This window comes from Oncorhynchus masou, chromosome 25 (genome assembly GCF_036934945.1).
Source record: "Oncorhynchus masou masou isolate Uvic2021 chromosome 25, UVic_Omas_1.1, whole genome shotgun sequence".
Taxonomy (NCBI): domain Eukaryota; kingdom Metazoa; phylum Chordata; class Actinopteri; order Salmoniformes; family Salmonidae; genus Oncorhynchus; species Oncorhynchus masou.
In genome coordinates, this window is record NC_088236.1 from 37,364,578 (window position 1) to 37,436,666 (window position 72,089).

At 43.1% G+C, this 72,089-nt stretch overlaps 2 protein-coding genes and 1 long non-coding RNA gene across 8 annotated transcripts; all 3 read right to left on the reverse strand.

The window, feature by feature from the left end:
* Positions 1–19,729: 19,729 nt before the first annotated feature.
* On the reverse strand, positions 19,730–26,209 carry LOC135514268 (uncharacterized). Its single transcript, XR_010451648.1, has 4 exons — positions 25,649–26,209; positions 24,433–24,616; positions 24,068–24,219; positions 19,730–20,031 (listed from the first exon to the last, which is right to left on the reverse strand). It is a non-coding gene; the product is annotated as an uncharacterized LOC135514268 (long non-coding RNA).
* A 1,550-nt stretch (positions 26,210–27,759) lies between these two features.
* Positions 27,760–42,955, reverse strand: LOC135514252 (FK506-binding protein 15-like). 6 transcript variants are annotated; one of them, XM_064937601.1, is made up of 28 exons: positions 42,757–42,955; positions 40,259–40,362; positions 40,073–40,151; positions 39,882–39,951; positions 39,682–39,733; positions 39,475–39,573; positions 39,220–39,369; positions 39,028–39,096; positions 38,740–38,883; positions 38,481–38,632; positions 38,342–38,390; positions 35,619–35,735; positions 35,452–35,527; positions 35,135–35,238; positions 34,779–34,979; positions 34,598–34,696; positions 34,403–34,497; positions 34,232–34,334; positions 33,250–33,421; positions 32,989–33,125; positions 32,593–32,748; positions 30,799–30,951; positions 30,478–30,567; positions 30,262–30,390; positions 29,680–29,787; positions 28,970–29,562; positions 28,696–28,798; positions 27,760–28,418 (listed from the first exon to the last, which is right to left on the reverse strand). In XM_064937601.1, exons 1-28 carry the CDS (start codon positions 42,782–42,784, stop codon positions 28,338–28,340), a joined length of 3,513 nt encoding a protein of 1,170 aa, XP_064793673.1. In that variant the 5' UTR covers positions 42,785–42,955; the 3' UTR covers positions 27,760–28,337. The 6 variants fall into 6 exon arrangements, with proteins under 6 accessions (XP_064793673.1, XP_064793671.1, XP_064793674.1 ...); XM_064937599.1 differs by having other exon boundaries at positions 39,682–39,756; XM_064937602.1 differs by having other exon boundaries at positions 42,753–42,955.
* A 1,568-nt stretch (positions 42,956–44,523) lies between these two features.
* Positions 44,524–48,154, reverse strand: LOC135514263 (fibroblast growth factor 17-like). Its single transcript, XM_064937619.1, has 5 exons — positions 47,658–48,154; positions 47,535–47,571; positions 47,007–47,184; positions 46,240–46,346; positions 44,524–44,976 (listed from the first exon to the last, which is right to left on the reverse strand). The coding sequence occupies exons 1-5, from the start codon at positions 47,687–47,689 to the stop codon at positions 44,686–44,688; spliced, it is 645 nt and encodes a 214-aa protein (XP_064793691.1). The 5' UTR covers positions 47,690–48,154; the 3' UTR covers positions 44,524–44,685.
* Positions 48,155–72,089: the final 23,935 nt, after the last annotated feature.

Consider the following 72,089-nt stretch of genomic DNA (forward strand, 5'->3'; position numbering starts at 1 on the left):
AACAAGGCTAATCTGAAAACTCCCTAAATTCGATCAGCATATCGATTGTGCTACCAGGGCTGGTGAAACCCTAGATCATTGTTATTCTAACTTCCGAGACGCATATAAGGCCCTCACCCGCCCTCCTTTCGGAAAAGCTGACCACGACTCCCTTTTGTTGCTCCCTGCCTATAGACAGAGACTAAAACTGAAAGCTCCTGCGCTCAGGTCTGTTCAACGCTGGTCTGACCAATCTGATTCCACGCTTCAAGATTGCTTCGATCACATGGATCGCATTGCGTCAAACAACAACATTGACGAATACGCTGATTCGGTGAGCGAGTTTATTAGCAAGTACATCTGCGATGTCGTACCCACAGCAACTATTAAAACATTCCCAAACCAGAAACCGTGGATTGATGGCAGCAAAGCACGAACCACTGCTTTTAACCAGGGCAAGGTGACCGGAAACATGACCGAATACAAACAGTGTAGCTATTCCCTCCGCAAGGCAATCAAACAAGCTAAGCGTCAGTATAGAGACAGGGTAGAGTTGCAATTCAACGGCTCGGACACAAGAGGTATGTGGCAGGGTCTACAGTCAATCATGGATTACAAAAGGAAAACCAGCCCCGTTGCGGACCAGGATTTCTTGCTCCCAGACAGACTAAACAACTTCTTTGCTCGCTTTAAGGACAATAAAGTGCCACTGACATGGCCCGCTACCAAAACCTGTGGACTCTCCTTCACTGCAGCCGACGTGAGTAAAACATTTAAACGTGTTAACCCTCGCAAGGCTGCAGGCCCAGACGGCATCCCCAGCCGCATCCTCAGAGCATGCGCAGACCAGCTGGCTGGTGTGTTTACAGACATATTCAATCTATACTTATCCCAGTCTGCTGTTCCCACATGCTTCAAGAGGACCACCATTGTTCCTAGCTAAGCTAAGGAAACTGAGCTAAACGACTACCGCCCCGTAGCACTCACTTCCGTCATCATGAAGTGCTTTGAGAGACTAGTCAAGGACCATATCACCTCCACCCTACCTGACACCCTAGACCCACGTCAATTTGCTTACCGCCCCAATAGGTCCACAGATGACGCAATCGCAACCACACTGCCCTAACCCATCTGGACAAGACGAATACCTATGTAAGAATGCTGTTCATCGACTACAGCTCAGCATTTAACACAATAGTACCCTCCAAACTCGTCATCAAGCTCAAGACCCTGGGTCTCAACCCTGCCCTGTGCAACTGGGTACTGGACTTCCTGACGGGCCGCCCCCAGGTGGTGAGGGTAGGTAACAACAACTCCACCCCGCTGATCCTCAACACTGGGGCCCTACAAGGGTGCGTTCTGAGCCCTCCCCTGTACTCCCTGTTCACCCACGACTGCGTGACCATGCATGCCTCCAACTTAATCATCAAGTTTGCAGATGACACTACAGTGGTAGGCTTGATTACCAACAACGACGAGATGACCTACAGGGAGGAGGTGAGGGCCCTCGGAGTGTGGTGTCAGGAAAATAACCTCACACTCAATGTCAACAAAACAAATTAGATGATTGTAGACTTCAGGAAACAGCTGAGGGAGCACCCCCCTATCCACATCGACGGGACAGTAGTGGAGAGGGTAGTAAGTTCAGTTCCTCGGCATACACATCACGGACAAACTTAATTGGTCCACCCACACAGACAGCGTGGTGAAGAAGGTGCAGCAGCGCCTCTTCAACCTCAGGAGGCTGAAGAAATTTGGCTTGTCACCAAAAGCACACAAACTTTTACAGATGCACAATCGAGAGCATCCTGTCGGGCTGTATCACCGCCTGGTACGGCAACTGCTCCGCCCACAACCGTAAGGCTCTCCAGAGGGTAGTGAGGTCTGCACAACGCATCACCGGGGGTAAACTACCTGCCCTCCAGGACACCTACACCACCCGATGTCACAGGAAGACCATAAAGATCATCAAGGACAACAACCACCCGAGCCACTGCCTGTTCACCCCACTATCATCCAGAAGGCGAGGTCAGTACAGGTGCATCAAAGCAGGGACCGAGAGACAGAAACTATTTTTCAATCTCGAGGCCATCAGACTGTTAAAAACAGCCACCACTAACATTGAGTGGCTGCTGCCAACATACTGACTCAACTCCAGCCACTTTAATAATGGAACATTTATGTAAAAAATGTATCACTAGCCACTTTAAACAATGCCACTTCATTTAATGTTTACATACCCTACATTACTCATCTCATATGTATATACTGTACTCGACACCATCTACTGCATCTTGCCCATTCCGTTCTGTACCATCACTCATTCATATATCTTTATGTACATATTCTTCATCCCTTTACACTTGTGTGTATAAAGGTAGTTGTTGTGAAATTGTTAGGTTAGATCACTTGTTGGTTATTACTGCATTGTCGGAACTAGAAGCACAAACAATTCGCTACACTCGCATTAACATCTGCTAACCATGTGTACGTGACAAATAAAATTGGATTTGAATCTTCCCTCCAGTAGAGCAGGTAGCCTAGTGGTTAAGAGCATTGGGACAGTAACCGAAAGGTCACTCGTTCAAATCCCCAAGCCTACTGGGTGAAAAATCTGTCAATGTGCCCTTGAGCAAGGCACTTAACCCTAATTGCTCCTGTAAGTCACTCTAGATAAGAGCATCTGCTAAATGACACAAATGTAAATGCACGCTCCTCCATCAGTCCCCAGAGAAGAGCCTGATAAGTAGACCCGTGCTAGCCTAATGCAGGTGTGGCTGTCCTGCACCCATTAAGACACAAATGGGTCTCATTTAACCTGGCGGCTGCCCAAGCAGGAGCGCAGAGGGAACTTGTGGTCTGTGCATTCCTTCACCCAGCCTAATAGGAGTGATGAAAGCAGCCAGAGACCCCATGGGCAGAGCTCTCCACAGCACTAACCTGTCCATTGTGTGGCTGACTGAAATGAACAGGTATGCTACAGTCAGATACAGAGAGAAAGACACCCCCCCCCTCTCTAAGAGAAGAGAGGTATGCATGCCCAGTGTAATCAGTCAGCCCATGCTGTAAGCCGAAACTACTGCGGAGTCACCTGTTATTGTGAAGCACACCCACCTACAAGGTTATGAGTTGTGGAGTACTTGCATGACAGCCAGGGACCTTACAAACGCAATGCATAGAAAATGAAATAGAATCCCAGGACAAGACTACTAGACTGTGACAAGGGATTGATTATAATCCATTTACTGTAATAATGTCAGAATCCAGACCACCTATACAGTCCATTTCAAAATGAATCCTCTTTTACTGTAGCCTACCTAATCAACTGTGGCGACTAGATTACGAACATTCACAAAGCTCAAATTAAATCAGACAAACAGTTGGGCCACAGCAACCATAGCTACTGAGGTTTCTTAAGCTGCACACTGCCTATTAAGTCAAATAAAATAAAATGTTATTCATCACATGCTTAGTAAACAACAAGTGTAGACTAACAGTGAAATGCTGATTTATGAGCACTCCCCAAAAATGCAGATAGAGAAATATTAGAAAAGTAATAACACAGAATAGTGAAAGTAAATAATAAATACACAATGAGTAACAATAATTGGCTATATAAAAGTGCCTTCGAATAGTATTCAGACCCCTTAACCTTTTCCACATTTTGTTACGTTATAGCCTTATTCCAAAATGGATTCAATAAAAACATTTCCTCAGTAATCTACACACAATACCCCATAATGACTGCCCTCTCCCCATCTGCATAATGGCAAATTGATATGTTTTTTTAAACAGAAATACCTTATCTACATAAGTAACGTACGTACTACCCTCTGTAGCGCCTTGCGGGCGGATACCAAGCAGTTGCCATATCAAGTGGTGATGCAGCCAGTCAAGATGATCTTAATGGTGCAGCTGTAGAACTATGAGGATCTGACGGACCATGCAACATATTCTGAGGGGGAAGACTGTTTCTTCACGACTGTTTGTGTGTGTGGACCATGATAGATCCTTAGTGATGTGGACAGTGAGGAACAGGAAGCTATCGACCCGCTCTGCTACAGCCCAGTCGATGTGAATGGGGGCGTGATCGGCCCTCTGTTTCCTGTAGTCCACAATCAACTCCTTCGTCTTGCTGACGTTGAGGGAGAGGTTGTTCTGGCACCACAATGCCAGGTGCCTTACCTCCTCCCTGTAGTCTGTCTCATCGTCGGTGATCAGACCAACCACCGTCGTGTCGTCAGCAAACGTAATGATGGTGTCGGAGTCGTGCGCAGCCACGCAGTCATGGGTGAACAGGGAGTACAGGAGGGGACAAAGTACGCAGTGCTGAGGGGAGCCCGTGTTGAAGGTCAGCATGGCGAATGTGTTGTTGCCTACCCTCACCACCTAGGGGCGGCGTGTCAGGATGTCCAGGATCCAGTTGCAGAGGGAGATGTTCACTCTCAGGGTCCATAGCTTAGTGATGAGGTTGGAGAGCACTATGGTCTGGAACAGTGAGCTGTAGTCAATAAACATTGTTTTCAAATAGGTGTTGCTCTTGTTCAGGTGGGAGAGGGCAGTGTGGAGTGCAAAATAAATTGCTTCATCTGTGAATCTGTTGGGAAGGTATGCGAATTGGAGTTGTTGATGTGAGCCATGACCAGCCTTTCAAAGCATTACATGGCTACAGATGTAAGTGCTAAGATCCAATAGTCATTTAGGCAGGTTACCTTAGTGTTCTTAGGCCCAGGGACTATGGTGGTCTGATGGAAACATGTAGGTATTAAAGAGTGGGTCAGGGAGAGGTTGAAAATGTCAGCGCATGCTCCGAGTACGTGTCCTGGCAATCTGTCTGTCCGACCTTGTGAATGTTAAGCTGTTTAAAGGTCTTACATCAGCTACAGAGAGTGTGATCACACAGTCTTCCATGCATGGTTCAGTGTGGCTTGCTTTGAAATGAGCATGGAAGGTATTTCGCTCGTCTGGTAGGTTCGGTTCACTGGACAGCACGTGGCTGGGTTTCTCTTTGTAATCCGCAATAGTTTGCCAGCCCTGCCACATCCGATGAGCATCAGAGCCGGCGTAGTAGGATTCTTAGTCCTGTATTGACGCTTTGCCTGTTTGATGTAAGCGTCCGGATTAGTGTCCCGCTCCTTGAAAGCAGCAGCTCTAGCCTTTAGCTCAGTGTGGATGCTGTCTGTAATCTATGGCTTCTGGTTGGGATATGCCCGTACGGTCACTGTGGGGATGACGTTGTCAATGCACTTATTAATGAAGAAGGTGACTGATGTGGTAAACGCTTCAATGCCATCGGATAAATCCCGGAACACATTCCAGTCTGTGCTAGTGAAACAGTCCTGTAGCTTATCATCTACTTCATCGGACCACTTCCGTATTGAGCATGTCACTCCTGATTTCCGCTCGTAAGCAGAAATCAGGGGGATAAAGTTATGGTCAGATTGGCCAAATGGAGGGCGAAGTTGAACTTTGTATACGAATCGGTGTGTGGCGTAAAAATCACCGGCCACTAGGTACGGCACCTCTGGATGAGCATCTTCTTGTTTGCTTATTGCTCTATACAGCTCGTTGCGTGAGTCCTTTCTGCCAGCATCGGTTTGTGGTGTTAAATAGACAGCTCGAAAACTCTCTCAGTAAATAGTATGGTCTACAGCAGGGGTATTCAACTCTTACCATACGAGGTCCGGAACATGCTGGTTTTCTGTCCAACCTATGAACTGCACACACCTGGTGTCCCAGATCTAATTCAGTCCCTGATTAGAGGGGAACAATTCAAAAATATATTGGAACTGGATTCGAGGTCCATAGTTGAATTTGAGGGGTCTACAGCTTATCAGGAGGTATTCTATCCCAGGTGAGAAGAACCTCGAGACTTCCTTAATATTAGAGATTGCGTAGCAGTTGTTGTGAACAGAGACACAAACACCTCCCCCTTGAGCTTACCCGAGGCTGCCGTTCAACCTTGCCAATGCATAGAAAAACCAGCTTGATGTATATTGTCCATGTCCAAGCCACGACTCAGAGAAACAAAGGATATTACAGTTCTTCAGGTCCGGTGATGTGATAATCTCGAACAGAGCTCGTCCAATTTGTTCTCCAGTGATTGTACGTCCACCAATACAACGGAAGGTAGTGGCGGATTATTTATTTGCCAATGTAGTTTCATCAGAGTGCATGCACATCAGCCTCTCTTCGGTCGTCTCTTCCTTTTCCGAGTCTCAGGGATTAGGGCCTGGTTCTGGGGTGAGCAGTATGTCCTCCACCGCCGACACGTTGAAGAAGAAATCTTCCAAATCGAGGTTAGTGATCGCTGATGTCCAGTTACAAATCAGCGCAAAATTGGACAGAAGCCTGTAAAACTGCAGCTATCCATTGTGGCCCCATTCTACCACTAAAATGAATGGTGTATTAAACTAAGTAAACAAAAACAATATACAAACTTGCATTGCAAAGAGACTTCAGTGTATCCTGTTACTGGGGGGTTATGAAGGGGAGGGCTGTGTGGCACCATTATACAGTAGTGCCTGTGATTCAGAGGGGGAAATGTTATCGCAGAAAGTTGTAAACAGAGTTTCAGGATTATCCAACAGGGAGGGTGACACAAACACATAATGTGACTGACTGGGCCACTAGGCTAAATTCAAGCCAATACAGTGTAGCCCACCATACACTTGATCTACAAGAAATCTAGAGCTTATGATGAAACAGCCAAGTATGTCCAGGTAAGGGAGGCAGACCTACTGGATATTCACACTCAACTACCACAGTTCAGAGCATTAAGCATTAATTTCCTTAGTAGCTAGATCATCAGTTTATTCAGAAGCTTGCAGCAGGCACTAATACCCACTAACACATTATGCAGTGTTATGCCACCTAAAATGAGGCCAGTTTGTTTGCTCTGACATTCAACTTCATTCCTAATCTAAGGCTTCTTTATACCCTGGTGAGGTCTCATGAATAAAATCATACAGGAACTTTATGTTGTGAAAAAAATACCAGTTTCATTAAAAAAAAATCTAATCTAAACAGCAGTGTATAAGCAACAGAAAGAGGCCTTTCCCTGATAGGAGATTCTCTGGGGTAAGGCAGCAAGAGAGAAACCTGTTGAAGACATGCTGTAACTTCATGTAGTAGTATTTGCTTTAAAAACCTTTACTTATACACAGAGAAGTAAGGAAAAGCTGGCATCAGACAGGTTCGGTTCAGTCAGGTCTTTCCTGAACTCAGCTTTGTTATAGTAAGAGTCAGAACTTAATAAGTACTGTTAATATGAGGGCTTCATAGGAGCACCGGGCAGAGCAGCAGGAAACCTCTCCTGGGCATCTGCTCCACTAGCGGTAGGAGAGCTAGCCTAACCTCCTGCACCCAACACTGGCCTTAACACCCTCTCCTACATTACCAACCACTGACTGACTGCTGCTGCTGTCATAATTAAACCAAGGACAAGGAGCGGAAATGAGCACAGCTGGAGAGTTTGATTCTAGGGGGCACCATCAACTATTCCATAAACAAACTGACTGAACAATAGCCCTAGCCTTGTGATGTGTTCCAACCCCAGGCCCACTTCTTTCAGTTGTCATTGCCAATGTACAGCGCCTTTGGAAAGTATTCAGATCCCTTGACTGTTTCCACATTTTGTTACGTTACAGCCTTATTCTAAAATGGATTAAATAATAATAAATATACACACACACACACACACACACACACACACACAATACCCCATAATGGCAAAGCGAAACCAGGTTTAAAAAAACAAACAGAAATACCTTATTTACCTAAGTATTCAGACCCTTTGCGGTGAGACTAGAAATTGAACTCGGGTACATCCTGTTTCCATTGATCATCCTTGAGATGTTTCTACAACTTCACTAGAGTTCACCTGCAGTAAATTCAAATTGGACACGATTTGAAAAAAGGCACAAACCTGTCTATATAAAAGGTCCCTCAGTTGACAGTGCATGTCAGAGCAAAAACCAAGCCATGAGGTTGAAAGAATTGTCTGTATAGCTCAGACAATTGTGAGACAGGATTGTGTCGAGGCACAGATCTGGGGAAGGGTAGCAAAAAATGTCTGCAGCATTGAAAGTCCTGAAAAACACAGTGGCCTCCATCATTCTTAAATGGAAGAAGTTTGGAACCACCAAGACTCTTCCTAGAGCTGGCTGCTCAGCCAAACTGAGCAATCAGGGGAAAAGGGCCTTGGTCAGGGAGGTGACCAACAACCCAATGGTCACTCTGTCAGAGCTCCAGAGTTCCTCTGTGGAGATGGGAGAACCTTCCAGAAGGACAACCATCTCTGCAGCACTCCACCAATCAGGCCTTTATGGTAGAGTGTCCAGATGGAAGCCACTCTTCAGTAGAAGGCACATGACAGCCCACTCGGAATTTGCCAAAAGGCACCTAAAGGACTCTCAAGACCATGAGAAACAAGATTCTCTGGTCTGATGAAACCAAGATTTAACTATTTGGCCTGAATGCCAAGTGTCACGTCTGGAGGAAACCTGGCACCATTCCTACAGTGAAGCATGGTGGTGGCAGCATCATTCTGTGGGGATGTTTTTCAGCAGCAGGGACACTAATCAAGATCGAGGGAAAGATTAACAGAGCAAAGTACAGAGAGTTCCTTGATGAAAACCTGCTCAGGACCTCAGACTGGGGCAAAGGTTCACCTTCCAACAGAACAACAACCCTAAGCACACTGCCAAGACAACGCAGAAGTGGCTTTGCGACAAGTCTCTGAATGTCCTTGAGTGGCCCAGCCAGAGCCCAGACTTGAACCCGATCGAGCATCTCTTGAGAGACCTGAAAATGGCTGTGCAGCAACGCTCCCCATCTAACCTGACAGAGCTTGAGAGGATCTGCAGAGGAGAATGGGAGAAACTCCCCAAATACAGGTGTGCTAAGCTTGTAGCAACATACCCAAAAAAAACCTAGGCTGCAATCGCTGCCAAACAAAGTACTGAGTAAAGGTTCTGAATACTTATGTAAATGTTATATATAGCAAACATTTCTAAAAAAACATTTTTGCTTTGTTATTATGGGGTATTGTGTGTAGATTGATGAAGGAGAAAAACAATTGAATCAATTTTAGAATAAAGGCTGTAAGGTAACAAAATGCAGAAAAAGTCAAGGGGCCTGAATACTTTCCAAATGCACTGTATGTGGGCTGCTGGATAGACTGACAGAGCTCACAAAACATGTGGCCCACTGTTGATCAAAACGGAACCAAATTGTGACTTTCCTGAATAACTACAGCTTCCTCAATGACCTGGTGCCCTCTCATAACCACGAAGGTGGACTCCAAATCAAATATTATTAGTCGCATACACATATTTTTTTTTTTTGAGGGGTGGATCAGCTTACTATTGCGGAAAGATTGTTGCTTCCATCAATGGAATTGTCTGCATCATTTCCAATCCTCCATATATTTTGGGGGGTAAATATATACACTGCTCAAAAAAATAAAGGGAACATTTAAACACCACAATGTAACTCCAAGTCAATCACACTTCTGTGAAATCAAACTGTCCACTTAGGAAGCAACACTGATTGACAATACATGTCACATACTGTTGTGCAAATGGAATAGACAACAGGTGGAAATTATAGGCAATTAGCAAGACACCCCCAATAAAGGAGTGGTTCTGCAGGTGGTGACCACAGACCACTTCTCAGTTCCTATGCTTCCTGGCTGATGTTTTGGTCACTTTTGAATGCTGGCAGTGCTTTCACTCTGGTGGTAGCATGAGACGGAGTCTACAACCCACACAAGTGGCTCAGGTAGTGCAGCTCATCCAGGATGGCACATCAATGTGAGCTGTGGCAAGAAGGTTTGCTGTGTCTGTCAGCGTAGTGTCCAGAACATGGAGGCACTACCAGGAGACAGACCAGTACATCAGGAGACGTGGAGGAGGCCGTAGGAGGGCAACAACCCAGCAGCAGGACCGCTATCTCCGCCTTTGTGCAAGGAGGAGCAGGAGGAGCACTGCCAGAGCCCTGCATGATGCAGGGCATTTGGCATTTGCCAGAGAACACCAAGATTGGCAAATTCGCCACGGGCAACCTGTGCTCTTCACAGATGAAAGCAGGTTCACACTGAGCATGTGACAAACGTGACAGTCTGGAGACACCGTGGAGAACGTTCTGCTGCCTGCAATATCCTCCAGCATTGCCGGTTTGGCAGTGGGTCAGTCATGGTGTGGAGTGGCATTTCTTTGCGGGGCCGCACAGCCCTCCATGTGCTCGCCAGAGGTAGCCTGACTCCCATTAGGTACCGAGATGAGATCCTCAGACCCCTTGTGAGACCATATGCTGGTGCATTTGGCCCTGGGTTCCTCCTAATGCAAGACAATGCTAGACCTCATGTGACTGGAGTGTGTCAGCAGTTCCTGCAAGAGGAAGGCATTGATGCTATGGACTGGCCCGCCCGTTCCCCAGACCTCAATCCAATTGAGCACATCTGGGACATCATGTCTCGCTCCATCCACCAACGCCACGTTGCACCACAGACGGTCCTTGAGTTGGTGGATGCTTTAGTCCAGGTCTGGGAGGAGATCCCTCAGGAGACCATCCGCCACCTCATCAGGAGCATGCCCAGGCGTTGTAGGGAGGTCATACAGGCACGTGGAGGCCACACACACTACTGAGCCTCATTCTGACTTGTTTTAAGGACATTACATCAAAGTTGGATCAGCCTGTGTGTGGTTTTCCACTTTAATTTTGAGTGTGACTCCAAATCCAGACCTCCATCCTGTTTGATTTATATTTGTAACTGTGCTATTTCACAAAAGTTCTGAACCTATATACATTTTACAGACCCTGTATGTTTTACATTGGTTATCTTGTTATTAGTCCCATCCTTCATCTCCATTCAACCCCTCCCATCTATCTCGCAACACCATCCATTTTGGATTTCTATTTGCCATATATTTTTCAACTGTGCTGTGATGCTTGACAAAAGTACTGAACCTTTCTATTCTCATAGCTTCTACAGATTGAAAATAAAAAATAAAAATGCTAAAATAATTATAATATTATTGATTGATTGACTATGGCTTTTCAAATCACCCAGTATTGCTATCTGTAGCGTTAGTTCTAGGCAAATGTTGCAATTCTTCAGCCATTCCTGGACCTGTGATCAAAAACGAGCTACATATGGACAATACCAAAATAAATTATCGATTGTATCCTCCATATATATAATATTTTATTGGTCGCAAGAATAGTGTATAGAAATTTAAACTGAAAAATTCAAAGTTATGAATCCAGCGTTGTTTTGTGTATCAATTCATGAAGCATGTGCCATGGGAAGAGATTTTCGATGTACCCATTCCAACTATTTTGCCATTTATATGGCACAGCTGTCCGTTTGTTGATCCATAAATAACATTGGTATATGTTTTTATTTATCACACTGTAACCACTTAGGTTCTTTAATACAGGGCCGACATACAAGTTCCTTACTTTTTTCCCCTTCTACTTGCCTCTTCCATTTTTGTGGTAATGCTGCAATTAGTTGGTTGTAATTTTGGGTAGAGCAGACATTTCCATATGTCTGTGTTAGCTGCATGTGTGACATAACTCCACCAGTCCTATTTATGATATCATTCACTACAACAACTTTTTTTCCTTTTAAAAATGTATTTATAAAAAAATCAATTAGTATATTTGGTTTAACCATATATGTTGTATTATTTGTTTGGTCTTTTCAGGTGGATTAAACTGAAATTGCAACCAACTTTCTAAAGCTTGTTTTTAAAAAAAGACAATATTTTGGAGATTATTTCCTTTTCAAACAATCGAAAGTGAGCAGGTGTAATCTGAATAAAGGCAATTCTTGAACATAGGAAGAGCCATTCCTACCAATTTACTAGAAAACCAGTTTGGATTTAAGTGTAACTTTTGTATGACTGATGCCTTTAGTGAGAGGTCTAATGCTTTAATATTTTCTGTCCTCCGAATTCATATTTGTTATATAAATAGGCACTTTTAATTTTGTCTGGCTTACCATTCCAAATAAAAATGAATATTTTTTGTTCATATAATTTAAAAATCAGGTCACTAGGTGTAGGCAAAACCATAAGCAAATAGGTAAACTGTGATATGACTAAAGAGTTAATCGGGATGATTTTTCCACAATTAGATAGGTATTTTCCTTTTCATGGTAGCAAGATCTGATCTATTTTTGCTAACTTTCTATAAAAATGTATTTTAAAGTGAGATAATTTCTTTCTTTTGAGATTTGTATACAGAATATGTCCACATCTGTCAGACCATTTAATTGGTACACTATACGGTAATGTAAAATTTGCATTTTTTTGTGATCCAATACGTAATAGTTTACTTATCATAATTTGGATTTAATCCAGAGAGGATAGCAAAAGTATTTAGATTCTCTATGAGGCCGTGGAGAGATTCGAATTGTGGTTTTAAAAGAAAACATGAATCGTCAGGGTACAATGACAACTTAGTTTTTAAGCCACAGATTTCTAATCCCTTAATATTATTGTTTGATCAAATTAACAGCCAACATTGATGGAAATAATAAATAGATATGCCGATAGTAGACAACCTTGTTTTACTCCACTAGATAGCTTTAAACTTTGAGATGTAGCCATTATTTACTAATTTTACACCTAGGGTTACTATACATAACTTTAACCCATTTTATAAAGAGATTTCCCAAATATGAAATATTCTAGGCATTTATATAAAAACTCAGTCGTACTTTATCAGTCGTACTTTATCAAAAGCCTTTTCAAAATCAGCTATGAAAACCAGGCCTGGTGTCCCCAATATTTCATAGTATTATATTGTTTCCAGTACTTCTCTTACATTATCTCCAATGTATCGTCCATGTAAAAAACCTGTCTGATTAGTATAAATAATATCTGACAATACTTTTTTAATTCTATGCGCCAAGCATTTTGTATCGCAACACAAGAGGTCTCCAATTTTTTTAATGGACTGGATCTTTATATATACACCACTTGGGTCCTGTTTCAATAATAATGATATCAGACCCACTTGTTGCGTGTCTGATAACCTACCATTTATATAGGAGTGGTTAAATGATGCTAATAATTGTCCTCTGAGTATATCAAAAAAAGTTGTGTATACTTCCACTGGTATCCCATCCAGCCCAGGAGTTTTTCCAGCCATAAAGGCTTTAATTGCATTAAGAAGTTCCTCCTCTGTAATTTGGCCTTCAGATGAGTCTTTCTATACAGATGTTCATTTTAAATTATTATTATTAGGGAAAAAAATCCATACAATTAGTTTCAGTCAGTGGAGATGGAGGAAACAAACAAAAACATATTCTTAAAGTACTTTACTTCCTCTTTCAAAATATAATTCGGTGAATCATGCGTGACTCCATCATTCGTAACAAGTTTCAATAAAACATTTTTGGTAGCATTTCTATATTGAAGATTGAAAAAGAATTTGGTGCATTTTCCCCATATTCCATCCAGTTCGCTTTATTTTTTATAATATATTACACTGGATCTTTCTTGAATAGGTTCCTCCATTTCTTTTTCCTCTAACTTATTCTGTGCCTCTATGGTAGTTTTCATTGCTATCTAACTGTACTGTTAGTCCTTCAATTTCTTTGTCAATATGGACTATTTTGATCTAAATTGCTTTGTTTTATAGATGAATACTGAATTGCATGGCCTCTAAAGGCACATTTAAGCGTCCCATACAATTATGGGGCGGTAGGGTAGCCTAGAGGTTAGATCGTTGGACTAGTAACCGGAAGGTTGCAAGTTCAAACCCCCGAGCTGACAAGGTACAAATCTGTCGTTCTGCCCCTGAACAAGCCAGTTGACCCACTGTTCCTAGGCCGTCATTGAAAATAAGAATTTGTTCTTAACTGACTTGCCGAGTTAAATAAAGGTAAGCTATTACAGTTGTAACTGGCTATACTTATTTCACCAATTACCATAATAACCTTCAATTCTATTTATCAAAATATATGTTTGTAAACATACCATTAAAAAGTAACATGATGATTGAGTGTCTATAGAGATGTACCATGATATTTGCATTGCTACCAAGTAAACCTCCAATTGGTCCCCCCTATTCCACCCGCTAAAAGCACTCCATCCCGAGTTGGGTTGTCATTCCAATGCCGGGCAGACCACCCCCGACCCCCCGTATCCCATAACCCTGAAAAGACTGGGATCCATCCTTCGAAAAGAGCATACAGTGCCATTTACAGAACAGAAGTAGATCAACCGCCAAATGCATTTCCATCTCCCTCACCTCCATTTGTATTACATATAGCAACAAAAAATATTTAAAAAATTATGTTTCTTAATTTCCATAATTAGCTATTAATATTTGTAGTAAAGTAGGCAATTTATGCAAAGGATTTCTTACCTCTCACCAGTCTCGCCATTACCAAAATTACAAAATTGCAAGCAATCATTATATTAGCAAACAATTATAGTGAATCATCCTATATTGTCACTAACATCTTTTACTCATTCGCAACAGTTGTGGGATACGCACATACACACTCAACCCTTTCCCCCCCCACACAAACATAGGCTCACATTCTCAACAGTTGCACCATCCCAGAGCCCAACGCAATAAAGGTTTTTATTTTTCAAATGCATATACAGTTGTAGCTGTATGAGAAGGCCTGCAGGACCATGCAAAAAAAAAAAAAAAAAAATGGCCAGAAATTGAGAGATTTTATGAACCATTGTCACATCCTAGATGGAGGTCAAATGTACACCTTTTCCCTGAAACACCCACAACACAGTCCCCCCTTATTGACCATATTCCCAAGCATCTTCATGCAGTCAGACTTTTGATTTTGTGCCACCAGGGCCACAATAATATATCCACTCTCTGAATGCCTGAGTGAGACTCCCTCCCCATGGGTTACTGCAGCTAGTGTTGCCAGCACTGCCACTGCCTGGGTGGGGGCACCCTACCGAAATCCCCACCGGCTAGGTACAAGGTCGTCAAGGTTCTCATTAGTAGCTTTGAATATTTCCTTGATAGAATGCTCTCCCTTTAGGGGGCTTGGCAGGACGAACCCTGCCAGGCAGGCTCAGAATCTTGAGGGGGCGGTGCTGCTCTAGAAGGGTTCTGACCGCATTTTGGCTGCATACAGACCACTTACAGCAGGGCCATAAAACAGGGACTTGTCCTAAGTATCTGGGTCCTTCAGGTGGGTGTCTAAGGTATAGGGTTGTGGACCGTTCCATCAATATAGGATAAATAAATAAGATATACAATTTATTTAAAAAATGTAGTTCCCCATGATAAATACATAAAACATAATTCAGTATAAAAAGTATATCCATCATCTGAACAACATTGAAAGCTCTCGCACACCCCTGCTCACAGCAATGCATTGGTTCTGGGATATGCAACCATTTCCTCTCACTCAATGCCACTTTCCCAAACATAAAAAACAAACAAAAAAACACCACACCATCCACAAATACTTTGCCTTCTGTTTACTGAATTTATCTTCACCATGTTGAATTTGTGCTTTTGTGTTCCAATTAGTTATATTTGAAGATATATAGAAAAGCTATATGTTTTATTGTATTATTACAATCCATAACTGGGCTAGAATCGTGTTTCATTATTTTCCTCGTCTAAAAGAACTTGTAATTTTAAAAATAGCTATGGAGTAGTGTTTATGTCTCTGAACAACTAGTTATCAATATATAGTTTATCGACGAAGAGAGCTACTCGTTTCCCTTTTAATCTATTTTCCTTGAAAAGTGGATATAGAACTTTATGCCGTTCTGCAATTTCCTTTGGGAACTGGTCATTCATGCCAATTTTGGTCCCATCAAGTCCCAGGCTTTTAACCATTATTTTATCTTTAAATGAAGCAAATTTGGCAACGATTGGGCGTTCATACCTCTACCCTCTCTGTCCGAACACGTTCGAGTTGGATTTTGTCAATAGCTCTGCGTGGAATCTGAAGCGATGTAAGGAGGAACTCTAACTAAGGATTCAGGAACTTCTCCTTTCTCTTGGATACCTGTAAGTACCAGATTCTCCCTCATGGGTCTAGTCTGTATGTCACGTAAGGCTTCTCTCAGAACAATGTTCTCCTTTTTAAGTTCATTCACTTTGGTTTTAAATCTTATTGACTGTCACTTTTAGTTTGTTTGTTTCCTTCTCCAATGTCGCAGCTTTTTCATCACTCATCGAGGCCTTCGACTATTTTATGTCCTTACTGACTAGTTCAAGTATACCCAGTTTGTCATTTATTGATTTTAACAGATCGGTTTTGACCTTTACCATTCCCGGTGGTGAAAATATTAAATTGTCTGTCTGTAGAAGAGTCAAGTTTTCGTTTTGAAATCGGTTCAGTCTTACTCTCCGTCATGTTTGGGTGTTGCTTGTCTTCATAACATTTGTCGATAAATTTCTCTAGCCTTAAGATTTGTTTTGTATTATTATCCAGATCGAAGGTAATCACCCACCAGATTGAGTAGTGCTAATATTTAGTCTAACTTGCCGATATTGAATACTACATTTTTATCGAGGTACTCTACATAACTACGTTCAATCCGCCATTACCTGTCTCAGTCCCGCCCACTAATAGCACTATTAGTGGTGAGGTGCGGTAGTGCACACACCAAGTTAGCAGATGTTATTGCGGGTGTAGCAAAATGCTTGTGTTTCTAGCTCCAACAGTGCAGTAATATCTAACAATGCACAGAGAAAATGGCACCGGAGGGGATGGCTGTTTTATGGGCTCCTAACCATGTGTGCTATTTTGTGGGGTTTTTTCGCACTGTTTAACTTATTTACATAATGTTGATGCAACCGTCTCTTCTGACCGAAGAGAGCTTCTGAATATCAGAACAGTGATTACATACCTCGAACATGACAAAGATTTTTTCTTTAATGAGTCTGACACGAAGGATATAATGTTGCTCCCAGACAAGGCCCAAATCCCTGTCATTCACATGAAGAAAATAAGGAAATATAGGGGGCGCAGATCAGAGAGCCTTGTGAAAATTCGCTGGCGAGTGTGTAACCCGCCTACCATCAGTTCTATTGGCTAACGTGCAAACACTGGAGAATAAACTGGATGAGCTCTATCCTACCAACAGGACATTAACTTCTTCGGGATAGGGGGCAGCATTTTCACTTTTGGATAAATAGCGTGCCCAAATTCAACTGCCTGCTACTCATCCCAAGAATATAAGATATGCATATTATTAGTAGATTTGGAAAGAACACTGCAGTTTCTAAAACTGTTTGAATCATGTCTGAGTATAACAGGACTTATGTAGGCAGGCAAAACCCCAAGGACAAACCATTCAGATTTTCAGGTCACGGTCTTTTCAATGGGTATTCATTGGGAAACCAGATTTCTAAGGGGCTTGCAGTTCCTACCGCTTCCACTGGATGTAGGGTCTTTAGAAATTGGTTGAGGTTTTTCCTTTGTGTAATGAAGTACGGCCATCTTGAATGAGAGTCACTTGAAGTGGACCAGAAAAGTAGCGTCAGTTTGTTTTCTTTTTGTATTGAACACAGATCATCCAGTCTTAAATTTTATCGATTATTTACGTTTAAAAATACCTAAAGTTGTATTACAAAAGTAGTTTGAACTGTTTTGGCAAAGTTTACAGGTAACTTTGAGATATTTTGTAGTGACGTTGGTCAAGTTGGAACCTGTGTTTTTCTGGATCAAATGCGCCAAATAAATGGACATTTTAGATATATCGAACAAAAGGACTACCTGTGATGTTTATGGGACATATTGGAGTGCCAACAAAAGAAGCTCAAAGGCATGATTTATATTTTATTTCTGAGTTCTGTTGCGCCTGCAAGGTTGAAATATGCTACTCTTTCATTGTTTACTGTTATGCCATTATCTGATAGCACCTTATGCTTTCGCCGAAAAGCCTTTTAGAAATCTGACATGTTGGCTGGATTCACAATGAGCGTAGCTTTAATTTGCATGTGTGATTTAATGAAAGTTTGATTTTTATAGTATTTTATTTGAATTTGGCGCTCTGCAAGCGTCCCACCTATCCCAGAGGTTAAAAACTGAAATATATTATGTTCACTGAGTCGTGGATAAATGACAACATGGATAAAATAGTTGGCTGGGTTTCCGTGCATCGGCAGGACAGAACAGCTACGTCCGGTTTGACGAGGGGTGGGTGTGTGTCTATTTGTCAATAACAGCTGGTGCACGATGTCTAAAATTAAGCTAGTCTCAAGGTATTAATTGCCTGAGGTTGAGTACCCTATAATAAGCTGTAGACCACACCATCTACCAACAGAGTTGGCTAAAAGCAATTATAGATGACGTCTATTTACCACCACAAACTGACGCTGGCACTAAGACTGCACTCAACGAGCTGTATAAGGCCAGAAGCAAACAAGAAAATGCTCATCCAGAATCGACCCACCTAGAGGTCGAGGATTTTAATGCAGGCAAACTTAAATCAGTTTTACCTAATATCTACCAGCATGTCACATGCGCAACCAGGGGGGGAAAAACCTCTAGATCACTTTTCAGATGACGCAAGATGTTACACTACAGGACTGTAATACGTCCATCCAATAGCATTGAGGAGTACACACCACCTCAGTCACCAGCTTCATCAATAAGTGCATTGACCACGTCATCCCCACAGGGACCGTACGTACATATCCCAACCAGAACCCATAGAATACAGGCAACATCCACACCGAGCTAAAGGCTAGCGCTGCTGCTTTCAAAGAGCGGGACACTAATCCAGACACTTATAAGAAATCCCACTATGCCCACAGACGAACCATCAAATAGGCAAAGCTTCAATACAGGACTAAGATTGAATTCTACTACACCGGCTCGGACGCTCGAAGGATGTTGCAGAGCTTTCAAACTATTATGGACTATAAAAGGGAAGCCCAACCACGAGCTGCCCAGTGACGCGAGCCTACAAGATGGGTTAAATGTATTTTATGCTCGCTTCGAGGCAAGTAACACTGAAGCATGCATGAGAGCACCAGCAGTTCTGGACGACTGTGTGATAACGCTCTCCGAGGCCGATGTGAACAAGACCTTTAAAACAGGTCAACATTCACAAGACTGCAGGGCCAGACGGATTACCAGGACGTGTACTCAGAATGCGCAGACCAACTGGCAAGTGTCTTCACTGACATTTTCAACCTCTCCCTGACCATGTCTAACACCTACATGTTTCAAGCAACCCCCCCCTAGTCCCTGTGCCCAAGAAAGCAAAGGTAACTTGCATAAATGATTACCGCCCCGTAGCACTCACGTCGGTAGCCATGAAGTGATTTGAAAGGCTGGTGATGGCTCACATCAACACCATTATCCCAGCAACCCTTGAACCACTAGAATTTGCATACTGCCCCAACAGATGATGGAATCTCAATCACACTCCACACTGCCCTTTCCCACCTAGACAAAAGGAACACCTATGTGAGAATGCTGTTCATTGACGACAGCTCAGCTGTTCATTGACTACAGTAGCGGGATTAACAGGCCGTGGCTCGGGTGGTTGAGGTCCTTGATGGCCTTCCTGTGATTCATTAGGCAGACCGCACCACCAGCCTGTGGTGAGGTGCACCTACAATCCTGATCCCCAAGGCTGCCATGAAGCTGACTGGTTAAATAATCAAATACTGAATCATGAGATAGTTGATTGTTAAATAAGGATTAGGCCTGTAGAAATTATGTAACATATCTTGTTGTTACCATGTTAGGCTACACTTTGACAGAAAGAAAAAGCAAGCAGACAGAAATATTATTATTTATCTAAAATATAAGGACAGCTCTGGATGAAAGATTTCATGTTCACAGCCCTGATGAGTGTTTTTACTTCTGGGTCTTAGTCCTGGATCTTTCAGTGTCTTTCTTCCTTTTAAAAGGTTGACTATCTCCATTTGTATCCGAGTTGACGCTAGAGGATGGCTGGGACCCTGAGGGCCAGTGGCCATTGTCCACAGAGTTCCTCCTTGACCTCTCTCGGGCTCCTAGACCTCCTCCAGCATCTCTCCCTGAGCATAGGCCAAATGTATCATCCTCTCCTTGACAGTCTGTGGAATCACATAGAGATCAGGAAAATAATAGATGAGAATAAAATGCATATATTAACACTTCTGATGTACAAATACAATTCAAAAAGTAGCAGATGAATGATACAATAACAAAACAAACATCCTATACTGTATTGATTGTGGCGTACAGCAGGTCAGCCACCAGGGGGAGACTCGTCGAGGCCTGGTGACAGACGGAGTATACATCAAGAAGCGACGGCTCAATCTGCTGGACGTGCCAGGTCTCGATGGGCTCTCCGGCCAGGATTTAATTAGGGCTGATTGGGCGTTGGTGAGTAATCAAGGGCTGATTGCTCACCAGCTGTACAAGTCCCATAAAGCTGCCAGAGGGGCAGCACACAGGAAAGATACTGGTGGAAGAAAGTACTCCCGTATAGTTGGGGACGGTTCCAGAGGTAACAGGAGTGAGTTCAGTTTGATCCCCACAGGATCCAGCAAAACCCGGAGCCCAGAAGACGGTATGCCGGAGAGGGTCTCATGGGGGAGACCTATTATTTTCTTTGGAACTACTATTTTAATAAACACCCTTTAAACTGAGCTAATCCTACTCTGTCCGTGTCTGATCTGTGTTAACGTTTTGACCCAACCCCTTGGTCTGCCACAAGTGGTGGAGAATGCAGGCATTCTGATAACGTGGTCAGATCAAGGTTGACATTTACGCAGCATCAGCATGAACGAGTTAGTAGCTCAGTTCATCCGGACCCAACAGGCAGTTCAGGAACGAACGCAGGAGGAACAGCGGCTACAAAACGGCTCATTGAGGAAATCAGGAAGCTTCAAGGAGGAGCGTCTACTGAATCACATCCAAACCAGTTTTTAATCAAGCTAACAGAAGACGATGTCAAAACATACCTCTGTACGCTTGAACGGACGGCACTACGGGAAGAACGGCCAAGACAGAAGTAGGCCAGTCTGCTGGCCCCGTTCCTCTCTGGGAATGCCCAAAAGGCATATTGCGACCTGAACGATGAACAGGCTGCTAACTACGATGGAATCAAACAGGAGATACTCAGCTGCTACGGGTACAGCCTGGCCCATCGGGCTCAACTCTTCCACAACTGGAGGTTTGTAGCCGACGCATCTCCCTCAGCACAGATGAGCGACCTACTGTGTGTCACCAGGGGATGGCTCCTAACCGACGTATCCACCCTCTCCATCCTAGACAAAGTGGTCCTGGATCGCTTCCTACAGGCACTACCCCACAACATGAAGAGGGCAGCAAGTTTATGCGCACCCCAGACCTTGGAGGGCCTCCAGGAAGCAGTGGATATGCATCAGAACACTCAGGCCCTGCTGAGTCGGAGCCGGGCTGAGTCGGCGACCCGTTCGAGGAGTCGGAAGGACAGCCCCACTGCTGTGTACCCTGAACAGATAGTCGGCAGGGCCAAAGGACAGCAAACCCCTGGAGAGATGGCTGAGGTAGGGCCGACCACCACCGACGACCCCAGGTAGTTGGAGACCAAAGGAGGTGTTTTGAGTTTGGAGCCCGGGGGCACATTGCCTGGAATTGCCCGGCTCGAGGAGTCGATGCTATCAGCAAGCCCCAGAGGCAAGGTGCGTCACACAGTGAACAACGTCACCTCCTGTTGGGCACACCACGAATCAACTGCACCCATGGTCCCGGTGAAGGTTGACGGACTGAACACAGAAGCTCTATTAGACTCCGGTAGTATAGTTACCCTCGTAACCACGAGCCTGCTGAACCTGGAGACCGAACGTGGTAGGGAGATGTCCATTTCCTGTGTTCACGGGGACACAAAGCAGTATCCAACCGTATGGGCCAACATTGTGATGCCACAAGGGAGCTGCCAGATGAGGGTGGGTGCAGTACCAGAGTTACCGGTACCTCCGAGTGGGACGAGTTTGTCTGCTGTTCGCGGCCCGGAAGCAAACAGGTTCACCAACCTGTATCTGTGTCCGGAGTCGGCAGGGGTGTCGGAACCCGCCCCCCCGGGGAACCACGGGAGGAAGAGCCCTCGATTTCGACCCGCTGGGGGCCAATTGAATGGACAATTCCGGACGGCCCAGTGGGAGGATCCTAACTTGAAAGCCGCCGCAGCCAAAGTGATAACGGTGTATGGACAGCTACTTCCGGGGGTGACTGACTGGAGATACCCCCATTTCCAAATCAAGAATAACCTTTAGTTTCAGGTGTCGCACCAACAGGGGGAACATAGAGGTATTGTTGCTGCCCCGACGATACGTGGGAACCGTTCTTCAGCTGGCCCACACCCACCTTTTGGGGGTGCACCTGGGAATGGAGAAGAACCGGGAATGGATCACCGCCCAGTTCCACTGGCCCGGGATAAGGAGGGCCGTGGAAGACCTTCACAGCTGCCCAGAGTGTCAAAGGCCCACTTCTGAAACCCAGTGGTCCCCCTACTGATCATCGGGGTCCCTTTGAACGCATCGCCATGGACATAGTGGGACCCCTGGTAAAAACAGCATGAGGACACCGGTACATCCTGATAATAGTAGACTACGCCACCCGGTATCCCGACCCCCTTATGCAGCGTGGTAGAGCATGTGGAGACGATAAGGGAGCGGATAAGACCCATATGGCCAGTCGTGAGGGAACATTAGGAGAAGGCCCAATGCACCCAAGCCCAGGTCTACAATCGGGGAGCCCAGCCCTAAGAATTCCAGGTTGGAGACAGGGTGTTGGTCTTAATCTCCACGACTGAAAGTACATTCCTGGCAACATGGCACGGGCCATACGAGGTGATCGGGAAGCTGGGACCTGTCAATTGCCACGTACATCATCCGGGGAGACGGAAACCAACAGATTTACTCAAACCCTCATTGAACACCACATCCGTACCCGGCCCAGGGAAACGGTACGAAAGAGGCCATATCGGATTCCGGAGGCCCGAAGGAAGGCCGAGAAACAGGAAGTGGAGGCTATGCTTAGGATGGGAGTCATTGAAGAGTCCCACAGTGCATGGTGCAGCCCCGTCGTGTTGGTGCCCAAACCGGATGGTAGCCTGCACTTCTGTAATGATTTCCGGGGTGTGAACGACATAAGCTTGTTCGACGCATACCCCATGCAGAGGGTGGACGAGCTCATCGACCGATTGGGAAAGGCCCGGTACATCAGCACCCTTGACCTGACCAAAGGATATTGGCAGATACCGTTGGCAGCCTCATCCCAGGAGAAGACAGAGTTTGACACCAAACGGAGTCGGTCTCTGTGGAGACCATGCTCCCTTGGTCTGGATGGCCAGGGGAAGGGAAACAAACAATTGGGTCACCAGGTGGTTCTTGTCCCTTCAACGCTTCTCTTTTTCTGTTGTACACAGGTCAGGGGCGAAGCATGGAAGGTCTATCGGGAAGGGAGACATACGTCGCACTGATGACAGTCCCCTCCGACAGAGCTGGGGGAAGGGGCATACAGCAGGTCAGCCACCAGGGGGAGACTCGTCGAAGCCTGGTGACAGACGGAGTATACATCAAGGCAATGGCGCCATCTGCTGGACGTGCCAGGTCTCGGCCAGGATGAATTGGGGTTGATTGAGAGTTGGTGAGTAATCAAGGGCTGATTGCTCACCAGATATACAAGTTCCATAAAGCTGCCAGAAGGGCAGTACACAGGAAAGATACTGGTGGAAGAAAGGACTCCTGTATAGTTGGGGACTGTTCCAGAGGTGTGAGTGCGTTCATCCCCACAAGGATACAGCAAGACCCGGAGCCCAGAAGACGGTATCCCGGAGAGGGTGTCTTGGGGAAAACCTATTATTTTCATTTGGACTATTATTTTAATAAACACCTTTGAAACTGAGCTAATCCTACTCTGTCCGTGTCTGATCTGTGTAAACGTTTTGACCCAACCCCCTGGTCTGCCACATGATATACTGACCACATATGTCGAAGCTGTGACCTGAAGGAAAATCATGGAGTTGTAAGGCACAATGGTGCTTAGAGGACATGTGAAATGAGTTAAAAATGCAAGGATAAACTTTGATTGGTTCATGCTGAGTGTGTTGGCTAGATTTGAGAGGTGAAGAATCACACTTACTTTGTTGCAAAGGGTTTTGACAGCTGAGGTTGGAGCTGCTACAGAACCTGAAGGAACTGTTTGGCACCAATGAGGGATGGCACTTGGACTTGGAGGCCAGTGGACCACCACCATGGCCCCGCCATATCCCAGGCAGTGCCAAACAGCAGGACCTGTAACACACATTTTCCTCATTCACGTTCTTTGACATATTTATCTCTATTGGTAACACACCTACATGTATTTATATGTTTGTTACAAACGAGCTAATCTTCTGACAATGAATGGATTAAGCTGATCGATCTACAAATCTGTAAGCATCTCTGTGACAGCATAGCAAAGGCTCCTGGCCTGCATGCATATGCAGCCTAGAGCTCCAGTGTTACCTATGGACAGAGGGATCCTAGGGTGGTGATGGGGTAGAAGCCAAAGCATCCCACATTTGTGTCTTCTGGGGGTCGATGGCTTTTCTCTGTCACAGTTGGGCGGAAGGTTGTGCTTTCTCCACAGATAGTCTGAGAAGACCGACCTATCCCAGTCAATGCCATCCCCTCCAGTCTAGAGTAAGAGCTATGAAGACAGAACAAACTTATATTATTCTCAAACAAAACATGGGTTGCCAGAATTACATTATTCAAGTGCGACACTACAAATATTTGTTTATTTTCATTGACTAAACTAAATCCTATGAAATAGCCGTTCTTCTCCTCGTTACACACACCAACAGGACATTACGATAGACAAGTGTTGTCCACAAGAGGCATACATCCTAGACAGTATATTTTCAAAACATTCAGTTAAACATGAATTACAGAATGTCAACTTATGAACAGCTGTAAAAAAAAAAAAAAAAAAATCTTACATTCTTCCTAAAGCATGGATAATCAAGGAAGTACGTGACCACTGACCACTCTACATGAGATGTTGGAAAACAGAAAATAAACAGTTATAAAACTAGGCAGAAAAGCTCACTGTAATAGGAGCTATCAGGGCCTGCATCTTCAGAACCAATGCCCAGTTTCACTCTCCCGTGACTCTCCCTCATTGCTAGACATGTGGAGCCAAATCAGGCTTTTTCTCATCTCTCAACAAGCCTGATGAATAAGAACTGAGAGGCAGCAGCAGGTTTCACGCCTGTTAGTTACATGTACTCTATGCATTCCATTTCACTCAGAGAGCAATGGAGACACCCCTTTTAATGACCAGTCAGATCATAGGTCAGCTATACTTTGAGATACAAAAGAATGCCATGGGGCAGTACTATGACAGTATGAGTGACCTTGCTGTCCAGTTTGTATGTTGAGCGATCCTGCTGGGTGTGTCGCCTCGGCGCCCTCTCCCTAACACTGTGGAACACCAGAGGCTTGTTCCTGAGGAGGAAAGCACTGGGGACCCTGGGTCCTGGGGGGGGGGGGCGTGGGCATGTTTGAGCCTGGGTCTGGGCCTCTGGGCTAGCCTACAATGACAGGAGCTCCTGGTTCTGGGCCCGGGGCCTACCAGCATCCTCCTCCTCCCTCTGGGGGTCAGTGTCAGGCTTGGCCAGGACAAGGTCTTTTGGGTGGACAGCTTGCTGTGCCACTCGGGAGCCCAACTCATGCTCACTTCTCAGCTGTGACGTCAATGGTGTCAGCTGGGACAGCACCCTCTTCCACACATTCTTGGACTTCTTTCTGTTCTATAACACAATATAGATGAGTAAATGTAACTGGTAAACAATGAGTTTTCATTGACAAAAATGTAATACAAAGATAAATAACCTGCCACATACAATTTATGAAACCAGTGAATATATGGTACTCACCACTTTGGAGGTTTTTCAGGACAGAAGGCAAATGAGCACCTTGACAGTTTAGGCATGTGTACAAAAAGGCAATTTAACACCAAAACCTGCATATCTGCCAAGTTTAATGCCTAAAAAGAAGGTTACGTGGTAAGCAAACAATACAATCAAGGTCTAGGGCTATAACATAAAAAGTACAACATAAAGTGACTGATATGACAAAAAAATAAAGATAAAATCCACATCAAATACAATAAATCATGTGACCTATTTTGGGCGTGGCTCTGAAGGATGTGTTGGGGATCCACATCAATAGGGAGCCAGAGCCCCATGATGCACTGGAGCAGCTGGCCAAAAGATTGATCTGGGCTGAGCTGCAATAACAGACATTACACAGCATCAGCTCTACTACAATCAACATTACTCACCATCGAAAAGAATAGTCTACAAAAAAATACAACTTTGGTTTTCAAAGGGTGTAAGACAAAGTCAACAAGTCTTGCATCTGACATTAGGCTTACTATCTGCTAGTGTAACTGACCAACCTTGACTCCCTCCCTTGTGTTGCTTGTCACTAGGACTATGGTCAACAGAGTTGAACCCTGGAAAGTGGAGATCTGCACTGCAAAGAATGAGAGTTGTAATTGCTGCAATGTAGACCCTTATGCAAATCTATTGGTCAAACTTTTAAACATTCAACTAAAATGTAGGATTCCATTTTTGGGAGTGTTTTCTGTTGCAGTATACTGGATGGCCAATGGCAATATACTTACTATATTGAATTGTATTAGGCTATAACTTTGTTCTGGCTCACCTCTCCAACCTTTTGTTGTGCCCCCTCTGGTGGGCTTGTGACTGGCTGGAGGGAAGAGTTTGAAAGGCATCTGTGGAAAAATTCTCGTCTTTTAGAGCAACTTCACTTTAGGGATCTTTCGGCCTTCATTCCACTCTGATACATTAGCCACACTAAGGGTGGTTAATGTATCAAGGCTGACCATTGACTACACTTGAGAGAATGAGTGAGTACAATCATTTAGTCCTGTACATGTGCTACACACTAGCTATTTCCAGTGTCCATGCTAGCATAACACGTTAGATTGAACCAATGTATTGGGAATGCTAAGTATTGTGCTATTATGTAGATTAGAAGAGAGAAGACTACTTTTTTGGCGAAGCCCCATTCTTCTCGTTCATTGGAACTTCAAAACATCCTGAGCTTACAGTAGCTATCTAGGCCAGCCACTTCTACAGTAGCTCTGCTGATATTTATGGAGCAAAAAACACCCCAGTGCAACGCATACGTACCTCATGGGAGGGCAAGCCAGACAAGTAAATGGAATAGGCTAAGAGGAATACCTAGGATAGGATAAGTAATCCTTCTCACCCCCCCCTAAATGATTTAGATGCACTATTGCAAAGTGGCTGTTCCACTGGATGTCAGAAGGTGAATTCACCAATTTGTAAGTCGCTCTGGATAAGAGCGTCTGCTAAATGACTTAAATGTAATGTTAAATGTAAGAAAAATCTATGTAAGAGCTAGCTAAACAACTTTGTTAGCCAGAACGCTAGCTACCCAATAGCTACCTTTGAGAACTTGCGTTACCAAGCAACGGCGAGAGACTAGTTCTTCTCCAGCTGCTGGTCAAAGTTGTTTTTACACCCAGCCCCATCCTGTCTCCGAGGTTGCCATGCAAGGCTCTCCATACTCATGACATTACTCATCTTGGGCATACTTCTTGGTGATATGGTGTTATGTAATTGTCTATCAACACCAAATTCTGATCCAGTTTTTTGTCAATGTGTTTTTTAAATGTTTTAATTGCAAGTATCAGTATTCAATTTAGCAAGTTGTTGGTTTGATTCTGGATGTCATCACCAAAATGATCCAGAAATACAAGAAAAGGTCAAGTTGGAAAGGAAACAACAATAGATGTCCACGTACTCTATGCATTTTATTTTCTGGAATGAATATCGGTTAGCAAAAATGTGTAAAAGTTAGAAGTTCTTGAAGAAGCAAAGCCCTCTTATCATTTAGCACATAATACATGACCGCCTTGAAACCCTTGAAAACAAACATACAGACAAAACAAGCTAAATCATCAGCTAGAGACCAAAATTAAGTTAATTTAAGGCCTAATGAAGTCAACAAATCGATTGATTTCTGGAGGAAACCACCTTTAATCAATACATAATTGATTAAAGGTGGTTTCCAGGCAGGTCTGACCAAAAGATCAACACAGCACAGGTCTCTGACCACAGTGTTCAGAGCAGTCAGACAGCACATCCTTCTCACTCACTTGAGTTGCCTTATCTGAGACAGAGACGGAGTTCACCACGTCCCTTCCATGGACAGAGACGGAGTTCACCACGTCCCTTCCATGGACAGAGACGGAGTTCACCACGTCCCTTCCATGTAGTCCCTTTTAGGACAGTGGAAATGATATCTCTAGAGGGCCTGTCCCTCCATCTGGACTTTAAGACTCAGAAGACTTTCATCACTTCAATTGTTGCTCATCCCAGCCAGTCAAGATCATCATCTTCATCCTCTTCGTCGCCAAACAGAGGGGCTGGGGGAGGTTGCCCCTTCAAGCTCTGAGAAAACATGGGGAAAGTATATCAAATGTGAGTTGTGTTCACAAAACACTGTTCAGAAATAAATGAAGTAATTCAGAACAAGTTCCTGTCATAGACTTAACAGTAAAGAATGCCACTGAATTTGATCCCGAAACCATCTTTGTGTTACCTGCTGTACTATTCACAGAGTAAGCCACAAAACAGATAAACATAGGCTCCACTGACAAACAGGGGGAACATAAGCAGTGTGTAGACATCTGAGAAAACTGGTGTGGCCCTAGAGATCCTTCCTCACCAGCTCATCATCATCCTCCTCCTCATTGGGTGGGGGTTTGGTTGGGGCTGTGCTCAGGAAAAATGTCTCCTTCCCATTTTCCTCTCCTACTCCCTCAGTCAGACTGAGAGAATAGTAAAACACACAAGTGAGAATGGACATAGAAGAGGGGGGGGGGATAGATAGATGCAGGAATTCATGCATATTAGTAAGGGACTAATTATGAACATGGTTGGGTATAACAGAGCCTTATCTAAGTTTAATTTTAGTTCACTGGTCTCTCTATAGGACTCACCTTGTTACTTTCCCAGGACTATCATACAGGGGGCTTGGTGGAGGTGGAAGCTGGGTTTGAGGACCTGTGGCTTTGGAGCTAGTTCTTTTCAGTTCACCCAGGGGACCCTCAATAGTCCCACTCACTTTCTTCACCTCCGGGCGACTTATGCCACCTTCGGACTGAGTTCTCTCTCCTATCTCAGAGGGCAGATTCTCCTCAAGGTTTATGCCAGTGGGTTCAGAAGGCTCTGTGGTGATATCTCCCTGTGGTTGGGGAGATGGTGGTTGTGGCTGGGTTGAGAGTGGTTGGTGCTCTGGATCCGTGTCGATGTCTGCCTCTGGCTCCACTCGAGTCAGTTTCTTCGTCTCCGGTACTGCCTCAAGGTGAGCCCTCTCCTGCACATCTCTGGGGTTTCCCTCCCTCTGCTCAGAAGACTCACTAAGCTGCTCAGGCTCGGTCCTCTGCTCCTCCTCTTCTTCCTTCAAATTCACATGAGCATCCTGAGCTGGTCTCTCCTCTCTATGCCTCACATCACTGTCCACCACCTCTTCTTCTTCCCTCAGATGGGATGAACGTCTCTCGGTACCATTGAGCAGTTGCAAGGTAACACTCTGTAAAGGGACAAAGACCAACATTAATTCACCCACATCCTTTTCAGTCCATCTTCATTGTGAATAACACGTTATTGAGACTACCGTTTTTGTCATTGTCCTGAAGAGATGCTGTACCTTTATGGTGTTGACAATTACGCCGAGCACAGTGCTGCCTGTGTAAGTCTCGTGTAGGTCAAACTCCCCCCTCAGAGAGTGAAACACTCCATTCATTACACGCTTCACCTGCCAGAAAAACATGGCCAGGGCCAAAACATCAAATACAGTTTGATTGATTTATTTATTTTTGTGTCGTACACCAATTAGTGTTTTATAAGCCCATACGGGCTGCGCACTAAGTATGTGTGAACAAAACACACATTTTTCAATGCATAACAAAGTACAGCTTTCACCTTGTCACATTATACACTTCTTCTCCCCAAGGATTTTAAAATAAATTGGGCAATGTCAAACACCCGTTCTGATAAAGGATACTAGCCTGTGTTCATCATGTAGCCAGAACACTTCAAGGTGAGCATTTATTGAAACTTATTTATTTATTATATTGACTTCAAGTTCAGACTGACTTACAGTTCAGGGCTGTAGTTCTATTTTATAAAAATGTTCCAAGTTTTAGTTTAAACCAAATATCTACTGCCCAATTTTCCAGGTAAGAAAGACAGCTGTCTGAAAGAAAACATGGCTCTGTGTCCCCCTCACCTCCCCTGCAGTGTCCTGTCCTGCACTGTCCGCTTGGCTCCCTTGCTCTGCCAGCCTCCTTTCCAGCTCAGCCACTCGCCCCTCCAGCTTCTGTCTCACAGCTGACCACTGCTCCTCTAGGCCTGAATACTGAGAGAGCGAGAGAAAGAAGACTTCATAACATTATGGAGAGAGTTAGAAATAGCATTAGCAGCTAACACATAACCAGATCAATACCTTTTCTTGTAGGACCTGCTGCTCTTCATCCTGTCCCTGCTGCTGCAACAAGCACAGCTCTGAGTCCCTGGACTGCTTCAGAGCTGAAAACTGTTCGAATGAAAGGGAGCACGTTAGGGTTCCGCACCACTACTCTCACAGATTAAGCTACAGAATAAGTCATTTCACAGCCTTGTACTTATGCTGTTCCCATTGTTGTAGAACAACAGTAACAAATCCCCCTTAGCCACACATTATAAAACGATGTATGAGCTCAGGAGTCCAAAGTGGCGTCGTGAGAGAGAAAGTTCTGTACGGTATAATATGGTTTAGGTTGTTGACCTTTTCCTGTAGCTGGGTCAGTCTCTGCTCCAGTATGTCTCTTTGCTCTGCCAGTTCGGCCATCTCACGCCCCTGCTGCTCCTTGGCCGAGGCCAACGCCTGCTCACACTTCCCCTTCCACTCCTCCTCCAGCTCTACTTGCAGTTGGGCTAGCTGGAACACACACCCGAAAAAAAGACAGACACGCACACGCAGTCAGGCACACACACAAAATGACTCTTCATAGACTAAAAACGTATCCAAAAGGAGATTTAGCTGTGTAAATATTTATCACTCCCTCCCGATAGACGATACATATACACCAGTGTTTACCCTAGGATTTTTTTCAGCAGCGGTGGCCAAGTTAGTGTAGGGGGGGTGGGGGTGTTGTGATGGAGCTGAAAATAAAATGTAAAAAATGCCAGTTATAAAGCTAATTTCCTGCAATGGGGCTGAGTGTAAATGTGCAGTTTTAAAATAATTGACCAGTGCAAATCTCTTTAAAAAGTTCATATTCTGTTAACTTATACCCCCCCAAAAAAAAATGTGGGAAGGAAAACTATTTCGCTCCTATTGTAAGTAATTATGGGTCATATTTCATAGGAATCTGGAAAAACTGAACAATTACTTTCAAGCAAATGTTCTGCAATTCTACAGTTAGCCATGGCTTGTGCCGTGTTCTTATACTAAGTGACTCAAACATTATAATGAAACCAATAGGGGCCCCATGCCATGACATTTTTGGAATGGTAGATTGTCCCTGTGTCAGAACATTTCCATCCAACCATTTCATGTAGATGAATTACCTGAGGCATGAAAAAAGGAATGACCGGGCTGATTGCAACATGAAACGCCGGTACAATTTTAGAAATGCTAACAATTTGTTCGTTCTACATGGCGGGATCTTTTTGTGTCTGTAAAATGTATTATGCTAGAAATGGCGGTGGAAACTCCTTAATGCGCAAATATTGATATCATAACCATCAGATCGAAGTAAACTTGGGAGTCACATGATATATTGTGTGGTCCTCCCACTACGACCCGGGAAAGCCTGCAGTTTATTAGGCTACAGATGAAATAAGTTGATGAACTTCACAGGGTGGTGAACAAGCACGGTGATGAACTTGATGCTCCCTTCAATTAAATATTGAGGGTGTTATTCTGGTGACATGACGATCGATGCTTAGCTTCCGTTTGACAAATACTATTGCTCATATCCATAATAATCTCATAATGTAGGTAGCCTACCCGCAATGTATCTGTGAGCTGTTGGTTAGGCTAGAGGGCAAATGCCAAGACCAGTGTGGGCCAGCGATATAACGCAACAGTTTTTGTGACAAACTCATCAGTAGAGTTGAAAATGTGATGGAAACCCATTTAACTTATATTTTTAATTCGGTACATGGGAATTTAACGGCAAAAAAAGTTTGTTCTATGTGCACTACGTCATCACACACAGCCTTTTATCCGCAAAAAGTCATTTTGATGGAAACATCTCCAGTGAGAAAATGTAGATTTTAGAATATTTACATGAAGATCTGTCGCAAATTAGATTGAAACCTAGTTAAGGTCTAGTTTTCACTCTGGTGGCTGTTAGTTCTCAAAGATGATCTTAAAAAAATATATAGATCCATTATCTTTTCTACATACTTTATATCTGGTTTTAGTTGTTTAACTTTTAAACTGAAAATGTTTTACCATCCCCAAAAAATAATAATAATATATACACACAATCATATTTTTGGGAGTGGCAGCCACGATTTAATAGTGGAGCCCGCCGCTGCTGATTAATATAGGGGAAACACTGTACAATACCTGTTCTGAGGCTGCCTGGCCAGTGCTGGTCCTAGCCTTGCGGAGCTGTGTCCTCAGACTTTCCATGTCCTGCTGGCTGCTCCTCCTCAGCTCCTCCATCTCCTCATCACACCGCTGCCTCTCTGCCTGCCACTTCCTCTTCCTGTCCGACACCATCTGAGAAGGATGATGATACCCTTAGACACCGATCTAAGGTCAGTTTAGGCCCTTCAACTCTGGTCAAGGTTTAGGAGTGAAGAGAGCTGAACTGAGATCTGTATGCTGATCCTAGATCTTTGCCTCTGGGCAATTTCTACCATGCACGTCTGAGAGGGGGCCCACGCACACTGACGTAAGCATTGGTGCCCAAATCTAAAAGATAAACCAACAAGAACATTTACTGTGTGCCATACTCACTCGTTCCATACTGTCTTTGTCAGTCTTCAGGTCCTGCAGCTCCTCCTCCATGTTGTTCACCCGGAGAGCCATCCCTTTGCATTTCTGCTTCTCTGTGCGGTACTGAGCCTGTCCTCTCTCTGCAGTCTCCTTCAGCTCTACACACACACACACACACACCTTTAGTGACACTTCCTCCATCCTACACCAAGATGAACACACTCTTGCTGACACCTGTCTAACCTCTTTAAATAAAACACATTATGTAACAGTAGTGTATACCTTCCAGTTGGGTCTCTAAGGAGGAGATGCGTGTGCAGTGTGTGTCGCCATCCTGCAGGGCAGAGGTCAGTTTGTTCTGCAGCTCTGCAGCCCTCTGCTGGTGAGACGTGGCCTCCTGCTGCAGCTGGGACACCCGTGATGTGCACGTGGCCAACTCCTCTGTCAGACGTACCTGAGGGATAGAGACAAGCACTGATAGTCACAAGTGTTGTCTGTCTATACAATACACAGCCCAGTGACAGGCTGGTGTCCCAATAACCTCAAATGTGCTTATTTTCCTCATCTTCTTTCCTTTATGATCACTAATCTGACTGGAAGCAAAGCAACATGGTGGGAACTGTCCGTTTCTAGACATTTTTTCCCAGTGGTCATGAACGAAAGGCGACGAGAAAAGGAGGCCATCTCACATTTTTTGGGACACAGCCATAGAGAGGGAGTTGACAGTGGTGGTGATTGGCCAGACATGATGATGAGTGAGAGACAGAGTTAACATGGACTCTGACAGCAATGACCCTGTGGGAAGATGATTAAGGTGACTGATAATGAGGGAAGGGTTGAATAAAAATGAAAAGTTAGCGAAAAGGGGGATGGGGAAGATGACGAGTGGAGGGAGGTAGAGAGTGAGCAAACAGGCTCACCTGGCCCAAGCCCAGGTCCTGAGGCAGAGCATGCTGGAAAGAGTGAACTGTCACTACTAAAAAGGTCCTGAGACTAACACCGCAGGACAAACAGCCAGGAGCAGTGGATGGAGGTGAGATTCTGTTAAGTCCCCAGACACACCAAAGTAAACGCCATGGAAATCCCCACAGCCATGTTAGAAACTGTAATAAACCCTTTTGTAATGAGAAGAATTCCTAGAGCCATCGCTATGGGTTTAAATAGTCACACCTCATACTGCCACTGGCTGGGAGAGTATAAGGGAACGTTTGTTGATCCTTGCAGGGTGATAACAGTATATACAGACGTAGGGTTGGTGATCTACCTTGTCCTGCTCAGCCTGCAGCGTCCGGGCCTGGTTGTGTTCACTTGAGGACTTTAGGGAGTCATTCCTCTGCTCCATCAGCAGGTTACTCTGCTCCATGTACCTGGACGACAACAGGGAAATTCAGCAGATCAATGTCTGCCTCCTACAGCAGATCAATGTCGGTCTTACCTCTGGTTCTGGTTGATGAGCTCCCCGATCTTGCGGTTCTGCTCCTCTATACGTGAGCTCTTCTCGTACACGTCCTTCTTTAAAGATTCATTTTCCTATAAAGACAGTTAAACATTTAATGATCAATAAATAAATAATATATATAAATAAAAAGAAATCCGAAAGCTTAAAATCCCCCCCACCCCTGGACTATACCTGAATGATTCTTTGGATATTGTGCATAATCATGGCGGTTTCCATAGTGACACTGGGCACAGCCAATGAGTGGCCTCCTTGCCTCTGAAGGTCATCAACCTGTCGAAACAGGAGGATCGATGAGAAGTGAAAAACTGATGTCTGATAACACCAGAGAAATACCCTTCATATTACTGCTGACCTTTGAAGCCAACTGGTCCACTTTATCTGCCACTTTGCCAACAGCCAATCGGATCTCAGAGTTATGCTGCCGAGCTTCAGCCATAAGGAAGGAAGTGACCTCGCCAGTGCCTCCCATGTATGGTACTGCCTGGGTGGGGTACATCTGGCCCATTGGTTGAAGTTGAGAGGGAGACATAGAGGACTGTGGGTAGGCGTAAGGCTATGAAAGAACATAACGGACTGATTTAATGACGACAGAGAATGAGGAGAGCTTCATTAGAAAGGGCGGTGAGCCTTAAAGTCAATACAAAATAGCATGGAAACTAGTTACATTTTTGACAGTTGAACGATGAAGATGACATGGGTCATTCTCACCTGAAAGGCATGGGCGGAGCCTGACATCACAGGCTGCGGAGCAGCAGCTGTCATAGCAACAGGCATCAAGGCAGAGGGCGATGCCCCGTGAGGGTGAGAAAGCACTTAAGAAAAAAAATGAATATGTACAAACTGAGAAATGTCATCCAAAGGCAGCCTCCAGGGCATCAACAAACAGACACCCTGAAAAGGAAGTTTTACAGCAGATCTCAGTCTAATAATTCAAGACATTGGTCTTAAAAAAACGGTGATATTGACCTATTGGTCAGCTAAACATGGAGAGTGATGGCTCCAGCAGAGGTTGTGGGAGAGCTCACCTTGCACTGGAGCTTGGAGGGCAGTGGAGATCTGTACAGGAGAAGGAGCAGCAGGATGCTCCTTCACTCTGGGGTCCTGGAGGAAAACAGCCATTCTCTCTCGAATACTTATCTCAGCTACTATACTGTAGAGGTGCAGCTATATGAAAATAAAGCCTTCATCTCACCTCCATTTCTGAGTCGCTGGAATCTGGCTGGGAGGAGGGCCCTGCCATGAAGGGCAACATGGGCTGACCCATCTTGGCCATGCGAGATATCAGCTTGGCTTTGGTGGCGTCTGGATTCTGGAGCAACGGGAAGATTAAGGAATAGGTTATGCTTTATCAGGTCAGCTGTGCCTAGGGCTGTTGCGGTGACAGTATTACTGCCACACCAGCTGTCATGAGTAAAGACCACAGTAAAATTACACATGACCGTTGAGTCACAGCAATCTCTTGGCTCTATTGTCCCTCCAACAGGTCACTAATGACCTGGTACTCAGGGCTCTATTGTCCCTCCATCAGGTCCTAATGACCTGGTACTCAGGGCTCTATTGTCCCTCTAACCACTCTGACGTCAAAATACAATCAAAAATCACATCAAAAAGTTATCAAAACAGTATTGTGATTTTAAACCTCACTGTGATTGATCAGTTTGAAGAAAGCAGTTCAACAGCAGGTTGAAACAGTGTAAAACATGTTTGTTGTGGATATTGTTTCAAAGTCTAACAAGGAAACGGACAGCGCTTGCTTAGGTGATAATTATTTCAAAACACCCATATAAATATTATAGTTTATGCATAAGCTTAGGAGTCCAAGCACCCCCAAAAAACTGAATTAAAATAATGATTTTGCCATTATATAATACATACATAAAACATGAAACAAAACTGACTTAATGTCTTTGGTACATACCGTAATTGGTAGCCTATACTCCAAAATTAAACAAATTCAAGTAACCGTCTTTGGAGTGTGGACGAGAGGTCGACCGATTAATCGGAATGGTCGATTAATTAAGGCCGATTTCAAGTTTTATACCTTTATTTAACTAGGCAAGTCAGTTAAGAACAAATTCTTATTTTCAATGACGGCCTAGGAACAGTGGGTTAACTTGCTATGCAAGGGCCGCGGCTTTTGTGGAGCGATGGGCAACCCTGCTTCGAGTGTGGCTGTTGTCGATGTGTTCCTGGTTTGAGCCCAGGTAGGGGCGAGGAGAGGGACAGAAGCTATACTGTTACACTGGCAATATTATAGTGCCTATAAGAACATCCAATAGTCAAAGGTATATGAAATAGAAAATGGTAGAGAAATAGTCCTATAAATACTATATTAAATACTATATTGGAATATTGAAGTCTCATGTTAAAAGGAACCACCAACTTTCATATGTTCTGAGCAAGGAACTCAAACATTTGCTTTTTTACATGGCACATATTGCACTTTTACTTCTCCAACACATTGTGTTTGCATTATTTAAACCAAACATGTTTCATTATTTATTTGAGGCTAAATTGATTTTTATTGATGTATTATATTAAGTTAAAATAAAGTGTTCATTCAGTATTGTTGTAATTAATAAAAATCGTCTGATTAATCAGTATCGACTTTTTTGGTCCTCCAACAATCGGTATCGGCGTTGAAAAATCATAAATCGGTGGACTATCATTATGCATACTGGATGGACTGGTTACCTTATGCTACTCTCCAAAATGTCTATCCATGATTCTGGGAGAGAATGTGTGGCCCTAGGCGATGCTGTTGGTTCACCGATTGTGCAGGGTGGCTTACAGTTATCCTACAATGAGTGCATTTGTATTTGATTTTGAATAGCCTAGTAATAGGATAATTAATTGAGGGACCCCTTTAGGTATAATTATTTATAGTATACTTTTTATTTTATTTTTTATAACACAAGGTTTTAAAGTGTCAATCCTAAATCTAGGAGTTATCAATTTAAAAAAAATGATCTCTATATACATACTCAAACACAGTACCAATCAAAAGTATTTGTACCATTTTCTACATTGTAGAATAATAGTGAAGACATCAAACTATGAAATTACACATGGAATCATGTAGTAACCAAAAATATATTTGAGATTCTTCAAAGTAGCCACCCTTTGCCTTGATGGCAGCATTGCACACACTTGGCATTCTCTCAACCAGCTTCATGAGGAATTCACCTGGAATGCATTTCAATTGACAGGTGTGCCTTGTCAGAAGTTCATTTGTGGAATTTCTTTCCTTCTTAATGAGTTTGATCCAATCAGTTGTGTTGTGACAAGTTAGGGGTGGTATACAGAAGATAGCCCTAATTAGTAAAAGACCAAGGACATATTATGGCGAGAACAGCTCTAAGTAGTAAAGAGAAACGACAGTCCATCATTACTTTAAGACATGAAGGTAAGTCAATCCGGAAAGTGCCGTTGCAAAAACCATCAAGCGCTATGATGAAACTGGCTCACATGTGGACTGCCACAGGAAAGGAAGACCCAGAGTTACCTCTGCTGCAGAAGTTCATTAGAGTTACCAGCCTCAGAAATCTCAGCCCAACATCAACTGTTCAGAGAGACTGTGTGAATCAGGCCTTCATGGTAAAATTGCTGCAAAGAAACCACTAATAAAGGACACCAATAAGAAGAGACTTGCTTGGCCTAAGAAACACAAGCAATGGACATTAGACCGGTGGAAATCTGTCCTTGGTCTGATGAGTCCAAATTTGAGATTTTTGGATCGAACTGGAGATGCTAAACGTGTTTATGTTCATTTACAGTCAATTACCGTGAGAACGGCAGTCTTTTGCATGACAATAACCATCTGACAAAACATTTTGATCACCAGAGCCCTAGCTGTGCCTGTTTTATATAAAAGTCTAATGTGACTCAGATGAGAGAGAGAGAGAAAGCACTCACTGTCAACTGTTCACTGATGGAATTTGACTTTGCCCGAAGTGGTGGTTCCCTGAAAAAGAGATGGGGAAAACAATCGAAAGAGGAACAAAGACAGAAAAGAGCTGGTTGTGATTGTGTTTAGATGAGCCTATGCTTTTACCCTGGTCTCCCGGGGCTTGTAGCACAGAGCAGAGTGGGCCCTGCCGGGAGGTAGGGACCCCGGTTCTCCACACAGGGGACAGGTGAAGAGGCAGCAGAGTCCCGAGACCCAGCACTGGCACGGTCAGACCCACTGTCTTTCGCCAACTTCACCTGGGGACACAACAGAAGGGCATGATGATACAAAGACACTCATTAAATATTACTTTTTGGCATAGAGTTACTGGACAGTCCCATTTGCGAGATGCTGGAGGTCCTACCCGTCGTAGCTCTGCCTCAAAGATGAGTGTGCTGTCTGCTGGGATGCGGTTGGCTACTCCCTGGGAGCCATAGCCCAGACTGGGGGGGATCACCATGAGACGCCGGCCTGACTTCCTCATACCCACCATGCCCTCCTCCCAGCCCTAGCAATCAGAGAGGACAGAGGAAGCTGTGCATTCCCCATGCATGTCTGGTATGGAATGCCCCTACTATTCTTCTTTAGAACAGAAGTGTTAGCTGTGCCTATACGACCCACATTATTCACCAATTGTACATAAATTAATCACCTTAATCACTTTTCCAGCGCCAAGTTTCAGTCGGAGCAGCTTGTCTTTGTTCAGGTTGGAGTCAAACACCTGAAACAATAGTTGAACATTACAAGAACACTGCTGTCCCACTAGCTCCCAGGGCAAAGAGGACACACAGCAATGTGCGAAGCACTAATCTCTAACGGCACAACACACACAGCCATATCTTACCTGACCGACGGCATGGTCCTGTAGGAGCCAGCCTGTGTATGTCACCTCCAGGGAGTCTCCAGTCTCAACTCCCTGCCCCTCCCCTAGTGTCAGGTCCTGCACCACCACCATATCTAAGGAGGGGGCACTGTTCACTTTTGCCAAACACACCTAAATTAAAGAAGCAGCCAATTTAAATCACTTTTATACCAGTCTACATTAAAATAAATTCTGCACAAAGCAATTAAACATGACCTAAGCTCAGCTGTCCATCACCTCTTTACAAAAGTCTACAGCAGCCTTCTCTGTGTCAAACATCAGGGACCAGTTCTGGCGCTGGTCATCATAAAAAGTGCAGTAGTTGTTGGGCTGAACCTGCAGGAGACAACAGGTGAGAGCGAGATTCTTTTAGAGAAGCTTACTTGGCTCCCTTTTCACTTGCTCAGCTTCCTCTGACAATGTTTCTGTTTGTTTTAAACTCACCGTAAAGATGAAGCCCACATGAATCTTGGCCGCAGTCACTTGTTTCTGCTGACTGATGTAAAGCAAGAGTTTGTACTACGAGAAAACAGATAGGGAACTTGTAGATCAATGGCAGCGAACTTGCATGATAAGCATTTTCAAAGCGATAGAAATCTTATGAAAATTGACCGTTTTCAATAAAAGCACAACTCAGGTCTCACCTCTTTTGTTGTTTGGTTACCCAGGACTGCAACTCCCAGCTTTCCTTGTTTCTGATACTGCCCGTTAAGACTAAACAGAAAGATGCACCTTCAGTTGTGGATTAAGTCAAAACCAATGAATGGGTCTAATGAGGTCACAGGATCCACGGGGGTGGTATTTCTAGTCATTTGTACAGTTTAAAGATACTCACTATTTGAAAGCATGGATAGCTGTCGCCAATAGTACTGCAGGAGGACCCGGAGGGAATGCAGGTTTCTGGGCAGGAGGACCTGGAAATCAAACAAACATGCGGTAAACACATCTCAGGTTCACCTGAGCATATTAGCCAAACTTTGGTCACATTCCCTTGCGTCGGTTAAGTTCTGTTTTTTTTTACCTGGATTTGAAGTCTTCCTGGGCTGTTTAGGGGCTGTATATTGAAAAGATTCATCCCCCTGACTTGCTGCTTGGTCCAGTCCAAAAAGTGATGCCAGCTTTGCGCTGAAATAACACAGAGGAAGTGATATTTAGGTTATTTCTGTAAGCCTATTATCTGCGATCGGCCTATTGGTGTAGTGAGCTCGGTCTACTAAACCCCCCTCCTAAGTTCAAATATTTTATCAAAAGACATCAACACACCATGGTATGTTCCATAAAGACAAAAACATCTCATTGAATGAAAAGCTGAAAGGTCTTGTGTTAACCATGAAACAGGACAGCTGCTCAATTAATCATTTCCTGGCTCACTGTTTCTGATTTCACCGAACACAAAAAAATGTGAGTGAAAAAAAGTGAATGTATATTCAGCAGAGAACAAAAGACCCATGCCCAGTTGACACAGCAACCGCACACCGTATATCAAGACCCATGCCCAAACAATAGAGAAAAGCTGCTCTTATGAGCCCTTTCCTCTGACATATTGGGATTCAGATACCCTCAGTCTAACTGCCTCCAACAAGTCAGCATTTCGTAGTTAACATCACAATGACTTGTTAACGTTAAGCCAAGTAGCCAATTCACACATTTAACAGGTTGTTGAATGCAAGATGACGAAAACACAATACCATTAGTGTAGGTCATTTCATCACAGCAGCTCTTACTACAACTTCACTAGAATAGCCTATATCATCACGAAATTGAAACATCTCTAACAATGTCACGTTGCCATAACTAAAGTGTAAATAGAATGACCACAATAACATTTTCCCAGTCGCTATTAGAACCAGGAAACCACAAATTCAAATAATAAGACCTTCCTCAACTGCTACAGACAGACCACCAGTGGCAAATTAGGCTTATGCCGTCATCATCAAGACAAAACATCAGGTTTTACTTTAACTCTTCCCTCCAGAGCAGGGCAATACTGACCCTTGGATCTCCCTCCACAGGTAGTCATTATCCCTTAGAGCAGAAGACATGGTGGACACCTCGAAGCCCGTCTGTTGCTTACGACTGGTGGTGAAGAGTAGCCCCTTTCGCCTACATGTGTAAGGCAGGCACGGGCCACCCAACACACTGTGTTTCAGTGTTCCCACCCTCAGTGATGCCCTCCACTCCTTTCCTCAATGTCTTGCTCCCCAATGCGGTCACACATCCATGGCAGATCTGACACCATATCACTGGAAGAGCTGTGGAGCTCCGGCTCAGTCTGCAGTCCAGAGTGTGCTGAGCTGAAGGAGCAGGCAGCCCTCGCCCTACTGGCCCTAACTAGCAGCATGTGAGAGGAATTAGGAGCCACAATGCTCACCTCCCCCCTCCTTCACTGCTTCTGGCCCAGACAAGCTTCATTCCTCCAAATCATATTAGCTGAGGGAACTATTGCCCTACTAGCCAGGAAATGTTAGAGAGCAAAACACATAGGCCGTAGTTGGCAGTTAGCCTGCATTGTACAAGTGATTTTTAGTCATCTACTTCAGAGCAGACATAGCAGGCCGATTATTCCAGCAACTAAAAACTGGGCTCGCAGCCAAAAAGGGGGAAATCGCAAACGACCCAAAGCGTAGGATCTAGCAACTAGAGTGACCTGCAACTGAATCAGATGCATGAGGCACCTCCTACTGTACCTGCAAATTCCGTGCAGTACTGCGTCTCTGGGTAAGAGGTGGAGGACAAAGACTATCTCACAAGGCTCTGACGGAGGATGCGCGAGGAGTCAGACGAGGTCAAGTCACCCTTCCCATCGATAATTATTTTGCAAGGCATAGATGCGGTAAAGAGGGTCAATCGAACTCGACCAAAACAATGGAATTGACATGAAAACGCATGGGGGGAAAGATCCCGAGACTCCTCATTGCCCCCCAATAAAATTAACCTACATTTAGGCCATTGTTTATGTGTATTTCACACTAATTTGAGGTGAAAAATCAGAGACTAATGCTTGCTTAAGTAACAACATTATGGGCCTCTTACAATACTTCAATCATTACGGATTTGACGAATATCCACTTTGTTTGACCAGATTTGTTGAATGTGCGCCAATCTGGTAAATGTCTGCGTTCCATTGACTTCTTTACAGCATCTATGCACCCGACTTGCTCAAGTAAATAGAAGGGTTGGTTTTTGAGCAACAACAAAAATACCAGCGCGTAACCACGAAGAAAAGATGATGGTTGACAACATGTAATCTGTATTTCGTCTCCAATGTTTATTGAAAACATAAATATATTTGCACAATGACCACTTGTTGTCGCTCTAATACATCATTATAGTTGTTGGTTAGTTAGCTAGAGAATTGTTGGCCATATTAACATTGACAGGAAATCAGTCAACAAACCTCAAAAGACGTGGTATCAATAACAATGAAACAAGCTGAAACGAGAAACGATTCTCCCACATGGTAATTTCTTGTCATTCTTGCTAGCAATCTGTCCAAAAAAAGAAAGGAAACTTACTCACCCTCCAGTAGGTGACAGAAAATCTCCATCCTCGTCGTCAAGGGCAAACATTATGAATGGATTTGCTATTGAGTAGCAGTTACGTTTTTCTCAAATAGTATGATGTGTCTTGGAGTGAGAACTATAATACTTATTGAGAAATAACGCTATGACTGCCACCGCTCACTGAACTTGGATCTCTTCCTGTTCAGATCAGCTGACATACCACCTGATCCATGGTGCTGTAAAATTTTCTGCTCCGGGGCAAATTGAGGCACTCTTTAAATTCCATTTCCGTTTGACACACAGCGGTAGCTTTTCCTTTAGGTCTGACTGCAGGTCCAGGGTCAGTTTATCCAAAATGGCTTTATTGGGGCATGTGCAGAGAGGAAGCGGTAATTGACCCCATTATAACGGTAATTGAAAACGGTAATTGCCCCACTGGGCTCATCTAGAGTTATTATATACCGGAAGCTCTGGCTTATCCTACAAAAAGCACCTGAATCAATCAGAAAATGACACTCGATAAACCCAATGGGACAATTACCGTTGCAGTATACAATGATAACCACTAGAGTGAACCGTTACTCCAATTTAAACATCTCAGTATTTGCAGGTTACCCCCCCAAAAGAAAAAAACTGACATGATAGACCACTAATTACGGGGGACACTGTAATTAGGATACTTGTTCCATTGAGCCACATTTGCATGTGCCAACAGGCTATTTTATTTGAAAACTATTACTAAAGGATGGGGATCAAATGTATTCTGTCCCTATAATAGCATTAGCAGGGTATATCAATGTGGTCCGTGTTTAATCAGGTGCTCTTATCTGACTTTTGGCGATGATTGAAATAAAAGACAGATGTGGGGGGTGGATGGATCAGCACCTCTCCAGTGGGGCCATTCAGATAGTGGCTTTCATTAGGCCTACATTGTCAAATGGTTTTCCTAAAAAATGATCTGTCATCAGGTTGAAAATAGATCTAATTTATATTACATAAACATGACCACATGTCTTGCTATTAAGGAAAATTAATGTTAATACCCATGTCGTACTTCCTTGCCAACTTTATTACAAGCGATAATCTCAATATTACTGGCCTATTCCTTGGTAAAGGGGTTAGTGCAATATCATTTTTGGTCTGTCATAACAGTACCGTAAATCCATGTGATTAATCATTTGGAATAATTTGATGCTTTGTTATTTGTTTTTGCATAACAAATTCATCCTACACAGAACATGAATGGTGTTATGGGTTTGATTGGTGTTGTTGCTCTTTTGAAATATAGGGTTAAGGCAACATAATTAATATCATGGAATTGAGTAAGTATAAGTGCATGTCTCACTTTGATAGTAAGCAATGAATTCATATTCATGACCAAAAGTAAAGTAGCTAGGCTACATATCAGTAAATAAATTGAAGATTTGAGCCTGATAAATTAATATTGTCTTTGCATAGCTGTTTGTTAGAATGGTATGCCACTTGGCTATTAATTTTTATACTGGATAAAAATGGATGCACTTGTTGTGCACACTGATCTGCGAAATAAGAACATTACTAGTTCCTGTACATTTCTGAAGAGGTTTTGTGAACTCAGAAATCTATTTCAGCACACGTACCAAGAAAGTAGTCATTTGAGAGACATGATCTAAAGGTAAGATGTTGCATTTGTCACGCTTATGTTTTGTGCTAACCAAGTTGAACATGTTTCTTAATGTACCTATTTCCTCTCTGTCGCATCACCACTCCAAAAGATTTAAAAAAAAACACAAACACAGTCATATTAAATATATACATCAATCTCATTTACTCTCTTACATTATTTACATGGGATCATTTTACAACAATAATCTTTTAGACTTTTGAGCATTTTAAGTATCTTCGCGTATTAAAAATATAAAGTTCCATATTTTTACTCAATAATATGAGTCCAATTTGTTCTGTACTAGGCAGCAGCCTGTGATTTCCTGTTCCGTTTTGCGCGACGGGTGGGGGGAAAACTGATGAACTCAAAGTGTTTGATTCTATCCATGTTGGGGAAAGGTAGTGGGCCCTTGTGTAGCCTCTTGATGAAATGGACCTCTCTCTGGTTCTCCCTCGTCTTTGAGGCTTTGATGGGTCTACCTTTCCTAGTGAAAGCCACATACCAGCCCTCATACTTGGCATTCTGGAAGGCAGTGTAATTGTTCTCCAGAACAATCTCTGTGAAGATACAATCCCTGCTTCTTCCATTAAGCTGTTGAGAGGATGAGAGAGATGAAAGACATCAAGTCAGAGTGCCACTACTAGAAGACATATAGATCAAAACAACAACATCTGGATAGGTCAATTAAAGTATGTCCCTCTGAACTACATTAATATCTATTGATTCTCAAGCTCCAAACAAAATGGAATACTTCAATGTTCTCCTGAAACACCGGAACCGACTAGTTTACAGTTATGTTTACATGAGTTTTATCACCATCAGACGAATGCAAACAATGTGTACAAGACAAGCACACATCCATTGTATCTACATTTTCAGACTGTTTCATAACAACTACAATGACGATACCATATCAGTACAGCCGCCTCCATTTCAAAACAATAAACTATGAACAGTGAATGTTAAATACATATCTAAACCACAATAACTATATTGTTGGATTTGTCCAAAAGACCGTTACCACCAGAAAAATACAGCCTTCATCTGTACTTATTTATTCACTAGATGAAACCAGAACCTAGTCTTTCAACACCCCAAAAAGATGGAGCGATGAAACCCTTTACTTCTCATGGCAAGCAGACAACACTGAATACATATTTCCATTCCCATGCAGGAAGTGGAGGGTTGACTTCCGACCAACCACCAAAGGGAATGGAGAGAGTTTATCCCATGCCTTGCCACTGTAGATCTGCTACAGTTGGAAATACATGTTGGTTGTCTCCCCATCACCGACCCTATGCAGGCTAAATGAATAGCATTACAAACAAGTGTCATTATAACACACTATAATGACACCTGTTTGTAATGCTATTCATTAGCCTAAATAGGGTCGGTGATCGGTGGGGTCGGCCAAATATGTCTGCCATATGACAGGGAGAAACACTGGTTAGTAAATACATATGGCAGCCAAATATGTCTGCCATATGACAGGGAGAAACACTGGTTAGTAAATACATATGGCAGCCAAATATGTCTGCCATATGACAGGGAGAAACACTGGTTAGTAAATACATATGGCAGCCAAATATGTCTGCCATATGACAGGGAGAAACACTGGTTAGTAAATACATATGGCAGCCAAATATGTCTGCCATATGACAGGGAGAAACACTGGTTAGTAAATACATCCCTTTTGTTGCAGTTTCACTATTTCAAACTATTTTTCTATTTGTTGAAAGAAAACTTCACTCAAAGAACTTACAATCACAGTTACATAACAATGACCATATAACTATGAAACAAGCAAGCTAGAATTTGTTCAACTTTGAAAGTGATGTGGATTTGACATGATACCTTTCCAACTAGTTTCCCCTTCCCGTTCATACAGAGGTAACGTCCACTCTCTGCACCTTTGATCCGAACCCGACTGCCAAAGGTGTCAGTTTCTACAAAGAGACGTGCTACCACACACATATCCATATGAAAATACAACAATGGTGTGATAAATCCAGTATGTCAATTAACTATATTTTGTACACTCCTTATATCATATTACAATTCTTATATGGAAGTGGAATGAAAATACAAAACCCTAGGAAGCTAGCAATAAGCTAACCTAATTGGCCTAAAAACAACTGGCATATACTGAAGAGAGATGATCTTAACAGCCTATGATGTGAGATATTATGGGTTTCGGGTTGAGACATTAACAAGCCATTGCTATGATTAATGAAGCGTTGTTATGCACGTTTGAAGACAAAAGTAATCAGGGTGGAATACACAAATACCAATTGCATTTGTCCTATTGGTCCATTGATTTACTCCCTCTGGTTAATTAGGGCTAACAACAGGAATGTGTATTGGACCTGGACAAAAGACTTGGCCCGATTCGCCAGACGAGATTTAGATATACCGTAGGTAGGCTAAATTACCATACAGACCTATACAGAGGGTGGAGGCAGAATTAGGTGGGAAAGTAGGCTTAGCCTAGGCTACAGAGCTCTTCATAGACAGACAGAACATTGCAAATGCAGTCCTCGTCAAAAACGATTAATAAGTCATGCATGCGTCCGACTGGTTGAAAACAGTGTCATGGCCCTCATGAGAAGAGAACAATTTACCGTAATTGTTGCCGTCCTCAGCAGTGGCAGTGACCCTCTTGCCCTGTATCTGGACGTGCTTCCCGCTGGTCCGGCTGTATAGTTGGTAAACCCTGACCTGTCGCCGACTAAACTGGTCCGTCACTGCGCCCTGCTCCCTCACATACTGGTTAAAATTAGGAGACGGGTGATTCTCCCCCTTTTTATGCAAAGGGAAAAAATAATCACTTATAGGATTTTCTTCTAACCTCTAATTGAAATGTTTTCTAAAACAAGAGACCACTGCTTGACTCCAGAGCTTGACTGAATAACATAATACAAAAAATACAACATCTGGTTTTGTAAATGATTTGGTAAAAAAACAATCATGATATCAACTCTTGTAGGACAACATATTGTGTTGCATTCGGCCTATAATTAATGTATTCAGAGGCAAGCGGCCCACTTAAAAATAACAAGCAAATCAAGACATTTGTATATTTATCATCAAATGCTTATTAATAATAATTTGTCTAAACTATCTGCACGGGACTTTGAAAGAGGGTTTACCTGAGCATGGCACCACAGCACGAAGAAATGAAAAGATCTGCGAAATGAAATCACAATGAATAAAACATCACCGACAATCAAATGTTTTTCGATAAGGATGTTTCAAAAGGTATATATTCTTACATGTAAATACAGCGCTGATTTATTCCATACATTCTCTTGTTATGTAATCCAATTCCACATGTATTTCTTCACGGAGAGCAAGAGACCAACGGGTCCAAAGTTATCCAACAGAGTCCCCTGGTTTCGGATATCCGCTTGACCTGTCCACTCTGTGTCCCTTGTTAGTTTATGAGTTTGATTCCATTCACACACCAACTTTCAGATGTGAAACACCTTCTTCAAAGTGTTCAGGAGAAACACATCATGGTACGCATATGAGGAAAATGGTAGGCCTATCTATACTACAATTACAGCAGGTGTGTTGAAGTGTGAAGGTCTTCCTTAGAGTATCCAAAAGAGTCGCCGAGATCCATCATTCAAGTCCAGTGGAAAAACTATTAGGTCCTAACTATTGCCATTTGGATGTTTATTTCAAGAGAAAATATTGTTTCCCATACGTAGCTCAATGTAGCCTCAAGTAATTCCAGGTTTAAAAAGCCCTCTTACTCATAGCGCGTCTTGGCCTCTTGCTGCGCAGTGGTTAAATGTTGAAAGGCTGGTCCCTCCCATAAACTGGTTGTCGTAGGTTTTGGATTGTGGGTGGGCAGGGCACTGTGGCCTGTAAAAAAATAATAAAAGGGGCAAAAAGTTTTAATAGCACCCGGGTAGGCCTACAGATGATAATGTAATTCACTTTGGGTATTAAGCACAATATTACGCAATCACGGCAAATTATTAACCAGCATGCCTTACGCATATCAGCATGTACTTTATCTGTTTTATTTTATTTATTTTATGGAAATACACAACATAAAAAAATACCTCCTGTTTTTCATCTCTTGCGCTCGATTGTTCTCTCTCTCTCGCACTCTTTCTCTCTCTCACCTCTCTTTCACGACGGATGTAAATGCGAGTTATCTACTACGTTATAATGCACTTAGATTCTAATTAATCGCTGTATTTAAAAGTGAGTAGCCTAATCTCACTAGAAGGGGTGTGGCAATGAGGTTTAAAATCCATTGCTTTCTCCATTCTCGGCTAAAGATAAATCATGTTAGCAATAGTGTTGTAGCCTAATCAACATCATTAACTGATGACTGACTGATGTTACCGGGATGCTTATTTCCCACTTGTTAAACTGGCATTAATTGAATGATGGTCTATTTTTGTCCAGGTTTACACCAGTGTCAAAATCGTTTTGAGATTATGTACATGTCTCTGAGAGATTATGATAGTTGCATAATTATTGTTTCACTGTTTTTCACATGGTGCATTCATATACTGTATTCTTCACATAGCTCTTTATAATACTGTACATTGCATTTTTGTTACACTGTTTATACACACCATAACTCTTTATAATATACTGTGCATTCCAAAAGTATTCAGACCCCTTGACTTTTCCCACACTTTTTTACATTACAGCCTTACTCTAAAATGGATTAAATAGTTTTTCCTAATCAATCTACACACAATACCCCATAATTACAAAGCAAGGACAGATTTTTAGACATTTTTGAAAATGTATTAAAAATAACAAACTGAAATATCACATTTCCATAAGTATTTAAACCCTCTTCTTGGATATGAAGCTACAAGCTTGGCACACCTGAATTTGGGTAGTTTCTCTCATTCTTGTCTGCAGATCTTTTCAAGCTCTGTCAGGTTGGATGGGGAGTGTCGCTGCACAGCTATTTTCAGGTCTCTCCAGAGATGTTCCATCGGGTTCAAGTCCGGGCTCTGGCTGGGCCACTCAAGGATATTCAGAGACTCTTGCATTGTCTTGGCTATGTGCTTAGGGTTGTTGTCCTGTTGGAAGTTGAACCTTCGCCCCAGTCTGAAGTCCTGAGCGCTCTGGACCAGGTGTTCATCAAGGATCTCTCTGTACTTTGCTCCGTTCATCTTTCTCTCTATCCTGACCCTGCCACTGAAAAACATCCCCACAGCATGATGCTGACACCACCATGCTTCACCGTAGGGTTGGTGCCAGGTTTCCTCCAGACGTGACGCTTGGCATTCAGGCCAAATAGTTCAATCTTGGTTTCATCAGACCAGAGAATCTTGTTCTCTTGAGCTCTGTCCGAGTGACCATCGGGTTCTTAGTCACCAACCTGACCTGATTTCAAACTTCTTCTATTTAAGAATTATGGAGACCACTGTGTTCTTGGGGACCTTCAATCCTGCAGACATTTTTTGGTACCTTTCCCCAGATCCCCAGACCTTATATAGACAGGTGTGTGTCTTTCGAAATCATGTCCAATCAATTGAATTTACCACAGGTGGACTCCAATCAAGTTGAAGAAACATCTCAAGGGTGATCAATGGAAACAGGATGCACCTGAGCTCAATTTCGAGTCAAATAGCAATGGGTCTGAATACGTATGTAAATAAGGTATTTCTGTTTCTTATTTATAATGCACTTATTAAAAAATGCATATCTGACTATTTATTCTGCCCAATGGGTGGCAGACTTTGTAGCAATGTTAATGTCACTTCTTAAAACCTGTCAGTCAGTCATCCATCAAAGTTGTGTTGCCCAAGCTGTAGTCCCTGGCATAATTTGACAACAACCAATGTTTATTTTTTTGTAAAAAACAAAGCAAAAACAAGCAAAAGGCAGGCAAGCAAGGTAACGTTCATCATTTGAGATGAAGGAAACATGCTTAAAACACATTTGTATGTATACATATAGATGCACATACAGCAATACAGAAATAAACCACCATTTCTTACGCAGCAGTAATAGACACCACATCACCTGGAAAACCTATTTGCTTCTTCAAAGAATGTTTGCCAGGCATCTGTTGATATTTGATCCTGTCTTCAGCGTAGTCTGCTTGGACAATTAAAATATACTATTTTTAAAGCATATCAAACCAATAAACACCACTTCAAGCTTACCCACTTAGTCAGATCACCCCCCCCCCCCACACACACACACATACACACACACACACACCACCACTACCCCTCCACCCCACCAATTGACCTTTCACACATAAAATGCGCATTTATGGTTAACATTTCCATAATGTATTATTCATACTTAATTACCTATAGTCTTTCCTATTTCTGTACTCTAGTATAGTGTGTGGAGTGATGTACTCTATAGTTGTTCCAACGGGGCAATAATGTGATGAATATGACTGTAGTTCAAAAGGGATGTCACAAGGGGTGTTACATACTGCTATACGTAGAAACATGGCAACGTGGGATGTTTAGCTCTGTGACTAGACTCCAATTATAGGAGCTAACTAGAAGAAATGTTAGGGGGGTGGGGGGGACAGAGGGGAGAGAGAGCTTTTGCAGTGGCTAGCCTCATCACTGTGGAATTCATCTCCAGCAGGCTGCTTTGCTTGGGTGTCAGATTTTTTTTGGGGGGGGAGTGGGATGTACATAGAAAAAAATGATGTGGCCTCATGAAATACAAAATGATGGTGAGATCTGAGGCCTTGCAACCTGATCTAATTTATTCGTGTCTCCGCCGGCTTTACTGGCGCTAAGGCTGTGATGGAAATAACCAGACATTCAATGAAAAGCAGGCACCTAGAGCCACCCACAGAAAAGGTATAGAATTTTTCCTGGTACAAATAAACACTAACACTCCTTTGAACCTCATGAGAGAGAGAGAGAGAGAGAGAGAGAGAGAGAGAGAGAGTGAGAGAGAGAGAGAGAGAGAGAGAGGAGGGGGTGAGAGAGGGGGTGAGAGAGAGAGGGAGGGTGAGAGAGAGAGAGAGAGAGAGAGAGGGGGGTGAGAGAGAGGGAGGGTAAGAGAGAGAGAGAGAGGGTGAGAGAGAGAGGGTGAGAGCGAGAGAGAGAGGGTGAGAGAGAGAGAGAGAGAGAGAGAAAGAGAGGGTGAGAGAGAGAGAGGGTGACACTGCAGAAACCCATGACAGGTGGACAGAGAGATCTGACATGCTTCAATGTGAACTGATCATATATGTGATTGTAAATGTATACAACAACCTGTAAAAGTTATTCCTTATGATATGCAATGGCTATATATTTTTTTACCTACCTCAAATTTGACCTGCCATCAGTTGACCAAAGGCTTCCTGCATAAAGTAATGGACAGCTTTAAAACATCACTATACAGTATCACTACATGTAAATATTATATTGAGTAACTATGTCAACACAGGATCATCTTTATCCAGTATACTTCAGAGTTGCTGTAACCTCCAGTAACATGTGAAAGGACAATTGGTGGTCTCCCAACAGCTCCAACCACATCGTAAAGATCTCTGCCGTAAAGAACAACTGGTCACTTTTTCTGACCCTGCAAAAATTGAGGAGGCGAAGGTTTAGAAAGTGGGTGGTCCTCTTTATGAATAATAAAAACTCAGATTGTTTCAGAGGATGAGCTTGGAGAATAGTCCTGTTGCTTCCCCCTGTGGATTTCTGCACAGCAGTTGGGCACCTTTACTCATGCCACCCAAACCCCTGCTATTAGGTCACTCAGCAGTGCTCTGGTGAGAGGGCTCCATTGACTCATAGGAGGGCTCTCACCATTGCTCTGTATAATGACAGACCGTACATACTTGCCTCTTATGGAATGTTATGTCAGAGTGGACCTTTTCTAGAAATGTCATACTCAGACATGAAGGGGTAAATGCTGAAAAATTAGTACAAATGTATCAACATGTAACATACAAACCTGAAATCTAGTTACATTAATCACACTTTTTCATTTATACATTTAGAGTGCTAAAAGTGTACAGATTTGCAGTTATTAGAAAGGCCTCTGACCCCTAAGTACACCCCAACCATTTGCAAGCTGACCATTTGAGTTTCCCAAATTTGACACAGCTGAGACAGGCAATAAATTTGAACTAGTTTCCCCACCCCCTTTATCTGCAATGAGCCTTGGCCTACAACACACAAACACACCATTTGAATGGGACCACACTTACTGTCAGCACAACAAAAATAGATGACATGCTGCTTTATCCGAGTAAGTGCATTTCATAGTATGGGAAGATACAGTTTAGTCAAAACACCATATCGTTTAAAAAGTATATCTATATAATACATTATTCATATGATGTAACTAAAGTCTATCTTTGCGTAATAATGAGAACACTAGCAAGGGGACTATAGACTGGGAAGTCCCAGACCACTGGGATGCTCAACAGGTGAAACCCGAGTTGTTGATCCACGATTAACACCCGCCAGTTGCAGACAGGGTTTGACCACTTCATCTGATGAGGCCAAGAAGCTGGTAACATGTCAGGCTTCAAAACTAATAAAGTGACTCAGACAAGAGCGATTCACAGAGAGGCAATGAAAATAGCTGGACGCTGTCCAATTCCAATGGCAGGAATCAGACTGGCCTGCCGATGGCGTCAGAGCATCTGTGTTATTTTTAAGGAGCAAAATGTCACTGAGCAATGAACATGCTCAAGGCACATATGTAACAGGGTTAGACACAAGGTCACGTTGAAGCCGTATCACTTTCTGAAGATAGTCACTGTTGGTAATGTGGCATAGATCAAGTGCTTTTAAGGTCCAACCAGAGCTGCCAGAAAACATGTGGCGAGACATCATTTACCCCAGTACTTTTCAATCTGGTGTGGCGGCGCCACACCACTTTCAAAGCAGCAGCACTGAATACTGAAGACCTTTACCAGACAAATAAATTAGTTCACGTCACAGAAAAACATTTTGCAACGGAAAAAAAGCAAGCCTTTCTTATTGGACTAGTTGACATAGTACCTCCCCCAATTTCAGCCCGTTTGCCTCTGTTTTGTCTAGTGAATACAACTCTGTCCCTGGCATTTCACGCGGTAACCCCCCACCCTTGCTGCGACAGGCGGATTCACTTGTCAGTCACAGTGGTCTCTTAGCTACAGCCTACAGAGCCTCATCACGCATGCCTCTCAACAACTATTTGGTTGCACCAGCAGCACCTTTGACTTGGCTTCACGCTCGTCTCGGGTCTGTGGAATCCTGGTGGAATCTGACTTTGTGGCTGTGTTATCTAATGGAAAACCCTCCTCTCCTGCCTGCCTGGTTGCAAGGTCGTCAATAGCTGCCACAGCCACAAATGGCTAAACCCTGCCAATTTCTTCAATTTATCTTCGTAAAATCTGATTTTAAACCGAACCCTAACCTTAACCCTAATCTTAATCACACTGCTAACATTATGCATAACCATAACCTTAAATCAAGACCAAAACCAAATTGTTATTTTAATACATTTTTAAGATATAGCATATTTACACTTTGTGACTGTGGTAACTAGTGACAACCCTGCTTGCCTACCTCAAGAGGGCAAACACAAATGTTCATGGAAAACAAGGAATGTGTTAATAAAAACGGTTAATAAAACCAGTTTAGTCGTCCTCTAAAACAATCTAGAATGATCCAATTTATAGCTAATTAGAAAAACTACTAAAGTTTGCTTTAGAGTAGCCAGGCTAGATAGCTAGCTAGCTTGCTTACCTTAGATAGCTAGGTTGATGCAATCATGCTGCCAGCAGTTAACGTTAATAATTTAGATTCACTGAATAAATGTGTTTGGCACAGGATAAAGAAGATGAAATGATCTGCTGCTGCTACCCAAGGCCAATGAAGTTCCTGAAAAGGTTAGTCAGACAGTTTGTTAGTCCAATTATGTTCATTTGCATATTGTTTTATTTCCACTGCTGGTGATTATTCACACATGTTTGTAGCACATATTTCACTCTTAAAAGTTAAAAACCTACAAATTGTAGAGCAGTCTACACAGAGAAGAACGTGTTTGTCTAACTATAACAGATAGATGGATGGCTAATTGGATTCTTGCACCACCATCACTGTCAGGACCCGGTTACGAACCTGGGTCTCCGGAGTGAGAAACAGTCACTTAACCAACTGAGCCACGAATAGTCAGCAGAACCCAGAAGATGAGGCAGACACAGCAGTACTTAAGACGGTGTATTTAATAAAGTAAAAAGGAGAAGTCCTTCAATACAAAAATAGTAAATCCAAAAGGTGGTAGGAATAGCACAAAAAAGCCTTAAGAGATACTCAAAAACAAAAAACAGAATTCCACAAGAGCATCCACAGAACACTAGGGCTGGGTGCTAACATACAAACACAGAGCACAGAACTGAGGGAAACTAAGGGTTTAAATACAATCAGGGAAACGAGGCACAGGTGCAAATAATAATGGGGAACAAGGGAAAAAACATAAGGTCAAAAAGCACAATGGGGGCATCTAGTGACCAAAACCCGGAACAACCCTGGCCAAATCCTGACAATCACTTTCACAAATACAGAGACAGGCAGCCATGGCAACAACTTTTTTTGACTAGCTAGTGCATAGTGACACCTACTGATATGAACTGGTAATGCAGGTTTGGTTAGAATAGAGTGTAATAGAATGAGCGACATTCAATAAAATCTACTTCATGAAAAGGGGGATATATTCAATGAAATAGATGAAAGTCAGGGCCGCAGCTGAGTACGGGGACATTCTGAAATAGCATCTTTGCCCCCCCCCCCCAAAAAGTTGTGAAATTAATATTTAATACATTGTAACCATTCTTTGCATAACGCTCGGCCGTGCAATGGTAGTTCCCTAAACTACAGAGTATACTTGTCCATTGAAGTTGTTGTCCCTGGCTCTTTTGATATCAGATTCAGGATGAATAATATCAAGGTTTGTGATAGTTTGAAAGGGTTTGATCCACCAGGCCAGGAGTGTTTCCAATTCACATGACCCGACAAGAAAACCCCCAGCCCTATAGTCATAGCACAGATGAAAAGGGAAGCTATCTATAATAATAATAATATATTCTCATATCCCCAGAATAAGACCCAGAATTGTACCTGATCAGGTCATGAGATCAAGAAAAACTCCAGGCCCCAGAAAAGACAGACAGATTTTGCCATACCACTTTTGAACCTGTGGTGCCACCTCTGGGTCCAACATTTAGAAAAAATACATTGTTAAATTTGATCAAGTTATTGTCAATACAGTATTGGCAGGAGCTGTTCCAATACCCTCACAAGGGAGAACCTTGAAGTCCCTGTATGAAAATTGCATCCATTTTTATAGAGATGCTTTGCGGTTGTCCCTCATTCACGGACAGTATTTATGGATCTTTTGGGAAACTCTGGGAAACCATGAATCATTAAAAATCTAAATGATTAAATGTATTATTCAACAGCTTTTTGGGGTGCTCAGCAGAGCACATCTCACGTCTCAGTGAGAAAACAGTCTTTGGAGACTGCAGCAACAAAAAAAGCATGCAAACAATGTGACCTTGGAACACTGGCACTAGGAAAAATAGCCATTTATTAGAAATTTGTTATGCATCCAGAAAACATGTGACCTCCTGCTCCCCGAGGACACATTAAGCCATTATACTGTATTTGACTGTTTTTGCATTTCAAGGTCTCACTGATTGGCATTTTTTAAATGTATTCTCTCATCAGTTGACAGCAACACGTCAGACATATGTCGCTGATGTCACTGGGCCTTGTAGTCAAAACAATGAATTGCTGAGTATATTCCCTGAGGATTTTTAGAAGGGGGATTCTTTTGAAATTCCCCCCTGGTCTTTTTGTAGCAGGGGGATAGTATGCTCATACTAGTATACATTTAGCAGGTATTTGATTCCTTTAGCATTTAAACATTTGAACAGAAACGCTGTTTTCAAAATAAACCGTCCTTTGTTTTAAAAGAACAAGGACTTTTTGTGCACATCCAATTATGATAAATATTTCTACTGATAATACAATTAATAAACTGCCACTAATTGATTAACTTTGTCACTAGTTGACGGTAATACACACACCTGGTTGCCTGCTTGAGCCCCTCAGCAACAACATATCATTTAACATTGAACATTTTAATGTTGAGGTAGTGCTAATAAACATACACAATTTGTTTTAGCAAAATATAGATTATGTAGTATCTGAGTTATAGGTCCTCCTTCACCTTACTGTTGTACCTTGTGAAAATGATAAATGTGAAACTTACCCAGCAAAACATGCATCTGCTTTTCTGACACCATGATTTGTTGATACATTCCAAACAGTGAGAGCCAAATATCATGGGGGGGGGGGGTTGAATATTCTACCCCTGGATACAGTTTAACAAGCTGTCAGTCATCAGCAAGTGATTGCACATAAAATGTTGTGTGTCTCAACCACAGGAGGTTGGTGACATCTTAACTGTGGAGAACGGGCTTGTGGGAATGGCTGGAGCGGGGTTGGTAGAATGGTATCAAATACATCAAACGTTTGTTGTATAGTTTCAGGACGGCGCCAACAGAGATGGCCGCCTCGCTTTGCATTCTTAGGAAACTATGCAGTATCTAGTTTTTTTGTATTATTTCTTACACTGTTACCCAAGGGAAATCTTAAGTCTCTTTACATACAGCCGGGAGGAACTATTGGATATAAGAGCAGCGTCAACTTACCAACATTATGACCCGGAATACGACTTTCCCGAAGCGGATCCTCTGTTTGGTCCACCACCCAGGACAATGGACGGGACCCAGCAGGCGACCCAAAACAACGGCGCCGCAGAAGGGGCAGATGGAGCGGTCTTCTGGTCAGGGTCCGTAGATGGGCACATCGCCCACCGCTCCCGAGTACCCTAATTGCCAATGTCCAGTCTCTTGACAACAAGGTAGACGAAATCCGAGCAAGGATTGCCTTCCAGAGAGACATCAGAGATTGTAACATTCTCTGTTTCACGGAAACATGGCTCACTCGGGATACGTTATCAGAGTCAGTACAGCCACCTGGTTTCTTCACGCACCGTGCCGACAGAGACAAACATCTCTCTGGTAAGAAGAAGGGCGGGGCTGTATGCCTTATGATTAACGAGTCGAGGTGTGATCATAACAACATACAGGAACTCAAGTACCTTTGTTCACCTGACCTAGAATTCCTTACAATCAAATGCTGACCGCATTATCTACCAAGAGAATTCTCTTCGATTATAATCACAGTCGTGTACATCCCCCCCAAGCAGACACCTCGACGGCCCTGAAAGAACTTCATTAGACTCTATTTAAACTGGAAACCACATATCCTGAGGCTGCATTTATTGTAGCTGGGATTTTAACAAGGGAAATCTGAAAACAAGGCTCCCTAACTTTTATCAGCATATCGAATGCGTGACCCGGGCTGGCAAAATTCTGGATCATTGTTACTCTAACTTCCGCGACGCATACAAAGCCCTCCCTCGCCCTCCTTTCGGCAAATCTGACCACAACTCCATTTTGTTGCTCCCAGCCTATAGACAGAAACTAAAACAGGAAACAACCATGCTCAGGTCTGTTCAACGCTGGTCCGACCAATCTGATTCCACGCTTCAAGATTGCTTCGATCACGTGGACTGGGATATGTTCTGGATAGCGTCAATCAACAACATTGATGTATACGCTTATTCGGTGTCCAGTGCTAGTAATAATGTTGTAATGTTGTACCAACAGCGACTGTTAAAACCTTCCCCAACCAGAAATCCCGCAAAACTGAAAGCAAGAACCACTGCTTTTAATCAGGGCAAGACGACCGGAAACATGACCGAATACAAACAGTGAAGCTATTCCCTCCGCAAGGCAATCAAACAAGCTAAGCGTCAGTATAGAGACAAAGTAGAGACGCAATTCAATGGCTCAGACACGAGAAGAATGTGGCAGGGTCTACAGTCAATCACGGACTACAAAAAGAAAACCATCCCCGTTGCACTCACTTCCGTCATCATTAAATGCTTTGAGAGACTAGTCAACGATCATATCACCTCCATATCACCTCTACCCTACCTGACACCCTAGACCCACGTCTGTGGACCTATTGCTTACCGCCCCAATAGGTCCACAGACGATGCAATCGCAATTCGCAATCACATTGCACACTGCCCTAACCCATCTGGACAAGAGGAATACCTATGTAAGAATGCTGTTCATCGACAACAGCTCAGCATTTAACACCATAGTACCCTCCAAACTCGTCATTAAGCTTGAGACCCTGGGTCTTGACCCCATCCTGTGCAACTGGGTCCTGGACTTTCTGACGGGCCGCCCTCTGGTGGTGAGGGTAGGAAACAACACCTCCAACCCACTGATCCTCAACACTGGGGCCCCACAAGGGTACGCTCTGAGCCCTCTCCTGTACTCCCTGTTCACCCATGACTGCGTGGTCATGCACGCCTCCAACTCAATCAGCAAGTTTGTAGATGACACTACAGTAGGCTTGATTACCAACAACGACGAGATGGCTTACAGGGAGGAGGTGAGGGCCCTCGGAGTGTGGTGTCAGGAAAACAACCTCACACTCAATGTCAACAAAACAAAGGAGATGGTCGTGGACTTCAGGAAACAGCAGAGGGAGCACCTCCTATCCTCATCGACGGGACAGTAGTGGAAAGGTGGAAAGTTTTAAGTTTCTTGGTGTACACATCATGGACAAACTGAAATGGTCCACACAGTGTGGTGAAGAAGGCGCAACCACGCCTCTTCAACCTCAGGAGGCTGAAGAAATTTGGCTTGTCACCAAAAACACTCACAAACTTTTACAGATGCACAATCGAGAGCATCCTGTCGGGCTGTATCACCGCCTGGTACGGCAACTACTCCGCCCACAACCGCATAGCTCTCCAGAGGGTAGTGAGGTCTGCACAACGCATCACCGGGGGCAAACTACCTGCCCTCCAAGACACATACACCACCCGATGTCACAGGAAGGCCAAAAAGATCATCAAGGACAACAACCACCCGAGCTACTGCCTGTTCACCCACTATCATCCAGAAGGCGAGGTCAGTACAGGTGCATCAAAGCTGGGACCGAGAGCCTGAAAAACAGCTTCTATTTCAAAGCCATCAGACTATTTAACAGCCATCACTAACATTGAGTGGCTGCTGCCAACATACTGACTCAAATCTCTAGCCACTTTAATAATTACAAATTGGATGTAATAAATGTATCACTAGTCACTTTAAACAATGCCACTTTATATAATGTTTAAATACCCTACATTATTCATCTCATATGTATATACTGTATTCTTTACCATCTACTACATCTTGCCTATGCCGTTCGACCCGTCGCTCATCCATATATTTATATGTACTTATTCTTATTCATTCCTTTACACTTGTGTGTATAAGGTAGTTGTTGTGAAATTGTTAGATTACTTGTTTGATATTGATGCATGATTGGAACTAGAAGCACAAGCATTTCGCTACACTCGCATTAACATCTGCTAACCATCTGTATGTGACCAATAACATTTGATTTGATGCCATTCCATTTGCTCCGTTCCAGCCATTATTATGAGACGTCCTCCCCTCAGCAGCCTCCACTGGTCTCAACAACTTTGTTTGACACTTTGCAGATAAACAATCATGCTGATGCATTTTTTTATGTGGAGCACGCTATGATGGTTCATGAACAAGTAGTATGACATCACAAACGTGGGTTTTTACAAACGAAAATCACTTCATTCATTTATCAGACGTTTTCAAAACCTCACATTCTGCAAATATGAATGTGCAAGTGTAGACGGATGACGGAGGTTCCCCGCGTTGACTTTTTCCTTTGGCTGCATTGCCTCCCCTTGCCCCTTGCCCTCCAGTAGATGCGTGACTGTGGGCCCCAATCCCAGCTGGTGTGTGGAGTGGTGGAGGGCTGACTGGGTCTGGAGCAGCTGTCTGCTCCCTCCACCCCTAAGTCCTCTGATCTCTGCTCTGCAGTTCACACCTGATCACCAACGCCTGCACTTCACACAGGAATTTTCCATTTTCTATTTTCTCTCACCCCGGGCCCACCCCCACCGGCAGGACAAGTGGTGCCCTACAACTCCCTGACTGGCGACGCCCAAACCAGGCTGTGACACAACGGCATGCCTGGTATTTCAGTCACACTTCCATGACTCAGTTGCCACAGGAGTTGAAGGCTCTTCTCTCTCTGTTGTTGTGACTCTCGGAAGTAGACCTAAAGACAGTAGACTTAAAATCCACTCCAAAACTATCTTTTGGTATTTGTTTCATTAGTCCACTGTTTATACAGTCCCAAAATGTTTTGCATGACAGCAGTTAGGTTTTCAAGATATTGGACTTTCAAGAAGCAAAACGTCACCACTACATCATCATATGATACTTTTTGCATCATCAGGATGATGGGGTTGGTGACACTTCTTTTATGGATATGCTTTGAGGCTTTTGAAAAGCCTTTCCACGTCCAAAAATTGTCTGTGTGTTCAATGAGCAACATCCCCTTATTATCTCCTAACTCATCACCTCCAATCATCTCTTCCCAACAGGCAAAACTTGTTGAAATGGTGACATTACAGCCAGACACTTCTAGTCGTAAACTGGTTGTAACGACATTATTTCACCATCTTCGCCCGCTGAGTTGAAGCAGTTTAATGTCACAATAGCTGAGAAAATCAGACCATATCTGAGACTGACCCCTGAGATATCCCTGTCTAGAGGTCACACGCTACTGTGAGCTGTACATCAGCCCACCAGTCACTGCCGTGAGAACCAAGCTGTCCTCGGTCAGCCATGCTGTGTCTTACCTGCCTGTGACCTCTGAGAGGGCTGCCGTTGACCCCCATCAATCTCTCCTCACATCTCTTTACTCTGAGCCCCATGTCCCTCTCAAAGGCCTCTTCACATCCAATCTAACACTGCATCTCTGAACCCAGGGCAGGCCTGCTTCCCCTGACTGGTCTGTAGTGCTGTGGACGAGTGCTTACAGCCTCTCAGTCAGTCCTTTATCAGTCAGTCACATATTTCACAGACATAATGACAAAGTCATACAAGGGCTGGTGACACATGGCCTTGTGAAGGTCTCTGACACATGGCCTTGTGAAGGCCGCTGCCAGAGAGTGTGTTGGGGCAGTGTGTGTGTGTGATGGTGCAGGTGTGTCCTTTCATGTGTAAAGGCGGCAGTGTCAACCTTATTAGTAAACATTTAATTTACTTTTATAGTCAAGCTCATTATTGCTCACCATTGGGATTTCTGCATTGGAAGTGAGGGAATACAAATTCTGTACGAGTTTTTACCTGAACTGGGGCAGTTGAGGTTGACAGTCATGATAGAAATAGAAATTAGATTAAACAACGTTTTATATCAGGGGTTTATAAAAAATAATTCAAATGGTCTGCTGCTTAGATACAGATCTCAGTAGGCAGAGCAAATCAATAGCTTACGATTCCATTGACAATGCCACACTAAAGTAATGGAAGTAATTGGCTTAGCTTTGATGCAGGGGGAGGGTCAGAGGGTCACAGAGGGAGCAGCGTAACAGGACACTTCCAAAGGCAGCACTTAAACTCTTTACAAAAACACAAGTGCAGCTCCTGTTTCCACTCACCTGCACAACCCAGCGTAGAGGCCCTCTCCCCCAGCATGTCACTACAGGACAGGCCCTCACGTAAGCTGGGAACACAGAGGTCGCTTTCACATCAAAAATAGACACAGAATACCATCAATGAATCTCAGAGTTCTTAGTTCATTAAGACTATTGTTACTGGAGTTTTGTATCCCTGTGTTGAATCACTGTCCATTTCCTGTTCTTTGATTTTGAAAGCGATGTGTGAAGAATAATGAACAATGGAAAGTAGAACTACAGATGTAGGATCTTAATTTGATCACCCTGTTGCAGGAGAACCTTCCAGGAAATGTAAAACTTGTAGTGCACTCGAGGTTTTACAATCTTCTGAAGTTTGTAATTTCCCCTTTTGAAATTTCTGACTTGATTTTCCCTTATGAAAAATGCATCAACCCCTACAAAAATGTCCATGAATTGTAATCCACAAAATGATTCACATTTCCTGTTGCTGCAGGAAGACTTTAATCTCAAATTAACATCCTACATCTGTACTACCTGAAAATAAACGGTAGATTCTTAGTATTCTCACCATCTACCGCAATTGAGAATAGTAATTAAATTGACATTTTTATATGACTAAGATCATAGAAATTCCTGTCTCAACAGAAACACAGATTTAGGAGCCAAAAAAACATGAATCATGTTCAGGTTCCCCTATTAGAGATCATCCTTTATCAATAATAAAATGAAAAGCTTCTTTTCCTATAACACCAGGTCATTACAATCAACCAACCAAAGAAGAATGTGCACGTAGGCCACCATAATGAGTACAGAGGGGCCTAGTGGACCATTCTGTTAACATGACAGACAGCTAACCATCTTTTCCTCTTGTTAAAGTAACAGCGTAGGTGCAGAGAGAGGACAGAGAGAGGCACCTCTTTCCAAGGTCCTGCTGGGGTTCAGATGGTAGATATCAACAGATGCAGGACGACTAGTCAACAGGCACAGAGATAAAGCCAGAGATTTGAGAATGGCTATGGTTACATGTCAGTTCTGATAGCTTCTAACATTCCAGAGAAAATGTCTCCCTCACCACTCCCTCTGTTCTTCACCCCCACCCTCTCTCTCTCTCTCTCTCTCTGGGTTGGGCTGTCAGATTGAGCTGCGGACAGAGGGGTCCACAGCAGGGGGAAACTCTGCCTGCCCATCACTGGGCCCCCCCATGGTTCCCAGTGTACCCTGTCACACTCCAATTAAACCAGAAGCTGATCTGAGGGGCACTTTCTTAGACAAGCTGCAGACAGCCATTTGAAATGGGACACAGGGACCCGCCTTGGCATTGTTTGTCTTTATACTAGTTATCACTTTGACACATTTTCAGCCACAGATGAGCTATGATAAATGTTCACCCCTTCGTAACACATGTTTAGTTAAATGGCATTCAAAAGTAAAACAATTATTTAATTCTGGATATGTCAACGACATAATTTATTATCAAAGAGAGACAGTGAAAAATCACACAGATAAACATGAATATGCATACCGACATACTACCGAAATGATGACGATGAACGATGTGAACACATTGAATGTTTTAAAATGTCAATCTTAGGGCTAAAAACATGCGCCAGTCAAATTCTTTTAAACATCCTTCAGTAGAATAGGGACAAGTGACAAGTGACTTTGTCAAGACATCGTGAAACAGTGAGTAACGCCATTTCGACAAGGGAATCATTCTTCCAGCTAAAGCACAGTAGCACTGATCATGTATTCAACAGACAGCTCTATAAGACTTTTCTGTTTACACTGACTGAAAAGTGTCAGTTGTTGAATGTACAACATATCATGTTACCTTTATAGGCCTTATAGACAGATAGTGTGGAAAACATGTCTTGAAATTATAATTCCATGCAGGGCCTATAAAGCTTGGGCTTGAAAGTGGGACAGACACTACTTGATCAAACAATGACAAATATATGACTTTGTGGAAAACATGTATTTCAAGTCTCATCCGTTTTCAGAGTCAGTAACACAGGATTATTATTTTCAAACCCACAAATCCACACCCTTTTGCACAAAGTCCAACAAAGGAGGAAGCCGCCAATAATTGACATCCTGTCATGTACTGTATCCCTCACCGAACCCTCCCACCACAGATTCGAAATGCCTCAATACACAAGTGCACCTGAACCGTGAAAGGAAGGTGAAAATTAAGTCTACTTTGGGGCATAAAAAAATGGGTTTATCTCCCGGGTGGAACGATGCTCTCCCAATCTGACACACAAGGAGACGGAGAGTTGACCTGAATGGGAAACAGCATGGCTTTTACAAAGACCTGTTACAAACAATTAGTCCTGACCGCCGGGTTTGATTTGGATGGCTAATTGCCGGTTCAGGCTGAGAGAGTGTGTGAGGTGGCTGGGAAGCCCGGTAGCTGTGAGGACCCTGAGAGTGAGCGATGCCCAGACAATAGCTGCTTTTATTTCACATTCAGGTTCTACAAAGTAGGTGTGCTCAAAAGGTTTAATCTCTAATTCAGAGCCCACAGGAAAAGTCATTCATATTGAAAGGTGGTACAACACTGTTTCAGGTATGCTCCCCTCCCCTGTCTTACCCCCCAACATCTCCTGTTTTCCATGTCAAAAGAAAAGAAAAAACAATTACCTAAATTATAGTGATTTCTTATAGCTTACGCAGCAGGAATTTTTGCCTTCCATTTCCAGAACAAGTGAAGGGAAACTTGATCCTGTTGGCTTGTCCTGTCTGGAGCACCTCAAAATCCTTCAGTCATGCTGTCTCAAAGACTTTCTTTTTACTGAGGCCAATTTGACCAGGATCAGGACTCTAATTTCACATTTTTCATTGGTAACACTGGTGCTCCCATCTTAAAACAGTTAGAAGCACACCATAACATCTAGAAGATTTCTATTATTATCATTGATAGAAATATAGCATATTGGGCCTACAGTGCCTTGAGAAAATATTCATACCCCTTGACTTATTCCACATTTTGTTGTGTTACAGCCTGAATTCAAAATGTATTACATTGATTTGATCTCAACCATCTACACACAATACCCCATAATGACAAAGTGAAAACATGTTTTTAGAAATTTTTGCAAATTTATTGAAAATGAAAAACAGAAATATCTAATCTACATAAGTATTCATACCCCTGAGTCAATACATGTTAGAATCGCCTTTGGCAGCGATTACAGTTGTCACAAGATAACAAAGTTGACAAAATCAGGGCATGGGTTGCTTTCCAGAGAGACATCAGGGATTGTAACATGCTCTGTTTCATGGAAACATGGCTCTCTCTGAATATGCTGTCGAAGTCGGTACAGCCACCTGGATTCTCAGTACATCGCACCGACAGGAATAAACATCTCTCCGGGAAGAAGAAATGCGGGGGTGTATGTTTCATGATTAACAACCCATTGTGTAATTGTAACAACATAAAGGGAACTCATGTCGTTTTGTTCATCTAACCTTAGAATTCCTCACAATCAAATGCCGACCGTATTATCTCGCAAGAGAATTCTCTTCGGTTAATGTCACAGCCGTGTTTCTCTCCCCTCAAGCCGATACCACGATAGCCCTCAAGGAACTTCACTGGACTTTATGCAAACTGAAAACCATATATCCTGTGGCTGCATTTATTGTAGCTGGGGATTTTAACAAAGCAAACTTGATCAAAAGGCTACCTAAATTCTATCAGCATATCGACTGTAGCACTCACGTTGGAACAACACTGGACCATTGTTACACTAACTTCCACAGTTTATACAAGACCTCCCCACCCTCCTTTCAGCAAATCTGACCATGACTCTATTTTGCTCCTCAAACAGGAAGTACCCATGCTAAGGACTATTCAACGCTGGTCTGACCAATATCGGAATCCACACTTCAAGATTGTTTTGATCACGCGGACTGGGATATGTTCCGGGTAGCCTCAGAGAATAATATCGACGTATACTCTGATTCAGTGAGTGAGTTTATAAGGAAGTGTGTTGGAGATGTTGTACCCACTGTGACTATTAAATCCTACCCTAACCAGAATCCGCAGATAGATGGCAGCATTCGTGCAAAACTGAAAGTGCGTACCACTGCATTTACACATGGCAATGCGACTGGGAATATGGAAGAATACAAACAGAGTAGTCATTCCCTCCCAAAGGCAATCAAGCAAGCAGAATATCAGTATAGCGACAAAGTGGAATCACAAATCAACGGCTCAGACACAAGACGTATGTGGCAGGGTCTACAGACAATCATGGACTACAAAATCCAGCCACGTCACGGACACCGAAGTCGTGCTTCCAGACAAACTAAACACCTTCTTCACCCGCTTTGAGGACAATACAGTGCCACCGACGCGGCCCACTACCAAGGACTGTGGATTCTCCTTCTCCATGGCTGACGTGAGTAAGACATTTAAATGTGTTAACTCTCGCAAGGCTGCCGTCCCAGATGGCATCCCTAGCTGCGTCCTCAGAGCATGCGCAGACCAGCTGGCTGATGTGTTTATGGACATATTCAATCTCTCCCTATCCCAGTCTGCTGTCTCCACATGCTTCAAGATGGCCATCATTGTTCCTGTACCCCAAGAATGCAAAGGTAACTGAACAAAATGACTATTACCCCATAGCACTCACTTCTGTCATCATGAAGTGCTTTGAGAGACCATATCAAGGATCATATCACCTCCACCTTACCTGTCACCCTAGACCGTCTTCAATTTGCTTACAGACCCATTGGGTCCTGGACTTCCTGACGGGCCGCCCCCAGGTGGTGAAGGTAGGAAACAACATCTCCACTTCGCTGATCCTCAACACTGGGGCCCCACAAGGGTGCGTGCTCAGCCACCTCATGTACTCCCTGTTCACCCATGACTGCGTGGCCACGCCCAAATACAGTTTTATATCTTTATGTTTGAAGCCTGAAATGTGGCAAAAGGTCGCAAAGTTCAAGGGGGCCGAATACTTTCGCAAGGCACTGTATATACTGTATTCCATACTATCTATGCCGCTCTTGCATTGCTCATCCATATATATATTCATATATTCTTATTCCATTCCTTACTTAGATTTGTGTGTGTATTAGGTATTTGATGTGGAATTGTTAAATATTATTTGTTAGATATTGCTGCACTGACGGAAGTTGAAGCACAAGCATTTCACTATACTAGCAATAAACATCTGCTAACCATGTGTATGTGAGCAATAAAATTTGATTTGATTTAGTAACCAGGTTGTTAGCTAGCTAGTTAGCTAATGAGGTAACATGACTGAACAAGTTGTAAACAAATGCCTGTGAGTGGTTTTGAATGACCCACGACATGGTTTATGAACAGGGCCTAAAAAACAATGTTTTTGGTCCACCAGCCACTGTGGCAGTTAGATATAAAAATCTACCAGCCACTCAGAATTCTTACCAGCCAATACATGTATTCACCATAACAGCACACAAAAAACCACACACAAAAACATAAATTCTCCAGGTTTCAGATTTCCTCCAGTTTTTTGTTCAGGTTTTCACTTTTAAAATGACACTTTTTGAATAGAAAACAAAAGTGGATGTTAAACCACATCAGGAGAACACTTTTGAGGTCTGGGGAAGAAAAAGGTATATATATTTTGGAGTGTGTATTAATTTCAATTGAGCAATTCAAGAGACTGGTGTTTGGCTTGCGGTGTTTCTGTATTGCATGCACAATAGAAGAGTTTGCTAAACAAAATATGACCCGATTGATACAAATCATTATGATATCATATCATTCAGCCAGGTAAGCCGACTTTGCAGTTAACGTTTCATTTGTTATGTTTTATGAGAAAGCCTTTAGAAATGACTGTTTCAGCATCACTAACTTGCTACACAAAGTGGTCAACAGAGGCATTCCCAAGCCATTACGTCTTCAGAAAGTTACAAGAAATACAAATCACTGATGCATTCTTTGCATGTAGGCTTTGGATTGAATGAATCTGTTCTCACTTTTCTCTTTAGGACACTCGGAAACAACTGCACAGTGAAGCCTATCATTACAGCAATTATTACAGAGGTGATTTTTTTTCCTAGTCGCACTGGTGCTTCCAAAATAAAATGTCAGGTCGTACAGCAAAATATCCAGGAGCATATGCGACCAAAATGGTCGCACTTTAGAGCCCAGAGCAAGATACCATTCCAAACTCCTCTGTTTGTGTGATGAATGGTTGACACAAATAACAGTAGAACATGTAAAATGATGGCCTTGTGCTGGAGGATTAAAGATGCCTTATGTGTTTTTAGGCTCGTACTTTCATCGTTATGGCTGGGGTTTGACTCTTTTTTTTCCCTGCTCAAGAAGTCAGTCTTCACATACCAAGTACCCCTAACTCTAAAATATATCTGCTTTCTGCTCCTTTAATCACCTGAATTCCTTCATGCAATTTACAACAGCCTATCATGTACAAACCTGGCCTCAGATTTAAAAATAAAAAAAATCTTATCCGAGACATATGTTATGTTATAGGAGGTTTGGTGTCATCATGGAAACCATGTGTTGGATGTACTCAATTTTTGCCGTTCCAGACATTATTATGAGTGGTCCTCCCCTCAGCAACCTCCAGTGGTTACGCTTCGTATGGTATGTAATTCATTTGTGGGAGTCCATCATCCATTTTGTATATGTTAAGAATTACAATTCGTATGATACAGTATGTTACGAATTAGCAAAACCTACAATATGGCATGAATTTGTTAAACGTATGATATGTTCCTAATTCCAATTTGTTGTAGTTAGCTAAGTGGCTAGGTGGCTAATGCTAATGTTAGCTAGCTGGTTAGGGTTAGGAGTTAGGTTAAAGGGTTAGGGGAAGGGTTAGCTAAAATAATTAGGGAATGGGTTAGCTAACATGCTAAGTTGTTGCAAAGTAACTAAAAAGTAGTTAGCTAAAATGCCAAAGTTGTTCATGATGGAGGGTGGCTCTTAATTGGGGAGGAGAGTTTCGTGGTAATGGTAGAAGTGGAATTGGTGGAATGGTATAAAACACATCCAACAAATGGTTTCCATGTGTTTGATAATAAAAATAAAAGAGAGCCGCACACTCTTGGAGCTCAGATGCAAAAATTTAATACCAACGTTTCGACAGCCAAGCTGTCTTCATCAGGGTATAATCACAAACACTGCGGGATGACTCGTTTATATAGTGTCAAATGACACAGGTGTCTGTAATCATGGCCAGGAGTGGCCTAATATCATTGGTTAATAATCAAATATTAAAATGTCATACAAAGAACAGCATACAAACAAATGGATAGCATACGATCATAGATTAATTTGACTATACAAGTTTACACACAATTACAATGGCAAAGTCACAATAATCACAAGAATGGCTTCAGATCAAAGTCTACGTTGAGACCGAAGGGCGCAAGGGTCTTTAAATTAAAGATCCAGGCAGCCTCTCGTTTTAACAATAAATTATCAAGGTCAGGACATGTTCGATGCCAATATAACGCAGAGACGAAATCGAGTGGCCTGCCTCCAAGAAGTGGGCCGCAACTGGATAAGTCAAGTTTTTACACCTAATGGTGCTACGGTGCTCTGAGATACGTACTTTTAATTCGCGCTTTGTTTTACCTACATAATTTTTACCACAAGGACAAGTTATAAGATAAATAACTGCCTTAGTGGAGCACGTAATAACACATTTTATTGGGATCGATTTCCCTGTTTGTGGGTGTTTGAAGGATCTACATTTATAAGTGCCATTGCATTGAGCACAGCCATTACATTTGTAATTTCCATCCAGTAGGGGCGCAAATAGACGTTGCTCAGGAATATCTTGGGGTGGTAAATCAGAGTTTACCAATTGGTCTCTGAGATTTCTGCCCCGCGAGAATACGACCAAGGGAAGGTCCGAAAACACATTACAAAGACTATCATCGGATTTTAGGATGTGCCAATGTTTGTGAACAATTCCCTTAATTTGTTCAGAGCACTTTGAATAACGGGTAGTTAGAACGCAAGAATGCGTCTTTTTGCGAGATTTACCTTGAAAAAGGTCATGTCTCGTTTTGTTTTGAATTTTCTCAATGGCAATATTAATCTGATCATTCTTGTAGCCCCTCTCCTTGAACTTTCTTTGCGTCTCAGCCATATTTCTGTCGAAATCGGACTGTTTTTTGCAAATTCTTTTGATTCGACAGAATTGGCTGTAGGGCAAACTGTTTTTCAAGGGAAGTGGGTGACAACTATCAGCCCTCAGCAAACTGTTACGATCAGTAGGTATCCTGTAAAGATCAGTGTAACATGCTAAGTTGTTGCAAAGTAACTAAAAAGTAGTTAGCTAAATAGCTAAAATGCCAAAGTTGTTCATGATGGAGGGTGGCTCTTAATTGGGGAGGAGAGTTTCGTGGTAATGGTAGAAGTGGAATTGGTGGAATGGTATAAAACACATCCTACAAATGGTTTCCATGTGTTTGATGCCATTCCATTCACTCCATTCCAGCCATTATTATGAGCTGTCCTTCCCTCAGCAGCCTCCTGTGTTTTTCCCTGTGTTTTTTCCTGAAATGCAGAGACACATTTCAGTTGAAGGCATTCAGTTGTACAACTGACTAGGTATCCCCCACTTTCCCTAAGTGGCTAGGTGGCTAATGCTAACGTTGGCTAGCTGGTTAAGGTTAGGAGTTAGGTTCAAGGGTTAAGGTTACGGAAGGGTTAGCTAACATGCTACGTCGTTGCAAAGTATCTAAAAAGTAGAAGCTGTTGAAACGTTGCTAAAGTTGTTCGTGATGAGATTCAAACATGCAACCTTTGGCTTGCTAGACGTTCGTGTTATACGCCCACCCACCCACCCTCTTCTTGTTTTTGCACCAATGTAACCATACCAAACGTAACATATCATACTAATTTAAATGTGCTGGGTTTACATTTACTGTGTTAGGTCTAGTCTATGAGACCAGGCTGCATGTACAGGTAAAAGGGAAAGAATTTCAGAACAAAAGTGAAGCAATCCATGCAAGCCACAACTGACATGTCCGACATGAGAAACCACAAACTTTCCTTACATACAAAGACTTTTTCACAAAAAAATTCCAGCATGCAATAGATGGATTAGTAGACTTTAGCGATGAACCCTCTAGACATCCCAAAGATTCTATAGCTTGACAAGTGTGGTATGCAATAGCTCCATTAGTTCTGCTCCTTGTCTTACAGTATGCATCACTTATAAGGGACTATTCATAAAAGTGTCGGCGTAATGACATAATGTAGTTGTTATCGTTGATGAAACTACCTCGGTCTAGTTGTGTTTTATTTAAAAGCATTCGACTTGGCAAACTGTACAGTATAGACATGATTTCTTACACTTTGTTGATTAATTTCTGTCTCTTCAAATGACTTTTCAAGTGGCCGAATAAAAATGTTCACCTATAGTATATCTTGTTGGCCTGTTGCATTATTCACATCCGTAAGGGATCATCGTTCTCCTGCTCAATGGGGAAAGTCACTTCAAAGGCTTGCCTTAGTCAGAGGGGCAATAGAGGACTGGGACTGACAAATGCACAAGTTGTAAAACTTAACAAGGTGTGAACGCCCTCCTGGTGCCCTGGCCTTCCAATGTGCAGCAGCAGCCTATGTTAGTCCTCAGGGACCTGGTACCAGGCCCAGGGGATGGAACAGTGACAGTGTTGTTCTTAGAGAGGAAACATCAGGTTGTTTTTGGTTGGACCAGAGCTGGCCCTGCAGGAGAGAGGAGTGGCATTGCCTGACTGGCTGGACACTCCTGATTTATCTGTGCATTTCAGAATTACGTTCCTAACCTCTTCACCTCTATGCCATTTCTATTATGTTTTCCCCCTGCTCTGTTCAGGCAAACACCCGTGCGTCTCACCCCTCGCCCAACTCCAGTACATGTTACCAGCTCCAGTGTAATCTAAAGTTTGGCTTGAACGCCACACCACACACTGTCTTGGCCACACTGGAGAGCAAGCATTGGTGAGGTGTGGATTATTTATGTTGTACTGCTGGACATTCTGGGACTCATCAAACAGCATACTGTACATACTTTGAAACTAGTTTTAAATGACATTATAGATGATCTATGCCAATCTAACCACACATTCATTCAGCCTTTGAAGACAAACTAGGAAGCACAGCTCCTCTTCATCAAAATGAAACCACAGCA

Coding starts and splice junctions, on each gene's coding strand:
- LOC135514252 (XM_064937599.1), bottom strand. CDS start 42,806: ATGTTTGCCCTTGACGACGAGGATGGAGATTTTCTGTCACCTACTGGA. Junction 38,633..38,739: donor TTGAGGCAGAGCTACGACGG/GTAGGACCTCCA, acceptor TTGTGTCCCCAG/GTGAAGTTGGCGAAAGACAG. Junction 29,563..29,679: donor TAATTGTCAACACCATAAAG/GTACAGCATCTC, acceptor GTCCCTTTACAG/AGTGTTACCTTGCAACTGCT.
- LOC135514263 (XM_064937619.1), bottom strand. CDS start 47,689: ATGTATGGAATAAATCAGCGCTGTATTTACAT. Junction 47,572..47,657: donor AATCAGCGCTGTATTTACAT/GTAAGAATATAT, acceptor TTCATTTCGCAG/ATCTTTTCATTTCTTCGTGC. Junction 44,977..46,239: donor AGGGGAAACTAGTTGGAAAG/GTATCATGTCAA, acceptor TCCTCTCAACAG/CTTAATGGAAGAAGCAGGGA.